We start from the raw sequence: 72,089 nt of genomic DNA, 5'->3' as shown, positions 1-72,089 counted from the left end.
AACCTGCTCCACTGCAGCCCCGTCGATGAGAATGGGGGCATACTCGGTCCTCTTTTTCCTGTGGTCCACAATCATCTCCTTTGTCTTGATCACAATGAGGGAGAGGTTGTTGTCCTGGTACCACATGGCCAGGTCTCTGACCTCCCTATAGGCTATCTCATCGCTGTCGGTGATCAGGCCTACCACTGTTGTGTCATCGGAAAACTTAATGAGGGTGCCATGCCTGGCCATGCAGTCATGAGTGAACAGGGAGTACAGGAGGGGACTGAGCACGCACCCATGAGGGGCCCCTGTGTTGAGGATCATCGTGGCGGATGTGTTGTTACCTACCCTTACCACTTGGGGGCGGCCCGTCAGGATGTCCAGGATCCAGTTGCAGAGGGAGGTGTTTAGTCCCAGGGTCCTTAGCTTATTGATGAGCTTTGAGGGCACTATGGTGTTGAACGCTAAGCTTTAGTCAATGAATAGCATTCTCACATAGGTGTTCCTTTTGTCCAGGTGGGAAAGGGCAGTGTGGAGTGCAATAGAGATTGCATCATCTGTGGATCTGTTGGGGCGGTATGCAAATTGGAGTGGGTCTAGGGTTTCTGGGATAATGGTGTTGATGTGAGCCATGACCAGCCTTTCAAAGCACTTCATGGCTACAGACGTGAGTGCTATGGATCGGTAGTTATTTAGGCAGGTTACCTTGGTGTTCTTGGGCACAGGGACTATGGTGGTCTGCTTGAAACATGTTGGTTTTACAGACTCGGACAGGGAGAGGTTGAAAATGTCTGTGAAGACACTTGCCAGTTGGTCAGCGCATGCTCGGAGTACACATCCTGGTAATTCGTCTGGCCCTGCGGCCTTGTGAATGTTGACCTGTTTAAAGGTCTTACTCACATCGGCTGCGAAGAGCGTGATCACACAGTCCTCCGGAACAGCTGGTGCTCTCATGCATGTGTTATTTGCCTCGAAGTAAGCATAGGACTAGTTTAGCTCGTCTGGTAGGCTCGTGTCCCTGGGCAGCTCTCAGCTGTGCTTCCCTTTGTAGTCTGTAATGGTTTGCAAGCCCTGCAACATCTGACGAGCGTCAGAGCTGGTGTAGTACGATTCGATCTTAGTCCTGTATTGATGCTTGCCTGTTTGATGGTTCATCAGAGGGCATAGCTGGATTTCTTATAGTCCCGCTCCTTGAAAGCGGCAGCTCTAGCCTTTAGCTTAGTGCGGATGTTGCCTGTAATCCATGACTTCTGGTTGGGGTATGTACGTACGGTCACCGTGGGGACGATGATATCAATGCACGTATTGATGAAACCAATGACTGATGTGGTATACTCCTCAATGTCATCGGAGGAATCCCGGAACACATTCCAGTCTGTGCTAGCAAAACAGTCCTGTAGCTTAGCATGTGCTTCATCTGACCACTTTTTTATTGATCGAGTCACTGGTGCTTCCTGCTTACATTTTTGCTTGTATGCAGGAATCTGGAGGATAGAATTATGGTCAGATTTGCCAAATGGAGGGCGAGGGAGAGCTTTGTATGTGTCTCTGTGTGTGGAGTAAAGGTGGTCCAGAGTTAACATGCTGACAGAAATTTGGTAAAACGGATTTAAGTTTCCCTGGATTAAAGTCCCCAGCCACTAGGAGTGCCACCTTTGGGTAAGCGTTTTCCTGTTTGCTTATGGCGGAATACAGCTCATTGAGTGTGGTCTTAGTGCCAGCCTCAGTCTGTGGTGGTATGTAGACAGCTACAAAAAATACAGATGACAACTCTCTAGGGAGATAGTGTGGTCTACTGTACAGCTTATCATGAGATACTCTACCTCAGGCGAGCAAAACCTCGAGACTTCCTTAGATATCGTGCACCAGCTGTTATTTACAAAAATACATAGTCCGCCGCCCCTTGTCTTACCAGACGTCGCTGTTCTATCCTGCCGATACAGCGTTTCACCAGCCAGCTGTATGTTGATACTGTCGTCGTTCAGCCACGACGCCTTGAAGCATAAGATATTACAGTTTTGAATGTCCCGTTGGTAGGTCATCGACCGCGTAGGTCATCGATTTTATTTTCCAAAGATTGCACGTTTGCAAGCAGAATGGAAGGCAGTGGGGGTTTATTCAATCACCTACAAATTCTCAGAAGGCAGGCCGCCCTCCGGGCCCTTTTTCTCTGCCTTCTCTTCACACAAATGATGGGGATCTAGGCCTGTTCCCGGGAAAGCAGTATGTAATTCACGTCGGGCTTCTCAGACTCGTTAAAGGGAAAAAAGGATTCTGCCAGTCCGTGGTGAGTAATCGCAGTTCTGATGTCCAGAAGTATTTTTCGGTCATAAGAGACGGTAGCAGCAACATTATGTACAAAATAAGTTACAAAATAAGATACAAATAATGCAAAGAAACAAACAAAAAACACAATTGGATAGGAACAAGTAAAACGTCAGCCTTCTTCACCGGCGCCATCTTAACAATGGCCATAACAATGATATTACATTGTTAAACAGGCTGCAACACATCACAACCCGGCCAGCAACGTTCCTTTTCCTCAGGCAGTGTTCGTAAAATTCACAGCATCCAATAATTTACTGTTTTAGTGCTTTGCTTTGCTTTGCTTTGACAATGCCCTGCTTGCTAACCTATATGATAGACCGTTGTAGGGATAAAGTCGAGGCTTAGGGGCACACTGCTTACACCACTGTATGTTGTCAGGACAGTACAGAAAGACAGTAGCTACCCATGACACTTGACTGACCTTCACACTTTTACCAACTGTCTGGTTGAACAAGCCAAGCATTATCCTACTGACAGTAGGGTATTTCCAGATAAGGGAAAGACGTACTTGAGCGTCCACAACATAACAGGACTTATGCTGAACATAAAGAGACTTGATGCCAAACATACTGAGACAGGGAGGACACCAAAACGGCATACTGTTGGGGCTGTGTCTGTCTGTCTGTCTGTCTATGCATGCATGCATGCCCGCGGTTATTGTGTGCCTGTATGTGTGTTCTGGGTTATAGCGGGGGCTGGCTGGCTTCATGATGATGATATGGGCGGGAACAACGGCATGTCCTGTGTCTGTTATTCCAACAGCAGCAGTGCTTTCTCCCGGCACTCCGGTTACTAAGGCGGATGTCAGGAAAGCCCTGGGTCACATCTAATTTTTCGCTGTGTGTTCTCTCTCTCGATCTATTTCTTTCTTTCTTTCTCTTTCTTTCTTTCTTTCTTTCTTTCTTTCTTTCTTTCTTTCTTTCTTTCTTTCTTTCTTTCTCTCTCTCTCTCTCTCTCTCTCTCTCTCTTTATCTCTCTCTTTATCTCTCTCTTTATCTCACTCTCACTCTCTCCCTTTCTCTCTCCCCTCTCTCTCTCTCTCTCTGAAACAATGGCTACGCCTTAAAGACATGGCTTAGCATGAGGCCCATACAAGGCTGGCGGATGGCCAAGCCCTCAGGACCTGCTCACTCCAGTGTGTGTAAGTGGGTGTGTGTACGTGTGTGTGTGTTTGTGTGTGTGTGTTTGTGTGAGCAGGGGGGGATAGGGTTACACTACGCTATGCACCCTGGAATTGAGGTCCCAGATGCTAACGTTCTGCTCTCTACCCAACCCTGGGTACACTGAGCAATCAGGTGTGTGTGTGTGTGTGTGTGTGTGTGTCTGTCTGTCTGTGTGTGTGTGTTAGGGATGTGCGCATTGACTCATAACCCGCAGTCCCCACAGTTATATCTGCGGGGTGGGCAGATTTAGGGTCATGAAATATTGTGTGGATGAAGGGCGGTTGAGCGCAGGATGGTTGAATAAAGAGAAAAACACTACCTTAAAAAAAATCCATAAATGTACACTACCTGTCAAAAGTTTTAGAACCTACTCATTCAAGGATTTTTCTTTATTTTTACTATTTTCTATACTATGAAATAACACATGGAATCATGTAGTAACCAAAAAAATTTAAAAAACTCAAAATATATTTTATATTTGAGATTCTTCAACTAGCCACCCTTCGCCTTGATGACAGCTTTGCGCACTCTTGGCATTCTCTCAACCAGCTTCATGAGGTAGTCACCTGGAATGCATTGTAATTAACAGGTATGCCTTGTTAAAAGTTAATATGTGGAATTTCTTTCCTTAATGCGTTTCAGCCAATCATTTGTTTTGTGACAAGGTAGGGATGTATACAAATAATAGCCCTACTTGGTAAAATACCTAGTCCATATTACGGCAAGAACAGCTCAAATAAGCAAAGTGAAATGACAGTCCATCATTACTTTAAGACATGGTCAGTCAATTTGGAAAATTTCAAGAATTTTGAAAGTTTCTTTAAGTGCAGACGCAAAAACCATCAAGCGCTATGATGAAACTGGCTCTCATGATGACCGCCACAGGAATGGAGGATCCAGAGTCACCTCTGCTGCAGAAGATAAGTTCATTAGTGTTACCAGCCTCAGAAATTGCAGCCCAAATAAATGCTTCACAGAGTTCAAGTAAGAGACATCTCAACATCAACTGTTCAGAGGAGACTGTGTGAATCAGGCCTTCGTGGTCGAATTGCTGCAAAGAAACCACTATTAAAGGACACCAATAAGAATAAGAGACTTGCTTGGGCCAAGAAACACGAGCAATGGACATTAGACCGGTGGAAATTTGTCCTTTGGTCTGGAGTTCAAATTGGAGATTTTTGGTTCCAACAACCGTGTCTTTGTGAGACAGGGTGTGGGTGAATGGATGGTCTCCGTATGTGTATTTTCCACTGTAAAGCATGGAGGAGGAGGTGTTATGGTGTGGGGGTGATTTGCTGGTGGCACTGTCTGTGATTTATTTAGAATTCAAGGTACAATTAACCAGCATGGCTACCACAGCATCCTGCAGCAATACACCTTCCCATCTGGTTTGGGCTCAGTGGGACTACCATTTGTTTTTCAACAGGACAATGACCCAACACACCTCCAAGCTGGGTAAGGGCTATTTTACCAAGAAGGAGAGGGATGGAGGGCTGCATCAGATGACCTGGCCTCCCCTATCCCCCGACCTCAACCAAATTGAGATGGTTTGGGTGAGTCGGACCTCAGAGTGAAGGAAAAGCAGCCAACAAGTGCTCAGCATATGTGGGAACACCTTCAAGACTGTTGAAAGCATTCCAGGTAAAGCTGGTTGAGAGAATACCAAGCGTGTGCAAAGCTGTCATCAAGGTGGCTATTTGAAGAATCTCAAATATAAGTTCTTGAAATTTTCCATATTGACTGACCATGTCTTAAAGTAATAATGAACTGTCGTTTCTCTTTGCTTATTTGAGCTGTTCTTGCCATAATATGGACTAGGTCTTTTACCAAATAGAGCTATCTTCTGTATACCCCCCCCCACCTTGTCACAACACAACTGACTGGCTGAAATGCATTAAGAAGGAAATAAATTCCACATATTAACTTTTAACAAGGGAAAGGGGGATACCTAGTCAGTTGTCCAACTGACTGTATTCAACTGAAATGTGTCTTCCGCATTTAACCCAACTCCTCTGAATCAGCACACCTGTTAATTGCAATGCATTCCAGGTGACTACCTCATGTTGCTTGTTGAGAGAATGCCAAGAGTGTGCAAAGCTGTCATCAAGGCAAAGGGTGGCTATTTGAAAAATCTCAATTATAAAATGTATATCTATAGTTTAATTCAATAATAGAAAAGATGCAACATGGATAGTTGAAAATAAAGAGAAGGGAGAGCCAGAAAAGTCATGTTTGGGAAAGATTGTGGTAAAAGAGGATGATAGCAGTGGCGGCTATATTATGTGTTATGATTGTGAGGTGCTATACAAATTTGACAGTCACAAGATGGGGACTACAATTAGGCCTGTGGCACGTCAAGGGAACTGTGGCCTACTATGCATCCAAGCCTAACTCTTTATTTTCAACTCTTATTGAATGAAACTCCAACATGGTCCTTTTTGCTTCCGTGGACATTAACTTAGCGATTGACATGTAGACTATTTGGCACGTGTAGGAGTTAGGCCCTAAAGCTTAGGTTTGTGTGCATGCATGTGTGTGTAGTGGATGTGAAACTCGCCCATATCATGTTGCCATGTGTGTTTGCAATGACCTCTCACAAACATAGCCAGATAGACTAATGGTCCCACCCTCAATACAGTCACACCCTGGCCTCCACTGCCAAGCCCTGACAGAATCTATCTTAACAAATGAGCAGGTTAAGAAAGTCTGTGTGGTCTTTCAGAATGATCAGAATTAAAAGAACTTAACCAATGTCAAATAACAGATTTAAACATTATTTTACGCCCAAGTACAGTTTCCAAGGACCTCTGTAGAGAAACAGATTCTCATTAATGGCTGCTAAAACAAATCCACCACCTTGACAGTGATTTACCTCCCATTTCAGTGTATGTGCTTCTCATGTGTCTGTCGTTTGTATGAACCAAAGTATCCATAGGATAACTAGCTAGCTACTCAAACACACAGCGGGGTATGCGGCGCAGTGGTCTTTGACATCCAAACCCATATCCTCTGGCAGCATCCTCAGCGCTCCCTAAGTCTAAACCATGTGGTTAGCATAAACAGTCATTACACCCTCATCTGAAGAGCCAGTGTGCCACAGTGAAAAGGAGAGTGTGTGATCAGGAGGACTGACTGTATTTATGCTCGTTGAGAATACAGTAGCACTGATCAAAGTTCTGTGCTATTACAAATGACTCCTGTGATGTTTGAGGATCTCAGATCTTTCTTTATAGATCCCTTTTGGCTGCTGACTTTTCCTCAGTCCACACAATAACCCTTACCAACCACTTGGGATTTTAGACTTTTTCTTTATTGTCCTCAATGACTGAATGAGTCACAGTCATTTAATGTACAGTGTGGGTGTTGAGTGAGACTCCTTCTTCTTCTCTGGCTCAGATTTGGTCAGTAGGGTACTGTTTGGTCCTGTGTCGTGGGCTGTGACTTTCCCCCTTTCACGTTGCCCTCGATGGCCCTCACAGGAGGAACAATGGTCCCTCTGTGTCAGAATCCTGTCAGCCTATCTTGTCCTGGACAGGTATTTCCTGACAGTGAGATACGAGATCTCAGACAAGGAGAGGGAGGGAAGGTCACATTTCCAAAAAACCTTGAGACTCCCTTCTCGCTTCCTCACTCTTTCTCTCTCTCATGTCTTTCTCTAAAGCCCCTCTCCCTTCCTCCCTCTCTCTCCCTCATGTCTTTCTCTTAAACCCCTCTCCCTCCCTCCCTCCCTCCCTCCCTCCCTCCCTCCCTCCCTCCCTCCCTCCCTCCCTCCCTCCCTCCCTCCCTCCCTCTTTCTCCCCAAGTCTTTCACTTACGCCTTTCTCCCTTCCTCCTTTCCTCCCCCCCATGTATTTTTCTCTTGAAATGGAGACCTTCCTGTGAATTAATACTCTAAGAACTAGGTCTAGCCTCCGGGGTATTCTGTCTGGTTGTTGTCCTTGTGTGTTGAAAAGGAAAGGCCTCTAGCCTCTAACAGGGCCTCACAGAGACAGAGAGTAGACATATGCAGTTACAGGGTAGGTCTTAGTGGTTTACTTGCTTTTGATGCATTGTCAGCCTGATATACAGTGGTACTATAGCTGACCTGGTGTACTTCATCAGCATGGCAGGTTATAGCCTGTCATAAGCATGTCATGTCCTCCCTGTCTCAGCTGAAACGCATTAAAATTGAAATGTAAATTCAGCTGACAGACAGAGGCTTACTTTCTTTCCACAAGCAGATGATTGTCATGTCATCCGAGTCTACCTCTGTGTTTTCATTCTTGCTATAGCCCTTTCCTACAGTCAATGACCAAAAGTGCACCCTCTTTGGCCACATGGGGGAATGCTATTCATATTTTTCATAATTTCATAATCAATAACTCTTTTTTTTGGCGACGAAAATCCGGTGTTTCTATGTCAAACGGTTTTGTATATTTCAGTCTTCTGTGATGTGTATATAAAGTGTAATACTGAGATGAGAACTCAAAATGTAATACATTTCAACACTATATCTGACATGGTACAGGTGTCTTCTTTTTGTAAGCCCAAATCCATGTGCGTGAGGTGTATACTTTTGTTTCAAAGTAGATTTGTTTAAGACTACCAAGAATCACTCTGTGTGACCCTGGTTTAGCCCACTGCAGCAAAAGGTTAAAACCACAATTCAACTGCACATACCATAAGTCTCCAACCTTCAACCTCCCCCATCTCTCCCCGTCTCCCATCCCCTCCCCCGTCTCCTCCTGTCGAGGCGCTAGGTAATGGCTAAAGCAGGGCCTGGCTGCCTGGCTCTCTCTATACTGTATGCCTGGCTCTGGAGCTCAACTTTCCTCTCTCTCCAACCTGTTCCACAGCCCCCCTGGTTTCCTGCTGGGCAGGGTCCTTCCAGAATGATAATGTGATGATTTTCCTAGTCATTGTTTTTCCAAAAGCCCTTCCATCTCCCTCTCAGTGTCTCCATCTCCAGGGGTGCATGCTGATCTCTTCTGGTTAATTCCTTTAGAGACAGTGAGGCCTTGGCCCGTGTACGCTTTGTTTACAGGAAACCAAGATGAGTGGGGTTGAAAATAAATGACTTGTTGGGCTGAGGTAGTTTGTAATCTGTTAATCTTCAGAACGCTCCGTGAGAATAGAATAGAATAAAATGAGCTACTTTGGTGTTTCCGAACCAGGGGGGATCCATACATGGTGTACTCAGAGGCAAAGCAGTTCACAAACACACTCAAGGTTGCTACCATAGTGAAAGTTCTCTGTAGAAGTTGTGGTGGTTCCACATGTTGATGCTCCTGGCTATAGAGCTGTTGTTGGCTCTGACCGGTGTGTGAACTTACATAGCAGCTAACTCTGTTCTGTTGTGAGGTTCAAAGCCTGACTCACTCTCTCTCTGTCCCAGACCGGTGCTTCCTCTCCTCACTCGCCTGAGGGATCCACTCAGTGTGCGAACATGTGGTGCCGGCCTGGCCCGGAACAATCTCCTGAGCCCAACGATAAGACCACGGAGTCCGGGAGGGAACGGGAGTGTGTGTTGTGTGTTGTGTGTGTGTGTGTGTGCACGTGTGTGTGTGTGTTGTGTTTTGTGTGTGTGTGTGTGTGTGTGTGTGTGTGTGTGTGTGTGTGTGTGTGTGTGTGTGTGTGTGTGTGTGTGTGTGTGTGTGTGTGTGTGTGTGTGTGTGTGTGTGTGTGTGTGTGTGTGTGTGTGTGTGTGCACATGTGTGTGTGTGTGTGTGTGTACGTGTGTGGAGAGAAGCCAAGGATACTGTCCAGGACCCTGGTCCCTCCTGGGCCTGTGGAGAGAGAGGAGATATGACATCATACCTGGCCTGCACCTTGAGACAGGAGAAGAGCTGTTACTCTCTCTGACTTAAAATGTCGGCTTACCGTCTCACACACAGTCCCTCTCTACCCTTTACCTGTTTACCCCTCTCTGTCTCTGTTTACCCCTCTCTGTCTCTGTTTCCCCCTCTCGGTCTCTGTTTCCCCCTCTCTGTCTCTCCCGCCCTATTTCTTGCTCTATCCTGTTTACCTCCCTATACCTCTCTCCTTCATTCTTTCTCCTTTTCCCTCTCTCCCTCCCCATCTATCTCTCTCTCTCTTTCTGTCTCCCTCTCTTCTTCTCTCTCCCCCTAAAGTACAATCAAAGCCACATGTCTGAACAAGAAATCATAAGTCATTGATTCATTTAAATGTTCTGATTTTACAAAGACACCCTTATACGAATGTCATCATTATTAATGTTAATGATTACGCTTTTTTTAAAGGAGGAAATTGAAATCAGCCAGATCGAGATCTTTTTTTATTGCAGTTTCTATTAGCAACGAAGGAGAGAGCTTAAATAAAAGCAGGGAAGAAAAACATTTGGCAACTTTTTAATATTGGCCTTCTTCCCCCTCTCCCTACCTTCCACTCGCTCTCTCCCTCTCTCTCCCCCCTTTCTCTCTCTCTCTCTCTCTCTCTCTCTCACCCTCCTCTCGCTCTCTCCCTCTCTCTCCAGGGTTGGAAGAACTTGAATGCAGAGCTCAGTGAGGGATTCTGGCACGGCCGCTTGTATGTAATGACTTCTGACAGCAGTGGAGACACAGTGAAGAGCATGTCTGTCTTTGCATGAGTATTTCTGCATCTATTCTTGAGAACCACATTCCAATTCTGGAATCGTTATTATACACGAGTCGCCACGAGCAACCGCATGTACAGGACGCTGAACTTACCGGAGAAAAACTCCTTCCAAACAAATGTGGAAGGATAGGATAGTCAGTCAGTGAACTTCTAACAGTTGAAGGAGATAATGTTCAGAAGGGATACATATATTATCACACATTATCCTCAACCTCAAAGGTTTTTCCAAAGAAACGAGCAGAAAACATTGCAAGGTATAAATATGGAGGGTAGCGAACTTTCAACAGTTGAAGGAAGAAACCTGGGGTACATTATCTTGAAAGGATTACCCTCATTACCCTCAATATCCTAGGTTTTCTCCCAATGAAACAGTCTGAAAAAAAGAGTAAGGTATAAAGAGTAAAGAATGTCAGACAGTAACGTACTGGAGATAGTAATTGAGGGGTCCATAGAGGGGGGAAAGCAGCTGCCTGCTCTATCACACACACACAGGCACACTGGCTTCAGTGAATCCGGGCCTTGTTCGTGCCTGGCCTCAGTCCAACGCTGATGGGATTTCTGCTATGTGTTATGCTCTCTTCCCGTAAAAGTGAAACACGGGCAGGAACACCGCGTGTGAAGACTTCTTACTTTAGTGTTTTTCGAAAATTCACATAATTCAAGGAAGATAGTGTATGAGTGCAATGTAATATTTCAGTAATGTGGAAAATGTAGCCATTTGTTGAAGTGAATCATTATAAATCGCAAAAGGCTGCGGCTGAAGTTGCACGCGTTGAAATGGCACCTATTCCCTTACATAGTGCATTACATTTAACCAGAGGCCACGTAGAAGAAACTCATTGATTCAGAGGTGGTGTGAAACATGTACAACACTCATATTGAAGTGTGTATAAACATGTGTATTCTTTTGGATCCATCCATCTGTTTTGCTTGAACAGACCAGCTCATATTAAACTGCAGCGTACAGTAGGGTCCCCCCAGCATGCTATAGCCTTGTGTCTTTGATCAGCAGGATGGGGGTAAGCCACACAAGAGCTCAAACAGCCAAAACAACACTTTCACACCAACTGGGTATATGTAGTGTATGACATGACTGCTGTGTTTTAAGGCACGCAGCTTTCGATTAGAGGAGAGAATGATTGGTTTGAGAAAAAGGTCATACGGTATGTCGTTGGAACTATTTTCTAAAATAGAAAACAAATGTCATCATCCCATTGGAGTGTACAAAACCTTACCTCTCAACCTCACTCCTACAAACAACAACAATACGCTAACACGCAGTAAAATCGTTTTCTGCCCCCCCTCCCCCGGCTAAACTGTATGCCCATTGGCCAAATGAATAAGCTTTAATTTATCTACAAGTAGACACTCAAGGCTAATATGGCATGACGTCACCCTCTTGGAGGGTGTAGTGGACACCCTTGAGTGATTCACCAGTTGGAGGATGTCACGTTTTTCAGATGACCTCGTCTTTGATGTGACTGTAAGATGACTCTCCTGCAGGCCTGTTGCCCTGGTATGCCAGCTGGTGTGGCTGGGGCTGCTAGGGTGATATGGGGGTAGTTTGTAGAAGATAAAGGGAAAGCGAGACAGGGAGAGAAGGAGAGAGGGAGAAAGAGACAGAGAGGGAGAGAGGGGAGAGGGACACATAGAGGGGAGAGGGAGAGAGAGACAGAGAGGGGAGAGGGAGAGAGAGGAGGAAGGAGAGAGTTGAGGGGTATGAGAGAGGGGGAGAGTCTCGAGGAGTTAAGGGTGGGATTTCTTATTCTGCTCTGCCTGTGCCCGGCTTGAATACTCTCTAATCTCAGTAATTGGGGTAGAGGGTCCTGGGGTCTCCAGACAGCTGCCAGATCTTTGTGGTCAGAGCAGATTGATTTGACAGGGGGTCAGGGGGGCAGGGGTATCACAGTGACTGAGTGGTTCCCTCTGGTTTCTGTCTGGTTCTGTCTGACTGCTGGCCTTCTGGCCTGGCCTCTGGTCTGGACGGAGGGACGGGGTCTTACAGGTCACAGGGGCACTGAGGCGGCTGGCGACGGCTGAAGGGGACAGAGGAAACACAGACGGCCATACACACACTTTCTTTTTCTTCTGGGCCTTGTTCAAATGGTGCCATTTCAGACACAGCCTCTGTGATTTATGATGATTCGCTAACACCTATGGATGCATTTAGCCTATCACTCAATTATCACATTTCACTCGTTCTCAGACACAGTGGCTCTGGGTTTGTCCACTCACTCAGTCACTCACTGGCAGCATGTTTGTTTATGTGCTTTGATACTGTGCCCCCGTTGATCATTTTCACTCTCCCTGGCCTGTACGGTCTTCTGATGCACCATCAACAACTAGGAAATAATGTTATCAAAAAGAAGAGCTGTCTTTAAGAGGTGAACAGCTGACTATGTATGAGCAAGATAATTGAGGGGTTTGCTTTATGAAGTGAAAGGTTATACTTCTCTTTTTCACTGCTCTGTTTACAGCTCTGGCTCTTGTCTTTTCGTCACCCTCCTGTCCTCCCTGGCTGTCATGTCTTTATTGGCATGTCCATGTGGTGCCTTGTGGAATTCACGCGTGTGCTGTAACATGGGAAGGCCCTTAAGGCTTGTGTAAATACTCACTTATGTTGCGTGGAGGGTGTAAGGGAAGGGGTGAAGAGGAGCAGCATCTGTTATAGCAGCTGTCCTCAGAGGCTGTGTCCCAATTGGCACCCTATTCTGTATGTAGTGCACTATTTCTGACCAGGGCCCGTAGTGCCCTGGTCCGAAATAGTGTACTTCATGGAAAATAGGGTGCCATTTGGGATACACTCAGCCTCTCTCTACGGAGAGTTAGTCAACACAACCACAGCGCTTCTAAAGACACCGTGCTTCTAAAGACACCGTGCTTCTAAAGACACTGTGCTTCTAAAGACACCATGCTTCTAAAGACACCGGTCATCGCTCATCCATATATTCATATGTATATATTCTTATTTCATCCCTTTACTTAGATTTGTGTGTATTAGGTAGTTGTTGTGGAATTGTTAGATTACTTGTTCGATGTTACTGCACTGTCGGAACTAGAAGCACGTCGCCACTCTCGCAATAACATCTGCTAACCATGTGTATGTGACCAATCAAATTGGATTTGATTTGATTCACCACCTTTAGAAGGACTGGTCATTATTCTGTGTGATTAAAGGTCAGTATTCACCGTTTTGTTTCGCCGGTAGTTGAACCATAGGTTAGGCTACTTGCCTAATGTGATGGATGGCATACTAGCTCTAATGTCTTCTTTCAATATCTATCGGCCTGTACAGTATCTTCATGTTTCCTATGTTTTTAATGTAAAATATAAAGTTTGAATAATGTTTGGTAAATAATTGACAATAGCTAGAATTGGGAGAGGAAATAAAGAAAACACTCATAGGAAGTTACAGCAGTTCAGTTCAGAAGTTATATATATAGTATTAAAATGTATTATCCATTTCCCCCTGCTCATTCATTGGTCACTTTTCAACTTTCACGTCACTGCCCCTGAACCAAGTAGAAAAATCACAAAAACGAATTTGACCAATAGGGCACTTGTCAAGGGATGCGGAGGAACCAGTGGGGGGAACGCGAAAGACACTCAACAGTCGTAACTATTCTATGGGGCGTTACGTTTACATCGCATTCCTCATTCCTTTGCATCATTTTAAAGCTGAAGAAGGCACCGAATGCATGCTACATGAGTGGATACACCATAACACTTTACCTGGAACGGAGTTTGTATTTCTGAAAGGTAAAACGACGAAAACGTCTCTTCTTGCTGCTTCATTTGTGAGTGCGGCAAAGCAATGGGACGCAGGAGTTGAAGAGTTCTCGTGAAGCCGCTACTGTTGTGAAGATAAGTGGAGAGTTAATTTGTGCCTTTTAACTTTTATTGTGAGTGTATCAAGTGACAATCTAACAAATTGCAAGCTATGTGCGGTTTTCACACCTTGGGCGTATCACGGCAAATCATTTGCTGAACCTCGTTCATTCTCCAGTGGAGCGGCCTGAATGCGAGGGAATGGATTTGCTTGACTACTTTTTGACATATATTTAATGTAGATACCGCTACACAAATCCATATGTTGAAGTCTTATTTGGATCAGTCTACATCGAAATGGCAAGTTTTGCCGGGTTTATAAAGTGGACTGGGAGATCAACTTTGTATTTATGCTGCGCGTTTGTCCTGTTCGGCTGTCTCTGCATCGCGTCCCCTACTCATGGTCGTCGGCTCATCTGTTGGCAAGCCATCATGAAGTGTCATGGAGAGTCTGAGTGCCACTACGCATATGACCAATACCTTTACGCCTGTGCGCCTGTTATCAACGGGGATAGGAAGAAGTGTCCCAGCCACTGCATCTCGTCCCTTATCCAGCTGAATCTAACCGAGACCGGCCCGTCTCTGGAGGACTGTGACTGCGCCTCGGACCCCGTCTGCCGGAGCACCAAACGCGCCATAGAGCCGTGCCTGCCTCGGACAAGCAATATGGGCTGCACCGAAGCCCGGCGGCAATGCGAGAGAGACTCCCAATGCAGTTCGGCAATGCGCGACTATTTGTTTCACTGCCGTAAACTTTTCGGAGGGGAGAGATGTTCGGACGACTGCAGGAGGGTGATTGCCAACATGCGAAATATACCCAAAGCACAACAACTTGATACTTGTGTTTGTGATGGCACAGAGAGGACCATATGCGAGTACGTCAAAGTTAGTATGAAAAACTTTTGCTTTGACTCTATGGACAGATACGCGGGCAGCGGGTTTTCTGATTCAGAGGACGACTCTGAAGATGATTATGACGAGATGGAGGATTATATATATGTGGAAAACAAAAGTTTTTCATCCAGATCCGCCTGTCAGGGTGTTGTATGGACTGCCTCTGTGGCCACCATTTTGGTTCTAATGAATCTGATCTGATAGGGCAGCCTACCCCAGTTGATTCAGCTGTTGGGAAAGTTGTTTGAGAAAGAGGGGCCTGTGAAATGTTGACACGGACATAATAGCTCATGAAAGTTGTAACACCAGCACACCTGCTTTAGCTTATACGTTTTGTGTATGAAGGATTTTATGGCCTTTGCTCAGCTATCTATCTTCATGGGGCTTCTTCTCAACATTCCGTCTGGTCTCTGTCTCACTCTGTCTCTGTGCTGATCAATGCTATGGGTCAGTCATTTAGGTAAAGACTTTTATATTTCAAATGTATCATTTTTTGGGGTGACTCTAAAAGGTTTATAGATTAATTTCCAGACAGCTGTGCACCTCTAGGCTATGTAATATTTGAACCAACCCTTGAAGAATGTTATACACCTATTTCATCAGCTATTGCCTATCATCACAAAATAGTCAAAAATGTATAGAAGTTTGACACCACTTCTTTTTTTTTATGTGGAGAGACAAGTGACTTTAGAGTACGCTGCTATTTTCGAGACAATGAAAACGGCAGTATTTAAAGCGTTCTCTTCGTAGTCACTTCGTTGTAATGTGGAGAGACTAATCAAGTGTTCTTCTTTTCTTATGAGCTAGACAATAGACATAGGCATACGTGTAATTAAGATGTAATTTCATTTCTAGTCAGTGGATAATGCATTTGATGCAAGCACCTGACAATAGTTTGATTGGTTGGTTAGCCTACATTACTAGCCTTAATCATGTCACACACATTTCCTTAAACTCAGTTTCAATGTCAAGTTTTGCAAAAGTTTTAAGGGAGATTATTTTTATATGTCAAAATCTGTAAAGTTAAATTGTACAGTTTATTGTATGATATTGATTTTGTTTCCGGAGATATTTGTTTATTACTGCTAAGAAGAGATTTGCACTGTATAGAAATGACGTGAAATGCTTCACGGTGACTAATGTATATTCTTTTGTGTCCAGAGGTGAAAATATAAGTCTTCTTGTTTAAAGTGACTCTTGATTGTTTCACTCTTCCTTATGTGGCCGTATGGGCACTGGGCAGCAGGTTATTTCACCGCTATAGGGAAATATAACAATCTAAGTCTTGCTTTAAAGCAGCAATCAGCAGTTGAGACAATAACAATGCATACTCCTCACCTGTTTCGGTAAAAAGCTGAGGGATGGGGCTGGAGAAATGTAAAGACTCTCAAATTCATAGACGGAGCTATGGACGCAAGGACTGGCCATCCAAGATATCAAAATAATAGTTTTAACCATCCATTTTTGGACATGTAAATTATGTACCCATTTTGATTCTTGAAGAATAAAACTTATAAATGCCTCATGAGCTTAGTTCCACTGTCAAGACCCAAAATACAAGCTTGTTTTACTCCAATGTTTGTGAACAAAGTAAATGTAAAGAAACACTGTACAGCCTCAAAACATGGTTAAAACTATACATTTGATATCATGGACGATCACTCCTTGCATTCATAGCTCTGTCTGTGAATATGAGAGTGGGCACATTTCTCCACCCCCCATTCCTTCAGCTTTTTACAGAAGCAGTGGCAGGGAGTACGCATTGTTATCGTTTCAACTGGGGATTGACCCTTTAAAGTGCTATATGAATCTTGATTGTTTCACTCTTCACTCTGCCTTAAGTGACCATATGGGCACTGGGCAGCAGGCTATTTCACTACCGTGTCTCTCAAGTCTTTTGACAGCTGTACCAATCCTTTCCACCATCACAAAATTCCCTCATTACGAACGATCAGTTGATCTGAGCTACTGAATGTCGCCTAAATCCCAGAGCAAATAAAGCGTCAAGTAAAAGAAAAGCTCTTAGTCGGATCGATATACACTTGACCTTGTAAACATCAATGTTTGCTGAAGGCATAAATTGTTAATGCTGGAAGACTGTTTAAACATAAGGAATAAAGACCCCTATCTCCTGGGGATTGCTGCTCAAATGGAGCCAAGAAGGGCCTTGCCAGTTTATTTATCCTCACCCCATGTGTTTGTTAGAAGTCTTCACACAGAGAGGAGAGGGGGAAAGGAAAGCTGTGTCCGGATGAATGGAGACTTAAGTAGCCATTACAAATGCACTCTGATTGGACTGCTGTGTGTGGTGTGTGTGTTAGATACCGGCCGTTGCTATGTATGTGTAACAAAGTAGAAGTGTTTTTCTTTTTTAAAACACTTTCGCTTCAACTTTACTATTATTACTTATCATCCTGAACAGAAGTTAAATGGCTGGTTATAGACCCAGGTCTACTTGTAGAAGTGTGTAGCCTAACCCACCACCTCTAAGGAAACCATTTAATTTGTGTGTCACATTTGTTTTCTCTTTTGGCACCACTGAGAGACAGAAAAAGAGAGGGGGGACATCATCCTCTCCTTCAACTCTTGTCACAAGAGGGACTTGAGAGCAATGATGGCAGCCATGTTGTTTCCCTCTGGAGGAGGACAAGGGCCCTCCGGCCCAGTGAATGGAGGAGAAGTCGAGTGGCACTACTGTCATGGAAATGTAAAACACACAATGGTGGGAGCGGCACAATGTGCAGGCACTTCATTCACTCGCTTTCTCTCTGACAGCATCTCCTCTGAGAGAGGGGAGGATGGGGGGGAGCTTGGGGAGAGACAGAGACCACTACTGCAGATAGGGGCTTCTCGGAAGGACTTGAGAAACTTCTGTCAACGTTGTATCTCTCTTTCTCTATGTGATGCCTCCATGCTTAACGTTAGGTGATGCTCACTTGGCTTTATTTTAAGGTGTGCTTATAAACTGTTTATACTGGTTAATAGCTATTATTTGTCAGCTATTAAACATAATACATTTATAAGGCCTGATGTTTATGATGTATATGAGTAAATGTCTTTATGATCAGACATGTATTAGGTACAGCATACATGAATAAATGATTAAATATGCTATATAATCAGGTTAACAAACTATTTGATAGTGATTTAAAGGAGTCACGATACATGTTTTATTATTAGTGCTTTATAAATGCAGTCTTAGGAATCGTACACTTGAGATAGTAGTTTACGATCAGAATTACAATTACGTGATAATTATTACGGCTAACACATTTTTAATCTGCATAGCAGATACCTAGGTTCAAAAACATTTGCCACTGATGCTAACGTAAAACAATTAGCTGATCTATATAACCACTCAACATTTTGATTCACTGAAGATTTTGATTGTTACTGGAGTGCACATTCAAATAGACTGCAGTCCTAAATAGAACCAATGATGTATTGTGCTTCAATTGCTATTGGTTTCCTTCCCACTGAATATAGAAAAGAAAAATATGCAAACTGTGGAAACCCTGCAGCTCTGTCACGGTGATGTGGCGAATGCATTTATGGGCCTTTGTTAGCCGTCACAAAAGAGGGTACTGCCGCTTTAAGAGAGCAGGCCTGGGTTCCAACCATTAATAATTGTAATGCCTCTTTATTATTGCTGGGGATAATGAAGGAATGAGAGTCATATGGGGCCCCCAAAACCATACTTTCCCCTGAAATGTTTTCAATTAACTTTTGGCACCGGAGGAAAATAAGCGAGTTGTTTTTTTCCCATCATGCTGAAACAGAGGAGAGGCAAGAGCCGGACGGGGGACGCCGCTGCGGGACACAGTACCTCATTAAAGTAGCCTCATCATAACTCAAAGTGCTGTTTTTGCAACCCCCTACTCCTAGTAACCCCGCTACACACACAGACAAACACACACAAGCGCTTGATACTCCTGCATACACACACACACACCCATGGGCATGTATGCATATACACACACACACACACACACACATACATACACTCAGATGTTCACACACACACACACAGAAGCAGACTAATAGTCTTACATTAGTGGACATTCCAATCTAGACGCAATTAAGGCGATGAGATGACTTATGGTTGAGATGCTTCATGGAACAATCATGACTAACATACCCCTGAGCATACTGGCCACATTTCCCCCTGTGAAGTCTTCTAGAACTTTCTCTCAGTTGACATAGCATTTGTAGGTGAGGCAAACAGACTGTACATATACAAACGGTACATTTAATCTATGTAAACTGGAGTCAGGAAATAAGTATTATATAAATAAGGTGCATTGTGTGTGTAGCAAAAAGGAGCATATTATATGAGATATGTGTTATAAAGTTGTGATATGAGAATAACATTTGCGTCCCCTGAACTATTTTCCATGTTGTTTTCGTAGCATGTGTAGGCTACTCAATGAACTGCCCACAATGGTCAGTAATTAAATTACTCTCTTTCTCTTTTAAGCCTCTGTGAAACTCTTCCAAAAAGTTTTCAAAATTCCAAGCTGCCACATTGATTCTGTCACGTCAAGTCCTTTCTGAGTTCACCGGCCTTTGAAAAAAGGGAAACTGTCTCTAATCCAGTTAGACTTCCTTGTGCCTCATGTGAAGCGAGATGGAGAGAGAAAAAAGAAAAAAGAGTGGGAAAGGTAAGATTTAAGTTGCTCTCAAAGAGAAGGTTGATTTCCTAGTCATGTGTAAACAGTCAGCCTATCTTAGAAACCATGCTGATTTGAAATTGAACTTTAAAGTAAGTGTGTAAGCAAGTGTGTAAGGTCTTCTAAATATACTGTACAAACATGCTACAGTATATTTGTTTAAATGCAAGATCTTAAGGTTAACTTTTCCTCAGTGGTGTAAAAATACTTTAAAGTACTACTTTTAAGTCATTTTTTTTGTATCTGTATTTCACTATTTATATTTTTGATTACTTTTATTTCACTACAGTCCTTAATAAAAAAATATATATTTTTACTCCATACATTTTCCCAAACACCCAAAAGGACAGGAAAATGGTCCAATTCACACACTTACCAAGAGAACATCCCTGGTCATCCCTATTGCCTCTGATCTGATGGATTCACTAAACATAAATTCTTCATTTGTAAATTATGTCTCGGTGTTGGAGCGTGCCCTTGGCTAACCGTGAAAAAAAAGAAAATGGTGCTGTCTGGTTTGCTTAATATAAGGAATTTTAAATGATTTATACTTTTACTTTTGATACTTAAGTATATTTTAGCAATTACATTTACTTTTGATACTTAAGTATATGTAAACCAAATACTTTTAGACTTTTAATCAAATCGTATTTTACTGGGTCTTTCACTTTTACTTGAGTCATTTTCTTTTAAGGTATCTTTACTTTCACTCAAGTATAACAATTGAGTACTTTTTCTACCACTGCTTTTCCTCTTTCATTGACACATATTTGCTTGTCATGACTGTATTAAACCACACCACGTCTTGTGGACGGGGTGTCTGCCAGTAGTCTTGACTACTTAAACCTCTCAGGACTGACCAGAGAATAAACAAACTCACCCACAGACAAACTGAGTACGTAAACCCCACCACAGCGGCCAACTGAGGTCTGTGGAGGCTATAGGGGGGTTAGGGAGGGCGCTGCCTGGTTCACGCTGAGCTTTAGGAGAGGTGAGAGGGGGGTTACAGTGGGGGATGGGCTGATTTATGGTTGTTAAGTGTATGGGGGAAGGGTTGGGAGTTTGAGGAGTGACGGACTGGGGTCTGTAGAGGGAGTGGGGGGGGGTGTTGAATGTTGTTGAGTTCAGACCTCTCTGAATGATGATGCTGACACACAGGCTATGTCCCAAATGGCACCCTATTGCCTATGTACTGCACTACTTTCACTACATAGGGAATAGGAGAGGGCTCTGGTCAAAAGTAGTGCACTAGATAGGGAATAGGGTGCCATTTTGGACACGGCTAAAGAAGGGGGATATTCACCCCGGCCAATCAGGTAACTTCTCCTAACCCAGGGATCTCTGGAACTCTGGAAGTTGGCGCTCAGCGGGGCGCCCTGATTGATTCCTCATTCCTGCCTCTCCCTCCTGCGTATTGGGCCAGAGAAGACGAATAGAGGTACGCAATAGTTTTGAAAGGACCAAGGGGGTGGGGAGTGAAGCGTAGGTTTTGAGTTTGGGCTGGGGGTAGAGTAAGAGGAGGAGGAGGAAGGAACACAAAACGTTGCTGACACAGGGCATAACTTCATTTCCACGGTGCTGGGACAGCTGTGCGCAGTAATCTGCCATGGCGGCGCTCTAAAACATCAATGGCTTCACTGACCCCAGGGGGGGAGACTCCAACTGTGTCCAGCCGTTTAGAGGAGAGGACCAGGGAGTGGAGCCCCTTTCACACCATTCAGGGGTTTGTCTTGAGGAAATATACCCCCCTTTACCTCTCTAAGAGGAGAAAGTTTGATAGTATGGGGGTCTGTATGTTTAGGTCCAAGGAGACAACAATGGGTCATTTTTAAAGCAAACTTAGAATTCATGCCTTAGTGCTATAGCTGTTTGATCAATGAGCTGGGAAACAATCATACACATCCCTATATAGGCGGCAGGTAGCCTAGTGGTTAGAGCGTTGGACTAGTAACCGAAAGGTTACAAGATTGAATCCTCGAGCTGACGAGGTAAAAATCTGTCGCTCTGCCCCTGAACAAGGCAGTTAACCCAATGTTCCTAGGCCGTCATTGAAAATAAGAATTTGTTCTTAGCTGACTTACCTAGTTAAATAAAGATAAAATATGCAAGAGTTTTGATCTTGGGAAAATATTTTTGGGAAAGTTAGATGACCTTTATTTATTTTACTTTTAGATATTGTCACCATTCTGTAAATTGCAAATTGGTGTTTGAAAAATGTACAAACATTAAAATAATCTATTCTGACGTGGAATATGACTTTATACAGCCTATAAGGAACCACATCATTTCCCTCAAGCAGATACATAGGCACCTAAATAGGATTTGAGTGCATGATCATTTTTGTGAAATAATTATTATTGTCTATTTCATTTTGAAGTAAATACCATGTCCCTACCAATCGTTGAGATACAGTTGTCTTGTCATTTGACCTGTTTTCACATTGTGCACTTGCTGTTTCTATACATGTTTTTTTTTGTATCGTTATTGAATCAAGAAAAGTTTTGCAGTGAAGGTTTTTAACTTCTTCTTTCCTTCAAACTCATGTCATCACTAAACCAACCTCAAACTTTCAGATTGCCAATTATAACATGACCAACATGTTTTAGCATAAAAACAGAATAGAAAAACAACTCCCAAAACTATACTGTTCCTTCAAATAATGTTTCAAAGTCGTTTTCCCCTTTTGCGTGCTCAACGATTAACCAATATATAAAAACATGCGTAAACAGAGAACTGGGAGAGTCTATCGATGGCGAGAGGTTCATTATTTTGTGCTAACCATTTTGTTGTAGAGAGCAGCGAGAACAAAACATTTTAACCTAAGATAATGGCTCGAGGCTGGGGTGCTGTCGGCAGTGAATAGGGTCTCTCTAAGCTGAATGGGGGCTCAAAGCTTTACTCTATTATCCTGACATCCTGAGGGCCAGGGGCCACCACCCCTAGCTGCTGTCGACTAGGTATTCATCCATCACACATTCCTCCTTCTCTCTCCCTCCTCTATGCTCTGTGTCTTTCTTTTTGCCATAAAGGGAGGGAGGATCGATGGTGTTATTTTTGAAAAACAAACTGTAGGTCAAACCCTTGAGCGGGGAAGCGATGGAGAGATAGAGAGAGGAAGGGAGAGCCACTGGATATGAGAGATAGATGGCATGGAATTATAAGAGGAAAGAACAATAGAGTTTGGGTGAAGAGAGAGAGAGAACAAGGTTGATGACTGAGGCCAAAAGTGTATGTGGCTTTTAAGGAGAGAGAGAGTCTATTGAAACAAGATAAGCAACTCAGAATATGAGGGTGATAAGACTGTCTCATGCATACCTAACCATTACAGCAATGGAGAAGTGATCACATTGCAAAGCTCGCCTACAAAATCTCATGGCAGTGTTTTAAATGTGTTATAAACACACACTTTTAAGGTATGCTGCTGGACTGCAGTTCATTTGAGGTATTACTGTGCAACTGTGGCAGCCAGCACTCTCATTGCTTTGGAAGCAGAATGACACTTCGGCACCCCCACATTTTCTCTCACTTGCCTCTCTCTCTCTCTCTCTCTCTCGCTCTCTCTCTCTCTCTCTCTCTCGCTCTCTCTTTCCCTCCCTCCCCATTCTTTCTCTATCCCCCCCTTCTCTCCGCTCTCCACCACTCCACCACTGTTTGTTTAACAAGCTTGGCTCAGGCGCAAGGATCTCCAGTCATGCCTGCAGTGTTGACGGTAAATGACTCAATTTAAATCCGAGAGCAAACAGGCAAATCAAAGCCAGCTGAGCTAGGCAAATATCACAGTTCATCTCAAGCCCCTTCTACCCATTGTGAGAGCAGGATCTAGGAACATTAGCCCAGTGCTAATAGCTTTGTTCACAGCTCTCCGATGGAAGCAGATACACAAAGTCACAAAATGGGGCAGGACATTTGTGGTTGTTAGCAGAGGCTTTAACAAAGGCAAAATGGCCTTGACAGTGAAGTGCTATGTATTAACAGGGTTATTACCCTGTGGTTGTTAAAGGAACGTGTCTGTGCGTGTGTGTGTGTACCATATGTGTGTGTGTAGGCCATACGCAGCATAAGTCTTTTGTATCAGTACTGTCATGACCAGAGGGTAAAAACAATGGTGAGATGCTATCGTTCTGCCTCCTCAACATCCACTGTCACTTTCAATCCTTTTGGTTGTGAAACACCAGATAAATCGCTATTCAGGTTATATCCAGCAGGACACAGAGACCAGCGGGAGAGGACCAGAGAGGATCAGGATCAGGAAAATATTTTTGACCTGGCCTGTCTGGTTCTAGTTTTCTCAATCTAGGAGCACTGCTGTTACCAGTTCAGACTTGTGCCAAATGATAAACATGCCTATGTGAGAGGTAATGCCCAAATATGTTCGTATCGAAAGAAAGCTCTCTTTGTATGCATACTTAATGTTAGCCAAAGATTACTACATACTGCAAACATCATTTATGAGGTCTTGATATCTCTCCATTAGATATCGTCTTTACCCCCTGTCCATGTTAAGATAAACCATCTTCGAATCTCAAGCACCTTCATTCATCAGTCTCCATGTCCTGTCCAGATCTCAATTCTCGTTCCCCCCCCCTTGCTTTCTGTCTCGCGCTCTCTCTCGCTATCTCTCTCTGAAGCTTCAGCTCCATCTGTTTCTCATTTCCACTGGCGTAGCTGCTTGGAATGTGGCCATGTTTTTAAAGATGAGTTATTACACCATTAATACATACTTTACCCAACACTATTTGAAGTTGGCCAAAGTGGAAAGACATACAGCAGTACAACACTGTGTTTTAGATAAGGAACGAGGCAGTTTTGGATGACTTCGTTTAGTATGGTTTAATGGGTTCATGCATATTTGGAAAGGAGGATACATGAAAGATTTTTGGGTTTTGGAAAATTAGTTTGAAATGTTATCTTTTTCTGTTTGTGATATCAAGGGGCTGATAAGATTTAATGGCATATTTTTTCTCTAAATGTACTGTGTACGGCCCTCCAGTGCCGTTAGTTAAATTTCCGTAGTAGAAAAAAGAGCATAACTTCTTTATGGAAACTCCAACAATATATTCAACTGCTTATATATATTTTAATATGAGACTATTATGGTTCTAGAAACTGTTTTGTTTCCTGAAGTTAGGATCATAATATTATGAGTGCCAAACCATAATGATAGGTTTTGGTTTATTAATTTGAATGGGATAAAACACATTAGCATTTCAAGATGTTATATGGCTGTCCCCGTCTCCGTTTTCCTAAATTCCCAAGATTATGAGGTTTTGAAAGATATTCATTATGAACAGTAACATACTGTACCTAAGGTCTCTAAGGACCGTATGAATTGTATTAACCACTGTTAGCCACAAGACGGCCTCATTTTTCTTGTTAGATGATCAGTCAAACTAGGCTACTCCAGTTCACAGTCCACCAGTGAACACATTGTTGAGATTAGGAAGAATGTATCATATGTAATGTCATTGGATCATGTTTTGATGCACTTAAGAGGTCCAACATTATTGGAAAATGTTTATTTGTAGAACACAACTAGGCCTACTTCATGGGAGTTGATACAATTTTTCCTATCACAAAATTAAATAGGCATTTGTGTGTGTGTGCGTGAGTGCTTGTGCATGCGTGCCAACAAGTGTGTAAAATATGTATTTGAACTCCTTTCTGACTTTGTCGACATAAATACGGGTGTCAGTTTGTTGTGCTGTGTCATCAAAACGTGTGTTCAGCAGTAGTCTTCACTGACTGTTTTTCCCCTGCAGGTGGCGCCAGTGAAGCCCTGTGTGTTGCATCTGCAGATCCTATTATGTTTTCCTTCACTGCTGCCCAACATGACCAGATCCCCTCCTGAGGAACACTCCACGGGGGGTTTTAGTATTCTTATCTGAAGAAGAAAACAATATTTAAAGTGTGTGTGTGTGTGCGTAGGTGTGTTAATGGGGCGGCAGGTAGCCTAGTGGTTAGAGTGGTGGGCCAGTAACCGAAAGGTTGCTGGATTGAATCCCCAAGCTGACAAGGTAAAAAAACTGTTGTTCTGCCCCTGAGCAAGGCAGTTAACCCACTGTTCCCTGGGTGCCGTGGATGTTGGTTATGGCAGCCCCCCACACCTCTTTATTTCAGAGGGGTTGGGTTAATTGCAGAAGACACATTTCAGTTGAATGCATTCAGTTGTACAACTGTGGTTGTGCCTGGCTTGCATTTGTGCACTTCCCATCCAGCAGGGCCAGAGTGCCCCTGTTGTGGCAGGGTTTAAGGGGTCTACGCAAACAGAGCCGAAGGAGGTCTGTACATTTGTGCGGCTGAATTTTTGGAACGCGACACAGCCTCGTACTCCTGAGTGGCTCTCTGCACGTTAAGCCTCCTGGTGTTGGCATTGGGAATGATCAGGGTCTAGATGGGCTCTGGCTGACAGTGGAGACAGACAGGAGGAGAGCAAACTGACTTACTGTAACATTCAGTTTGGTTCGGTTCAGTTCTATTCAATTCGACTTTCCGCCCCTGACTGCAGTCATCACCGTATCCACCAGCGCCTTGCCCTCCTCATCTGGGGAGACAGAGCCATTGGAGTTAGGAAGGAGGGTGGGTGTTAAGTGTGTGCATGTTTTACTATACTTGTGAGTAACAGAAGTCCTTACAAGAAGAGTAAACCAACAAAAATTCAGACAAGTGAGGACATTTTGTCAGCCTTAAAAAGGCTATTTTAGACTTAGGGGTAGGGTTAGCGTTAGAATTATCGTTGAAATTAGCGTTAGGGGTTAGGTTTAGGGTCAGGAGTTATCATTAGGATTAGGGTTAAGATTAGGGAAAATAGGATTTTTAACGGGAATCAATTGTTGGTCCCCAAAAAGTCCTCACAAGTATAGTAACACGTAGTTGTGTGTGTGTGTGTGTGCGGGTGTGGTCAGGATCAACATTGTAGTTGCCCATTAAATCTATTAGTGGCCTCTGGATGACCCCCTCTGAGGTTAAACGTCACCATAACTCAAGACTTAGCACCCTGAGAGACCTTCTCCTGAGGCTTAGACCGGTGGCTGTAACTCAGCTAAAGGCCCGTCCAAATGGTTCACTCTGACCCAGCTCTGACTGTTGTTATGGTATGGGCCTGGAACTGAGGGAACGAACAGATAAGGAATGAGCATATAACGAGACGTTTGTCCTTCACTCTGGAGTAGATTGCTGCAAGACTCTGAGGATCTTGTCTGTCTTCAGTTGCACCTGTCTGTCTGTCTGCCTGTCTGTTTGTCTGTTAAACCTTTTAAAGTATAGAATTTGTTTGCTTTATCCTTGTATCCAGCATTTCCACACCTTGGGCAAATTCACAATTCCTGACTGTGTGAGTGTATTTAAATGTTTTTGCAAGTGGGCACACCACAGTGTGTGGTGCAATGTGGTGCCAGGACAACAACCACCTCCTCAAAATTAGCAAGACAAAGGCGGTGATCGTGGACTACAGGAAACAAGACGGCCAAGCACGCCCCCAGGTCAAGAGCTTCAAGATCCTCGGTGTTCACATCACTAAGGAATTATCATGGTCCACACACACCAACACAGTCGTGAAGAAGGCACGACAATGCCTCTTCCCCCTCAGGAGGCTGAAAAGATTTGACATGGGCCCTCAGATCCTCCAAAATGTCTATAGTTGCACCATTGAGAGCATCTGGACTTGCTGCATCACCGCTTGGTATGGCAACTGCCCAGCATCTAACCATAAGGTGCTACAAACGGTAATGAGTACAGCCCAGTAAATTACTGGGGCCAAGCACCCTGTCATCCAGGACCTTTATACCAGGTGGTGTCAGAGGAAGTGTCATGCCCTGAGCATAAAGAGCCTTTTATTCTCTATGTTGGTTAGGTCAGGGTGTGACTAAGGTGGGTTATCTAGGTTGTTTTATGTCTATGTTGGCCTGGTATGGTTCCCAATCAGAGGCAGCTGTTTATCATTGTCTCTGATTGGGGATCATATTTAGGCAGCCATTTCCCCACTGTGTTTTGTGGGATCTTGTTTTGAGTTAGTGCATGTAGCACCGCTGATGTTACGGTTCGTTGTTTGTTTCCTTTTGTTTTTGGAAGTTTCACCTAAATAAAGGTGTGGAACTTAGAGCACTGCGCCTTGATCCGTCTCTCCACACAATCGTAACAGGAAGGCCCTAAAAATGATCAACGACTCCAGCCACCCAAGTCATAGACTGTTCTCTCTGCTACCGCACGGCAAGCGGTATCGATGCACCAAGTCTGGAACCAACAGGACCCTGAACAGCTTGTACCCCCAAGCCATAAGACTGCTAATAGTTAAATAGCTATCCAGACTATCTTCATTGACTCGTTTGACACATACGCTGCTGCTACTGTTTAATCTATCCTGTTGCCTAGTCACTTATCCCTGCCTATATGTGCATATATACCTCAATTACCTCTTACCCCTGCACATCGACTCGGTAGTGGTACCCCGTCTATATAGCCAAGTTATCATTACTCATTGTGTATTCATCTCTCATTATTCATTTTCTATTATCTCTCTGCATTGTTGGGAAGGGCCCGTAAGTAAGCATTTCACTGTTAGTCTACACCTGTTGTTTATGAAGCATGTGACAAATAACATTTGATGTGAAGTATTAACGTGAGACATGGAAGTGGGCGTGTAACGTGGGGGAAAATACACATAAAATGCTATTCCTTTAGCCATACTACACCTTTTTTATATACGTGAGGTGAGGTCCTCTGGACTAAGCTGCACATAACAGGTTCTTTACATCAAGGAGTGGAGCATGGGAATCAGACAACAATATCAGGATGCAAAAACTATTTATTTTCATTTTCTGTGTCACAAGACAGGCACAATCGCCATAGGCCTACATTATTTCCATACATTATCTTCAGCTCCAGGAACGCTTCAACAGATGGCAATGGCAAGACTGGCAAGACTTCAACAGATGGCAATATCAGATCTCACGAACAAATATCACTAGGTTTATACGTTTCATTCACATACTCAAACAGACAATAAGAATGTGTAGTAACACTCACAGAGAGCATGCCAAGGGAGGCATGCCCTTGGCATATATAATTGTGTATATATAGACAGTATGGACAGTGTATGAATAGAAAAGGTGTGTACAGCAGTAGTTATATAGGATGAGCCATGACTAGAATACAGTATATAGATGTAAAGTGGGTAAAACAGTATGTAAACATTATTAAAGTGACCGATGTTCAGTGACTACCCGGTGGTAGCCGGCAAGTAACAGTGACTAACGTTCAGGGCAGGGTACTGGGGAGAGGTTGGCTAGTAGTGACTGTTTAAAAGTCTCATGGCCTGGAGATAGAAGCTGTTTATCAGTTTCTTGGTCCCAACTTTGATGCATCTGTACTGTCTCCGCCTTCTAGATGGTAGCAGGGTGAAGTGGCTGTGGCTCGGGTGGCTGAGGTCTTTGATGATGTTCTTGGCCTTTCTGTGACACCGGGTGCTGTAGATGTCCTGGAGGGCAGATAGTGTGATCCCGGTGATGCATTGGGCTGACCGCACCACCTTCTGGAGAGCCCTGTGGTTGTGGGCAGTCCAGTTGCCGTACCAGGTGGAGATTTTGGCTCCCGAGTGACACAGTGGCATCTCAGTGCTAGAGGCGTCACTACAGACCCTGGATCGATCCCTGGTTTGATCCCAGGCTGTATCACAACCGGGCGTGATCGGGAGTCCCATAGGGTGGCGCACAATTGGCCCAACGTCATCAGGGTTAGGGGAGGGTTTGGCCGGGATAGGCCGTCATTGTAAATAAGAATTTGTTCTTAAATAACTTGCCTATTTAGATAAAGGTTAAATAAAACAATTATAATAATAAAACAGCCCTACAGAATACTCTCAATGGTGCGTCTGTAGAAGTTTGTGAGGGTCTTAAGTGCCACGCCGAATTTCTTCAGCCTGCTGAGGTTGAAGAGGCGCTCTTGCTATCGGTGTGGAGGGACCATTCCAGGTCCTCAGTCATTTTCACGCTGAGGAACTTTAAGATTTTGACCCTATCCACTGCAGCCCTGTCGATGTGGATGGGGGCGGGCTCTCTCTGCTGTCTCCTGTAGTCTACAATCAAGTCCTTCATTTTGTTCATGTTGAGGGAGAGGTTATTTTCCTGGTACCACTCCGCCAGGGTTCTCACCTCCTCCCAGTAGGCTGTCTCGTCGTTGTTGGTAATCAGGCCAACCCCTGTTGTGCATCAGCAAACTTGATGATTGAGTTTGACATGAGTGTGGCCAAGCAGTCATGGTTGAACAGGGAGTACAAGAGGAGGCTGAGCACGCACCCCTGTGGGGCTTTTTGTTGAGGATTAGCGTGGCGGAGCTGTTGTTACCTATCTTTGCCACCTTGGGTCGGCCAGTCAGGAAATCGAGGACCCAGTTATACAGGGTTGGGTTCAGACCCAGGGCCCTGAGCTTAATGATGAGTTTGGGTAAGGTGGAGGTGATATGATCCTTAACTAGCACCTCAAAGCATTTAGTTCAGTTACCTTAGCTTTCTTGGGTATAGAAACAATGGTGGACATCTTGAAGCAAGTAGGGACAACAGTGGGATATAGAGAGATTGTCCATGAACACTCCAGCCAGCTGGACTGCACATGTTCTGAGGATGCGCCTTGGGAGCTTACATTATTTACTCACGACAGCCATGGAGAACGAGACCACACGTAATGTTGTTTTCCTTGAAGCAGGTGAAGAAGGTGTTCAGCTTGTCCGGGAGCCAGGCGAGGGAGTCCGCTACATGGCTGGCTTTCACTTTATAATCTGTGATTGTATGGAGTCCCTGCCACATACGTCTCCTGTCTGGGCAGTTGAAATGCGCCTCCACTTTGTCCCCTGTACTGTTGTTTTGCCTATTTGATTGCCTTACGAAGGTCATAGCTGGTCTGTTTGTACACGTCCATGTTCCCAGTCACCTTGGCATGGTTAAATGCGGTGGTTCGCCCTTTCAGTGTTGCGTTTGTATTTTGATTGATTGAAAAACCCAACCCAGAGTGTAATCAGTGGACTCATGGTAAAGAGAGTTACTGGACTATCCCCTATTTCACATTTTATTGCCATTTATTGCGGATTAAGAATATATTCTTGAAATACAATGTATGTACTGTATCTTCCATTAACACATTATTACAATTAGCTACATCTAACATATGCAAAGTAAAGTTATTGTTGCAAGAGTGTTAGGGGAAATGGTATGCTGAAGATATTCGCATGAAGATCTGATCCAATTGGATGGAAACATAACTATTGACATTATAACAGTCCACCAAACGTTTTGGGCCAGTTTCCCAGACAGCATTCTGGGAAAGCATTCTAAAGGAAGATTCTCAATTAAACTCTTTTTATTTCAGTACTAGGCTTAATCTGTGCCTGGGAAACCAGCCCCAAATCTGTCTCCCACAAACAGGGCCATGTGTGGGTCTGTAGTGCTTGTTGTTTCAATCAACGTCCACAAGATAGCAACACTAGACACATCTGAAAACTGTGGAGAGCATTTTGCCTCAATCCGTCTGGAACTGTGAATGTGAATCCATGATGCATTAAAGTGGCCTTTGAAACGTTAAAACAACCTGCAACAACATTACTCATTTCCCACTCCGGTTCTTTTCCTTCATCTTTTCGTGTCTTAGTTAAAAACATTGAAATCACTCTGAAAATAAAAACTGCACTCTTGTAATCCTAGAACATTTATGGGGAAACCACAGTAGGGCCTATTGTGCAACATGACAAAAGTACTATATGTACAGTATGTTAAAACATAGCCTTGAACAAAAAAAGTTAGCTTCTAAGAACATTTCAGAATATTCACAATGTTCCACGGAATGATCTAGCAGTCATGTGATTCCAACAGGAAGCAGGAGTTTGCTGTGTTTAGATAAATGAGGAGAGATCAAGAGATGTGGGGCAAGAGAGGGAAATGCTCAGACAGTCAGCATGCTAGGCTATTTGGATGAAGCTCTTTTAAACTGAAGGGGTTTGTTTAAGCCTAGTTTGATCACTCATCATTTGCTGCTGCTAATCTGTTCTTTATTTTACTCTTACTCTCAAATACCTCGTACCTCTGCACATTGATCTGGTACTCCCTGTATATAGCTTCATTCTTGTGTATTTTATTCCTTGTGTTACTATTTTTCTTTTTATTCTTCTTTTTTAAACTCTGCACCGTTGGGAAGGGCTCATAAGCAAGCATTTCACGGTAAAGCCTACACCAGTTGTATTCATGCCAGGTGACAAAAGTTGTGATTTGATTTGATCAATATTGATTTGAAGGTGGATTATTTAAAGAGTAACATGTTGAAGAAATGTTGGTCACATATTTATTGTTAGTATTGCTATGTGTATAATCAATGTGTTGTATGTGCTGTACTCATGTTCTATGTCTGTGGTACTGTGTGAGTGTGTACCTAGTGTTTCCAACCTAATTTCTCCAGATCTGAGAAAGAGACAAAAAAACTGAAATAAAAATAGAAAACTCCCAGCCCAAGCTGCCAGCAATTTATGCTGAGTTAGCAGCGAGTTGCTCGCAACTCTTTAAACAAAACATAAGTCAACCTTCTCCCCCCTCCCCCCAATCCAGTCAATCTGGGGCCTGCCCTCTCCCCTCTTCCTCTCTATCCTGGGCCGTGATAAACGACTGGCAGAGAGAGGTAGTCCAGAGGGCATCTGGCCAGGTCGCGCGCTCATGTGTGTGTGTACGCCGTACGGTACGTGCATGGGCACTGTGTGTGTGCGTGCGTGCTGTGAATGCATATGTGTGTGTGTGGTGTCTCAGGTCCTGCCTGAGAGGCATAAATATGTGCTGAAGTCACAGTTTTTCTCCCACTCTGCCCCTGCGGCCAGTTTCCTCCCAGCATTCTCAGGAAGCCAGAGGGGAGGCAAGGTGCTGCTTGGTCAATGTTTCTCTTCACTAGAAAGACATCCTGTTTTCGAGGGGGAGAACAGAGTTTGGGGAACAGAGTTTGAGCACTGACGTATGTATGCAGAAAAATCACTACTCAAAAGAAGTAAGAAACTGAGAAAATAATAACCAGTTCAGAAAGAATAACAATAGATATAGTAAAATGTTTTACTATGCTGTTTTACATTCTGTTTGTCTTCCATTAGGATCAAGGGACCCATTCAGATAATAGACCAGTCCAGGAATCAAAGTAAACATTCAGGAGAAACTCCCCTGGCACAGAACACTGAACGAAAAAAGGCCAAAGGAAGAAGACTCCCTTAATTATGGACTCGGAGAGGAGCTAATTGTCTCCTTTGGGTCCAGGCTGCGGTCGGATTGGTCTGATTGGTTCCCTTGGGTCCAGGCTGTGGTCTGATTGGTTCCTTTGGGTCCAGGCTGTTGTCTGATTGGTTCTTTTGAGTCCAAAATGTGGTCTGATTGGTTACTTTGGGTCCAGGCTGACGCTGTGGTCAGGTGGCCAGACGTGATGCCAGGATTCACTCCTCACATTGTTCCTCTCAGGGACTCAAGCCTTCCTGTGGTATATGAGTCAGCTGCTCTGCTGTGGACAGGGCAATTGGCTATTTCCCAGGTACACTACATGACCAAAAGTATGTGGACACCTGCTAGTCGAACATCTCATTCCAAAATGGGCATTAACATGGAGTTGGTCCCCCCTTTGCTGCTATAACAGCCTCTACTTTGCTGGGAAGGCTTTCCAGTAGATGTTGGAACATTGCTGCGGGGACTTGCTTCCATTCAGCCACAAGAGCATTAGTGAGGTCAAGCACTGATGTTGGGCAATTAGGCCCGACTCGCAGTTGGCATTCCAATTCATCCCAAAGATGCTCTATATTTTTTTTGTAATTTCATTGAACCTTTATTTAACTAGGCAAGTCAGTTCTTATTTACAATGACGGCCTAGGAACAGTGGGTTAACTGCCTTGTTCAGGGGCAGAATGACAGATTTTTACCTTGTCAGCTCAGGGATTCGATCAAGTAACCTTTCAGTTACTGGCCCAACACTCTAACCACTAGGCTACCTACCGAGGTGACTTTGAGCACCGGGGCATTGTCATGCTGAAACAGGCAGGGCCTTCCCCAAACTGTTGCCACAAAGTTGGAAACACAGAAGCTTCTAGAATGTCATTGTATGACGTAGCGTTAAGATTTCCCTTCACTGGAACTAAGGGGCCTAGCCCAACTGCCAGATAGTGAAGCGTGATTCATCACTCCAGAGAATGCGTTTCCACATCTCCAGAGACCAATGAAGGCAGGCTTTACACCACTCCAGTTGATGCTTGGCATTGCGTATGGTGATCTTAGGCTTGCGTGCGGCTGCTTGGCCATGGAAACCCATTTCATAAAGCTCCCAACAAAGCTGACGTTGCTTCCAGAGGCAGTTTGGATCTCGGTAGTGAATGTTGCAACCGAGGACAGACGATTTTTAGGTGCTACGCGCTTCAGCACTCGGCAGTCCCGTTCTGTGAGCTTGTGCGGCCTATCACTTCGCGGCTGAGCCGTTATTGCTTCTAGACGTTTCCATTTCACAATATCAGCACTTACGGGGCAGCTGGGCAGAAATTTGACGAACTGACTTATTGGAAAGGTGGCATCCTATGACAGTGCCATGTTGAAAGTTACTTCAGTAAGGACTTTCTACTGCCAATGTTTGTCTATGGACATTGCATGGCTGTGTGCTCGATTTTATACACTTGTCAGCAACGAGTGTTGCTGAAATAGCCGAATCCACTAATTTGAAGTGCTGTCCACATACTTTTGTATATATAGTGACCTTTGGTATGAAAAGATGAAATGGAAGGGTTACTCATCACATGATGTGGATTCCACTCTGTATCTCAGCAACTCTGTATATAGCTGTAAATCTCTGTCACGACCATGATGACCCTGGGGACTAGACAGAGAAGTTGGAGCACTTCTTTGCGGTCAGAAGTGTCCCAATAGGCAAGTGTTCTTGTTATTGGGAGTTGCACTCAACTAAATGGAAAGGAAGTGATTCATATTCAACTGTGTCATTGTGTCATTGAAACAGGGCCATAGTGGAAGCAGAAGAATGACTTTGAAAAAAAAAGCTGTAATGAAGACCTTGAGGCCGATACATGTAACTTAATAAAGAGCATTGATGCTACTGTAGCAATAGCAGTGTGTGGGTTTCTTCTTTTTCCTCATCTTATTCAACTGTTACCATGCATCTGCACAAAGTTAGCTCAGAGGTGTGAGTGCCTTTTTGAATTTTGAGTCACCAATGATTGACAAATGTCATGGGGCATTGTTTTGTGTCTACAATGAGAATGTGTCCGTGTACACAAGCGTACACATGCATCCACGTCTGTTTTATGAAGATTCTTTATCTATTGCTGAGGAGAAAATACTCCTACACGCCCAGTCAGCCCTACCAAAACTGTATCGGTCCCGCTTTACATTATTTATAAAGCCTTCATAATGCCTTCATAAGTACTAGTATAAATGTGTTACAAAGCATCTATGACCATATGTCATGCTTTATAAAGGGTTCATAAATGTGACATAACTGTGTGACATAATCACCAATGTCAAATGTAACATAAGCCACTTATGTCGAATATGATATAAACATGTACTTTATAAAAGGTGGCACACGATCTAAAGTAAAGTCATGTTAGTCACATTACACCTAATCGCGTTTCCAGACACTTCCGCCCAAATGCGCTGTTGGACCAACGCATCAAACTTGTCCTTCATTAGTTAGGTTTAGGTTTAAAAATCACATGTTAAGAAGAGACATTGTGGAAATGAGCAGAATTTTGCCATGATTACGTCTTCGTGGCTGTCTTTCATAAATCATCAGAACATGAATAACCTATTTATTGACACCTTATGTAGTGTCCTGTAATACTTCATTTGAAGTGAGACACCTTCGGTCATTCATGACACATCGATAAAGACTGTATATCGCATGACACTGTACTTACTTTAAAGTCAGACCCCTTTGGTCATTTATAACACATACAGTTCCAGTCAAAAGTTTGGACACACCTACTCATTGCCAGGGTTTTTCTTTATTTTTGCTGTTTTCTACATTGTAGAATAATAGTGAAGACATCAGAACTATGAAGTAACACATATGGATTCATGTAGTAACCAAAAAAGTCAATATTTTTTTTTTTAAATATATTTCAGATTCTTCAAATACCCACCCTTTGCCTTAATGACAGCTTTGCACACCCTTGGCATTCTCTCAACCAGCTTCGACAACAGCCACTCTCGAAGCAGCGTTACCCATGCAGAGGAAGGGAAACAACTACTCCAAGTCTCAGAGCGAGTGACGTTTGAAACGCTATTAGCGTGCACCCGGCTAACTAGCTAGCCATTTCACATCGATTACACCAGCCTAATCTTGGGAGTTGATAGGCTTGAAAGGGTGGGTATAATTTGTGGAACGTTCCAACAGGAATCTGTTCCAAAAAACGTAAAGTAAAAGGTTGCCAACCAACAACGCATACAAAGTAGCAACGCATACAAACCTAGCTAACTAGCTGCCGAATAGGCATCAACTCACCACGTAGCTTATTCTTAATGTTTGTCCATAGGCAACCAGAGTGAGGACAGATATTTTTCTGAATAAACGTGATGAGTGAAAAACGCAATGAAATAGACCACTCCCTACCCGGTATCTTATTCTGCCGCTATACAACTTTGTATGCGTTGTTTTTTGGAAACCTTGTTATTTACGAAGTTTTTGGAATAGATTCCTGTTGTAACGTTCCACAAATTATACCCACCCAGGTTGAAGTCATAAACAGCGCAATGCTTGAAGCACAGCGAAGTGCTGTTTGAATGAATGCTTACGAGCCTGCTGCTGCCTACCACCGCTCAGTCAAACTGCTCTATCAAATCATAGACTTAATTATAATATAATAAACACAGAAATACGAGCCTTAGGTCATTAATATGGTCGAATCCGGAATCTATCATCTCGAAAACAAAAGTTTTTTTCTTTCAGTGACATACGGAACCGTTCCGTATTTTATCTAACGGGTGGCTAAGTCTAAATATTCCTGTTAGGCATTGATGTTTATGGTTAGGTACATTGGTGCAACGACAGTACTTTTTTCGCAAATGCGCTTGTTAAATCAACACCCGTTTGTCGAAATAGGCTGTGATTCAATGAAAATTAACAGGCACCGCATCGATTATATGCAACACAGGACACGTTAGATAAACTAGTAATATCATCAACCATGTGTAGTTAACTAGTGATTATGTTAAGATTGATAGTTTTTTATAAGTCTAATGCTAGCTAGCAACTTACCTTTGCTTCTTGCTGCCCTCGCGTAACAGGTAGTCAGCCTGATAATCCTTGTGGAGTGCAATGTAAGGCAGGTGGTTAGAGCGTTGGACTGGTAACCGAAGGTTGCAAAAACGAATCCCCCCTGAACAAGGCAGTTAACCCCCGTTTCTAGGCCGTCATTGTAAGTAAGAATGTGTTCTTAATCTGACTTGCCTAATAAAGGTGTACATTTAAAAAAAAATAAAAAAAAAATAAAAGAATCGGTGGCCAAAAATACAGATTGCCAATTGTTATGAAAACTTGAAATCGGCCCTAATTAATCGGCCATTCCGATTAATCGGTCGACCTCTAGTTAACATAGCAGAAACGGGCTGATCCACTTCACTGAGCCTGATTGCCTGCGTCCAAAATGGCACCCTATTCCCTTTATAGTGCACAAATCTTGACCAGAACACTTTTGACCCGTGCCATTAGGATTCTGGTCAAAGTAGTGCACTATAGGGAATAGGGTGCCATTTGGGATGCAACGCCTGGCTATGCATTCCAGAGGTGACAGGAAAAAAGGAAAAGAGTTTCTTCCTTGGCTTGTCAATGATCTGGTTCAGAGAGGCTCTTCTCCCTTTCTCCTCCTAAATAACACCCTCTGTCAGCAGAACTACACAGGAAACCTAGCTAGGAAGGAAGGCTTTACTCTGTCTTATTGTCTCCCCTGCTCTGCACAGCTCTGTCCCCTGAGGCTAATCTGGACATGCGCATCACAAGTTGACTCATAACCCGCAGTCACGGAGGTTATATATCCGCAGAGACCGCGGGTTATTAGTCAACCCGCGGATCACTAGTGGCGGGTTGAATAAAGAAATAATACCTTAAAAATCCATAAATGTAGCCTATCATAATTATATAATTATTATGCAATTTATACCTATAGGCTACATTGAGTTTTTTCTTATATTATTTGAGGCTATCTGGAATTAGCGGGTAAGCCTAAAATGTAGGGCCTAACTGTATGAGTGCCAAAAAGCCTACACGCCAATCGCCAAATGCTTTTGGGAACGTGTAAAAAAAGTTAACATAGATCCAAGGAGGCAAAAAGGACGATGACAGAGTTTAATTCAATGAGATAAAAACTGCAAAATGGAGAGTTGAAAATAAAGAGAAGGGAGGTCCAGAAAAGTAATGTTTGGAAAATATTTGGTTGCGAGTTCAAATCTCATCATGGACAACTTTAGCAATTTAGCTAATTAGCAACTTTCAACTACTTAGGAACAGGAGTGGAGAAACATGGTTTATTTTCTTCAGCGTCTTGAAATAATGCTTGTAACGAGTGAGCTGAGAGTCAGGAAGCAAGTTCAGGGAGTGAGTGTTATAATAAGTAAACACAACTAAATACAAAACAAGAAACACAAACAACGCACAGACAATACACTGGAACAGAAACAATAATGTCTGGGGAAGGAACCAGAGGTGCTATCTTTATTAGTATCATAAATGCTGAAAGTAGGCTATTTCAAACACATAAAATATGCATCCAAGCCCAACGGAAATCTTATCAGAATCATGTTGGGTGGTTTTCACAGCTTTCTATTTACTTACAAATGATCAAACTGATGACATTTTTCACAGAAAATCATTCCCGTTTCTTCTGAGTTATTGCATTTTATCCCTGGTACCCATCTGTCTCTGCTCCAAGAAAGAAGCAGAGATGAAAGAGAACCACACAGAACAAAATTATAAAAGCACCATGTAAAGTGTTGGTTTCATGAGTTGAAAAATAAAATCCCAGAAATGTTCCATAAGCACAAAAAGCGTATTACTCTCCCTGTTAGTGAGCAATTCTCCTTTGCCAAGATAATCCATCCACCAGACCGGTGTGGCATATCAAGAAGCTGATTAAACAGCACGATCATTACACAGATGCACCTTGCGCTGGGGACAATAAAAGGCCACTCTAAAATGTGCAATTTTAGAGTCAATGCCACAGATGTCTCAAGTTTTTAGGGAGCGTGCAATTGGCATGCTGACTGCAGGGATGTCCACCAAAGCTGGTGCCAGAAAATGTAATGTCAATTGCCGCCTCCAACGTTGTTTTAGAGAATTTGGCAGTATGGCCTCACTGGCCTCACAAACGCAGATCCAGGACCTCCACATCCGGCTTCTTCACCTGCGGGATCATTTGAGACCAACCATCCGGACAGCTGGTGAAACTGTGGGTTTGCACAACCAAAGAATTTCTGCACAAACTATCAAAACCAGTCTCAGGGAAGCTCAGCTTTCTTGACCTGACTGCAGTTCAGCATTGTAACCGACTTCAGTGGGGAAATGCTCACCTTCAATGGCCACTGGGACACTGGAGAAGTATGCTCTTCATGGATGAATCCCGGTTTCAAAGATACCAGGCAGATGGCAGACAGCATGTATCGCGTCGTGTGGGCGAGCAGTTTGCTGATGTCAACATTGTGAACAGAGTGCCCCATGGTGGCAGTGGGGTTATGGTATAGGCAGCATAAGCTACGGACTACGAACACAAATGCATTTTATCGATGGAAATTTCAATGCACAGAGATATTGTGACAAAATCCAGAGGCCCAAAGTCGTGCCATTCAGCCGCCACCATCAACTCATGTTTCTGCAAGATAATGCAAGGCCCCATGTCGCAAGGATCTGTACACAATTCCTGGAAGCTGAAAATGTCTCAGTTCTTCAATGGCCTGCATACTCACCAGACGTATCACCCATTGAGCATGTTTGGGAGGCTTTGGATCGACGTGTAGTACAGCCTGTTCCAGTTCCCGCCAATATCCAGCAACTTCGCACAGCCATTGAATAGGACTGGGACAACATTCCACAGGCCACAATCAAGAGCCTGATCACCTCTATGTGAAGGAGATGTGTCACGCGCTGCAAGAGGTAAATGGTGGTCACACCAGATACTGACTGTCACGTCCTGGCCAGTATAAGGGTTAATTGTTATTGTAGTTTGGTCAGGACGTGGCAGAGGGTATTTGTTTTATGTGGTCCGGGGTGGTGTTTTGGTAAAAGGGTGTTTGATTTAGTATTTCCGGGTTTTTGGTTTATGGTCTATGTTTATGTATGTCTATGTGTAGTCTAGTAAGTGTGTTTCTATGTGGAGTTAATTGGGGTGGACTTCCAATTGAAGGCAGCTGTGTGGTGTTGCCTTTGATTGGAAGTCCTATATTAGTTGGGTGTGTTTGTCTGTGTGTTTGTGAGAAATTGTTCTGTGTTAGCCTTGTGCCTTGCCAGACTGTCAGTGGATCGTTCGTTCTCTTGTTTGTTGTTTTTGTGTTCGTTTTGATTTAAATAAATGTTCAAAATGAACAAACACAGTCCTGCTGCATTTTGGTCCTCCTTCACCGACGATACCCGTGACACTGACTGGTTTCCTGATCCATGCCATTACTTTTTTTTTTATGTACAGTTGAAGTCGGAAGTTTACATACACTTAGGTTGGAGTCATTAAAACTCATTTAAACTCTGTGCATTGAAATATTAAAACTCGTTTTTCAACCAATACACACATTTCTTCTTAACAAACTATAGTTTTGGGAAGCTGGTTAGGACATCTACTTTGTTCAATGACACAAGTAATTTTTCCAACAATTGTTTACAGACAGATTATTTCACTTATAATTCACTGTATCACAATTCCAGTGGGTCAGAAGTTTACATACACTAAGTTGACTGTACCTTTAATCAGCTTTAGAAGCTTCTGATAGGCTAATTGACATCATTTGAGTCAATTGGAGGTGTACCTGTGGATGTATTTCAAGGCCTACCTTCAAACTCAGTGCCTCTTTGCTTGACATCATGGGAAAATCAAAAGAAATCAGCCAAGACCTCAGAAAAAGAATTGTAAACCTCCACAAGTCTGGTTCATCCTTGGGATCAATTTCCAAACGCCTGAAGGTACCACGTTCATCTGTACAAACAATAGTACACAAGTATAAACACCATGGGACCACACAGCCGTCATACCGCTCAGGAAGGAGACGCGTTCTGTCTCCTAGAGATGAACGCACTTTGGTGCGAAAAGTGCAAATCAATCCCAGAACAACAGCAAAGGACCTTGTGAAGATGCTGGAGGAAACAGGTACAAAAGTATCTATATCCACAGTAAAATGAGTCCTATGTCGACATAACCTGAAAGGCCGCTCAGCAAGGAAGAAGCCACTGCTCCAAAACCGCCATAAAAAAGCCACACTATGGTTTGCAACTGCACATGGGGATGAAGATCATACTTTTTGGAGAAATGTCCTCTGGTCTGATGAAACAAAAATAGAACTGTTTGACCATAATGACCATCATTATGTTTTGAGGAAAAAGGGGGAGGCTTGCAAGCTGAAGAACACCATCCCAACCGTGAAGCACGGGGGTTGCAGCATCTTGTGGGGGTGATTTGCTGCAGGAGGGACTGGTTCACTTTACAAAATAGATGGCTGCATGAGAAAAGAAAATAACGTGGATATATTGAAGCAACATCTCAAGACATCAGTCAGGAAGTTAAAACTTGGTCGCAAATGGGTCTTCCAAATGGACAATGACCCCAAGCATACTTCCAAAGTTGTGGCAAATTGGCTTAAGGACAACAAAGTCAAAGTATTGGAGTGGCCATCAAAAAGCCCTGACCTCAATCCCATAGAAAATTTGTGGGTAGAACTGAAAAGGTGTGTACGAGCAAGGAGACCTACAAAGCTGACTCAGTTACATCAGCTCTGTCAGGAGGAATGGGCCAAAATTCACCCATCTTATTGTGGGAACTTGTGGAAGGATACCCGAAACTTTTGACCCAAGTTCAACATTTTAAAGGCAATGCTACCGAATACTAATTGAGTGTATGTAAACTTCTGGCCCACTGGGAATGTGATGAAAGAAATAAAAGCTGAAATAAATCATTCTCTCTACTATTATTCTGACATTTCACAATCTTAAAATAAAGTGGTGATCCTAACTGACCTAAGACAGGGAATTTTTACTAGGATTAAATGTCAGGAATTGTGAAAAACTGAGTTTAAATGTACTTGGCTAAGGTGTATGTAAGCTCCCAACTTCAACTGTATCTATGACCAGCAGATGCATATCTGTATTCCCAGTCATGTGAAATCCATAGTTTAGGGCCTAATTAATTAATTTAAATGGACTGATTTCCTTATATGATCTGTAAATCAGTAAACTCCAGGCTGTATCACAACCGGCCGTGATTGGGAGTCCCATAGTGTCACATCCTGACCAGTAAAAGGAGTCATTTGTCATTGTAGTATGGTCAGGGCGTGGCAGGGGGTGTTGTTTTTGTGTGTTTTGGGGTTAGTTTGTTTCATGGGGATTTGTTCTAGTTTTCATTTTCTATGTTCATTTTCTATGTGTGGCCGAGGATGGTTTCCAATCAGAGGCAGGTGTCTTTCGTTCTCTGATTGGAAGCCATACTTAGGCAGCCTGTTTTTTCCTGTGGGTTGTGGGTGGTTGTTTTTCGTATAGTCCGTGTACCTTACGGAACTGTCGATTGTTGTTTCGTTATTTTTGTTTAAGTGTTCACTTTATACGTTACTCTAATAATGTCGTCTGGGTTTGGCCGGGCTAGGCCATCATTGTAAATATGAATTTGATCTTAACTGACATGCCTAGTTAAATAAAGGTTAAATAAAAATTTATTAAAAAATCTTTGAAATTGTTGCATGTTGTGTTAATCTTTTTGTTTAGTGTAGATTGAAGCATTCATTCTATGGATTTATGACATTCTGGTGAGCAAGGGTTTATTTAGTCTTCAAGGGCAACATATAATGACAGAAGAGAATCTGCATGTATCTAAATATAGACAAGTTAACTAACAAATAGCCTACAAAGCGTCGTAAATTATAAGTAGGAACATATCTAAATCAGGCAACAACAAAACATCCTGCACAGGCACCCCCTGTCAAAAAATTGTCTCGCCTTCACTGACTAGCCAAAATGGAGCCGGAGGAGATGGCTGCCATTTTACGGGCTCCTAACTTATTTTGTGTGTTTTTTCACGTTGTTTGTAACTTATTTTGTACATAATGTTTCTGCCACCGTCTCTTATGACCGAAAAGAGCTTCTGGATATCAGAACACCGATTACTGACCTCAAACTGGATGAACATTTTTTCTTTAACGGGTCGGACGCAAAGGATTTACTGCAGATACCTGACCAGGCCCAAATCCCCATCATTCGCAGGAAGAAAAGACGCTGATGCAGGAGACGCAGGTCCGGGTGCCTTGTGAGAATTTGTCGTCGAGTGGGTAACTCGCCTCTATCATCTGTCTTATTGGCCAACGTACAATCATTGGAGAATAGACTGGATGACCTCTGTTCAAGACTATCCTACCAACGGGACATTAAAAACTGTAATATCTTATGTTTCACTGAGTCGTGGCTGAACGACGACATGGATAATATACAGTTGGCTCGGTTTTCTGTGCATTGTCAAGACAGAACAGCTGCCTCCGGTAAGACAAGAGGTGTGGTTGTCACTGGTGCGCGAAATCTAATATAAAGGAAGTCTCAAGGTTTTTCTCGCATGAGGTAGAGTATCTCATGATAAGCTGTAGACCACACTATTTACCAAGAGTTTTCATTTATATGATTAATAGCTTTCTATTAAGCACCACAAACCGATGCTGGCACTAAGACTGCACTCAACGAGCTGTATAAGGCCATAAGCAAACAAGAAAAGTATCATCCAGAGGCGGCACTCCTAGCGGCCGGGGACTTTAATGCAGGGAAACTTAAATCCATTTTACCTAATTACTACCAGCATATTACATGTGCAACCAGAGGGAAAAAAACTCAAGACCACCTTTACTCCACACACAGACGCATACAAAGCTCTCCCTCGCCTTCCATTTGGCAAATCTGACCATATTCTATCCTCCTGATTCCTGCTTACACGCAAAAACTAAAGCAGGAAATACCAGTGACTCGCTCAATATGGAAGTGGTCAGATGACGCAGATGGTAAGCTACAAGACTGTTATGCTAGTACAGACTGGAATATGTTCCGGGATTCATCCGATGGCAATGAGGAGTACACCACATCAGTTACCGGCTTCTTCAATAAGTGAATTGATGATAGTGACCGTACGTACGCACATACCCACACCAGAAGCCGTAAATTACAGGCAACATGCGCACTGACCTAAAGAATACAACTTCCGCTTTCAAGGACCGGAACTCAAATCTGGACGCTTATAAGAAATCCAGCTATGCCCTCCGACGAACCATCAAACTTGCAAAGCATCAATATAGGACTAAGATTGAATCCTGCTACACTGGCTCTGACGCTCGTCAGATGTGGCAGGGCTTGCAAACTATTACGGACTACAAAGGAAAGCCAGCCGCGAGCTGCCAAGTGACACAAGCCTACCAGACAAGCTAAATGACTTCTATGCGTACTTCGAGGCAAGCAACACTGAAGCATGCATGAGAGCACCAGCTGTTCCTGATGACTGTGGGAACCCACTCGCCGTAGCCAATGTGAGCAAGACCTTTAAACTGGTCAACATTCACAAAGCCGCAGGGCCAGAATGATTACCAGGACGTGTACTCCAAGAAAGCTCCTCAACATGGGGGCCCCTAGGGGAGCGTGCTTAGTCCCCTCCTGTACTCTCTGTTAACCCATGACTGTGTGGCCAATCACAACTCCAACACCATCATTAAGCTTGCAGACGACACAACAGTGGTAGGCCTGATCACCGACAACAATGAAACAGCCTATAGGGAGGACCTCTCCCTCAATGTGATCAAGACAAAGAAGATGATTGTGGACTACAGGAAAAGGAGAGCACGCCCCCATTCTCATAGACGGGGCTGCAGTGGAGCAGGTTGAGAGCTTCAAGTTCCTTAGTGTCCACATCACCAACAAACTAACATGGTCCAAGCACACCAACACGGTAGTGAAGAGGGCACGACAATGCCTATTCCCCCTCAGGAGACTAAAAAGATTTGGCATGGGCCCTTAGATCCTCAAAAGGTTCTACAGCTGCACCATCGAAAGCATCGTGACTGGTTGCATCACCACCTGGTACGGTAACTGGTACGGCAACACCCCGGCAGTCCTACAATTTAAGCTAGATGCCCTCAATCTCACACAAATCATCAAGGAACCCACCAGGTACAACCCTAAATCCGTAAACATGGGCACCTTCATAGACATTATCCTGACCAACTTTCCCTCCTAATACACCTCAGCGATCACTGCCTCATTGCCTGTATCCGCTATGGGTCCGCGGTCAAACGACCACCCCTCATCACTGTCAAACTCTCCCTAAAACAATTCTGCGAGCAGGCCTTTCTAATCGACCTGGTCCGGGTATCCTGGAAGGATATTGACCTCATCCCGTCAGTTGAGGATGCCTGGTCATTCTTTAAAAGTAATTTCCTCACCATCTTAGTTAAGCATGCCCCGTTCAACAAATGCAGAACTAAGAACAGATATAGCCCTTGGTTCACTCCAGACCTGACAGCCCTTGACCAGCATAGGAACATCCTGTGGTGGACTGCAATAGCATCGAACAGTCCCCGCAATATGCAACTGTTCAGGGAAGTAAGGAACCAATACACGCAGTCAGTCAGGAAAGCAAATGCTAGCTTTTTCAAGCAGAAATTTGCATCCTGTAGCTCTAACTCCAAAAAGTTTTGGGACACTGTAAAGTCCATGGACAACAAGAGCACCTCCTCCCAGCTGCCCACTGCAATGAGGCTAGGTAACACGGTCACCACCGATAAATCCATGATAATTGAACATTTCAATAAGCATTTCTCAACGGCTCGCCATGCCTTCCTCCTGGCTACTCCAACCCCGGCCAACAGCTCCGCCTCCCCGCAGCTACTCGCCCAAGGCTCCCCAGCTTCTCCTTCATCCAAATCCAGATAGCAGATGTTCTGAAAGAGCTGCAAAACCTGGACCCGTACAAATCAGCTGGGCTAGACAATCTGGACCCTCTCTTTCTAAAACTATCCGCTGCCATTGTTGCAACCCCTATTACCACTCTGTTCAACCTCTCTTTTATATTGTCCGAGATCCCTAAAGATTGGAAAGCTGCCGCGATCATCCCCCTCTTCAAAGGGGGTGACACCCTAGACCCAAACTGTTACAGACCTATTTCCATCCTGCCCTGCCTATACAAAGTCTTCGAAAGCCAAGTTAATAAACAGATCACTGACCATTTTGAATCCCACCATACCTTCTCCGCTGTGCAATCCGGTTTCCGAGCCGGTCACGGGTGCACCTCAGCCACGCTCAAGGTACTAAATGATATCATAACCGCCATCCATAAAAGACAGTACTGTGCAGCCGTCTTCATCAACCTGGCCAAGGCTTTCGACTCTGTTAATCACCGTATTCTTATCGGCAGACTCAATAGCCTTGGTTTTTCTAACGACTGCCTCGCCTGGTTCACCAACTACTTTGCAGACAGAGTTCAGTGTGTCAAATCGGAGGGCATGTTGTCCGGACCTCTGGCAGTCTCTATGGGGGTACCACAGGGTTCAATTCTCGGGCCGACTCTTTTCTCTGTATATATCAATGATGTCGCTCTTGCTGTGGGCGATTCCCTGATCCACCTCTACGCAGACGACACCATTCTGTATACTTCTGGCCCTTCCTTGGACACTGTGCTAACTAACCTCCAAACGAGCTTCAATGCCATACAACACTCCTTCCATGGCCTCCAACTGCTCTTAAACGCTAGTAAAACCAAATGCATGCTTTTCAACCGTTCGCTGCCCGCACCCGCCCGCCCGACTAGCATCACCACCCTGGACGGTTCCGACCTAGAATATGTGGACAACTACAAATACCTAGGTGTCTGGTTAGACTGTAAACTCTCCTTCCAAACTCATATTAAACATCTCCAATCCAAAATCAAATCTAGAATCGGCTTTCTATTTCGCAACAAAGCCTTCTTCACTCACGCCGCCAAACTTACTCTAGTAAAACTGACTAACTCAGAAAACTGGATGCAGTCTATCACAGTGCCATCTGTTTTGTTACCAAATCACCTTATACCACCCACCACTGCGACCTGTATGCTCTAGTCGGCTGGCCCTCACTACATATTTGTCGCCAGACCCACTGGCTCCAGGTCATCTATAAGTCTATGCTTGGTAAAGCTCCACCTTATCTCAGTTCACTGGTCACGATAACAACACTCACCCGTAGCACACGTTCCAGCAGGTATATCTCACTGATCATCCCCAAAGCCAACACCTCATTTGGCCGCCTTTCCTTCCAGTTCTCTGCTGCCAGTGAATGGAACGAATTGCAAAAATTGCTGAAGTTGGAGACTTTTATTTCCCTCACCAACTTTAAACATCAGCTATCTGAGCAGCTAACCGATCGCTGCAGCTGTACATAGTCCATCTGTAAATTGCCCACCTGTCACGTCCTGACCCTTGTAAGATGTCATTTTCCATAGAAGAGTGGCCAGGGCGTGACAGGGGGGTGTTTTGGGTGTGTTTTTGGGTTTCTGTTTCATTGTGGGGTTTCTAGATTTCTATTTCTATGTTTCCTTTTCTATGCGTTGGCCAGGTATGGTTTCCAATCAGAGGCAGCTGTCTATCGTTGTCTCTGATTGGAAGCCATACTTAGGTAGCCTGTTTTCCATGTGTGGGTGTGGGTTGTTTATTTTGACTAGTGTTTGCCTCTGCTCTGCGTTATGGCTTTTGTTGTTCTGGTTATTTAAAGTGGTTGGTGTATTGCATTTAGTTTCACGATGAATAAAATGATGTGGAACTACGAACACGCTGCGTTTTGGTCCGATCCTTCAGAAAGCCGTGACAGAACAACCCACCAAAAAAGGACCAAGCAGTGTGGGAGGAAGTATCTGGAAATCCTGGATGGGAAAGGACCCTGGAGTCAGGCTGGGGAGTATCGTCGCCCGAGGGAGGAAATAGAAGAAGCAAAGAGGGAGCGACGATACTATGAGGCGCTATATCCTCCAAGAGGCAAGGTGGAGAGGCAGCCCCAAAAACATTTTTTGGGGGGCATACGGGGAGTTTGTCGATGTCAGGGGGGAGCCCTGATCTTACTTCCCGGGCTTATCGGAGAGAGCCGTGGAGTAAACCGGAGCCAGTCAGGGAGTCAAGCGCGGAGCTCGACGCAAGATTCCGGAGAGAGGTACTGGCGGAAAGGGCACTGCGAAGCGGGAGTGCTGAGGGGAGAGCAATGGGTTATGGTGTGATGCGCACTATATCGCCCATACGCACTCACAGCCCGGTGCGGTCGGTGCAAGCTCCTCACCGGTGTAGGGCGAAGATGGTCATTGAGCCAGGAAGGAGTAGGCCTGCTCAGCATGCCCGGTCTCCAGTTCGCCTCCATTGTCCGGTACATCCTGTGCCTCCTTCCCGCACTCGCCCTGAGGTGCGTGCTACCAGTCTGGCGCCACCTAGGCCAGTTCCACGCATCAGACCTCCAGTGCGCATGCCCAGTCCGAAGTGTCCTGTTCCTGCTCCCTGCACTGGTCCTGAGGTGCGCGTCACCAGTCTGGCGCCACCTAGGCCAGTTCCACGCACCAGACCTCCAGCGACGCTCCCCAGTCCGGAGCTTCCAGCGACGCTCCCCAGTCTGGAGCCTCCAGCGGCGGCCCGCAGCCCGGAGCCTTCAGCGGCGGCCCGCAGCCCGGATCCTCCAGCGGCTGCCTGCATCCCAGATCCTCCAGCAGCGGCCTGCAGCCCAGATCCTCCAGCGGCGGTTTACAGCACAGAGCTTCCGGTAATGATCTACAGTCTGATTTCTCCGATAATGATCCACAGGTTGGTGTTACGGAAGTGGAGGGATCTGCGGGCGGAACGGAGGTTAGACTTTTGTCACCCTCCCTACCCTTGGTTGTTTTGTTGGGTTTTGTTTGGGTGCAGTCGGGGTCTGCACCTTTGGGGGGGGGGTACTGTCACGTCCTGACCCTTGTAAGAGGTCATTTTCCATAGTAGAGTGGTCAGGGCGTGACAGGGGGGTGTTTTGGGTGTGTTTTTGAGTTTCTGTTTCATTGTGGGTTTCTGTTTCATTGTACGGCTTTTGTTGTTTGGGTTATTTAAAGTGGTTGGTGTATTGCATTTAGTTTCACGATTAATAAAAAGATGTGGAACTACGAACATGCTGCGTTTTGGTCCAATCCTTCAGAAAGCCGTGAAACCACCCAATCTACCTACCTCATCCCCATACTGTTTTTATCTTATTTACTTTTCTGCTCTTTTGCACACCAGTATCCCTACATGCACATCATCATATGTTCATTTATCACTCCAGTGTTAATCTGCTAAATTGTAACTATTCGCTCCTACGGCCTATTTATTGCCTACCTCCTCATGCCTTTTGCACACACTGTATATAGACCTTCTTTTTTCTACTGTATCATTGACTTATTTATTGTGTTATTGGCTTGTTTATTGTTTACTCCATGTGTAACTCTGTGTTGTTGTCTGTGTCACACTGCTTTGCTTTATCTTGGCCAGGTCGCAGTTGTAAATGAGAACTTGTTCTCAACCTGCATACCTGGTTAAATAAAGGTGAAATATATATATTTATATATATATATTTAAACTGCTCAGCCTCCAACCGCAAGAGCTACAGAGGTTAATGTGTACTGCCCAGTACATCACGGGGGCCAAGCTTCCTGCCACTATACCAGGCCTCTATACCAGTCGGTGTCAGAGTAAGGCCCTAATAATTGCCAAAGATTTCAGCCACCCTAGTCATAGACTGTTCTCTCTGCTACCACACGGCAAGTGGCACCTGAGCGCCAAGTCTAGGTCCAAAAGGCTTCTTACCAGCTTTTACACCCAAGCCATGACTGCTGAACAGCTAATGAAATGGCTACCCAGACTATTTGCATTAAACCCCCCCCCCCCCCCTTTTTTTACACTGCTGCTACTCGCTGTTTATTGTCTATGATTAGTCACTTTACCTCTACCTACATGTACATATTACCTAAATTATCTGATTAACCTGTACCGCATTGTTATTTTATTGTTGCTCTTTTCTTTCTTTTTTTGTAAATGTTTCCTTAACTCTTTTCTTAACTGCATTGTTAGGCTTGTAAGTAAGCATTTCAAGATACGGTTGTATTCGGGGTATGTAACAAATAACTTTTGATTTAGCCTATAGCACATTTTCTATATTATTGAGTTAGGATTGGGTGGCCTCAGATTTTAACTTAATCAATCATCACATATAGTCGGACGTTTCAGATGGGTTATTAGCAGTTGCTGCCGGTTGCGGGTTAACAAACAGCTGACCACTAGCGCACACACCAACCACACACACACACATGCATGCAAACACACATGTGGAAGCACAAATGCATGAAAGTATGCAAGCATGGACACATCCACTAACACATCCTACTGTCATCATACCCATTGTGAACAATAGGTGTAAGGTTTAAAAGGAAATACTTTTCTTGTCCTCTTCTTTTTCCTCTGATGGAGGTTTTGACAAATGTTACTCTAAGCAGCATGTCTTACTGAAATATGTTCACTTACTGTAAATTGCATTTAAAATGTTTGTCTTTAGCCTACTATAAGCCTACTAAATCTGGGTCAAACAAACCTGGGGTAGTGCAGTGGGCAAAATATTTATTTTTTAATCTGCAAAGAACATCAGGAAATATCGGATCATGTTCTTATAGGATTAGGCTACATAGATCCCATAGCTAAGTAATATGGCCCACAGATTGTTATAAAGCAGAAGGCAATACCAGGTTGAAAGTATTTTTTATGTGAGTTGTAAGAGCATAGTGATGCATGCAACTGCCCGACAAATATTGAAAATGCGCTGTAGGCTTCAGTCAGACAGCAGAACGATTTTTTGACAGGGGGTGAAGGATAATTTTTTACCTGATTTTGATATGTTTCTGCTTAAAATTTCCAACATTTTGGTAGGCTATTTGTTAATCAACTCGCCTATAATTAGATACATGCAGCTTCTCTTCTGTCATTATATATTTCCCTAGAATACTAAACAAACCCTTGCTTCAGTGGAGTTCAAATAGGTAAAGTTTGTTCTGTCATCTCTGCTTCTTTCGCCGAGCAAAGACATTTGGGGACCGGGGAGAAAATCTGATGTTTAACAACAAAAAAAAAACGGGAAAGATTTTCTGTGCAAAATGTCCAAATGACATCAGTTTGACCGGTTGTAAGGACATAGAAAGCTGTGAGAACGACCCAACATGTTTCTGATAAGATTTCAGTTGGGCTTGGATACATATTTTATGTGGTTGTATTAATTTACTATCAACTAATGATGCTGATAAAGATAACACCTCTACAGATGGCATCTTAACTTTGCATTAGCATTCTCTCAAGATGCTGAAATAAATAAGTCCAATTTCTCTCCTGTTCCCGAGTCAACATTTTGCCTACATTTGGTGTATCAATTTACTGCAAGAAATCCTTAATTGTGATGGACTTAATATTAAGACTATGTTCGAGGTTATAGACTTACAGTCAGTGTCCAGATTTCAGTTTCCATTTAACTAATCTGCATAGTAGACTACGGTTGAAGTGCCATAGGTGCATTTGAACCAAATCTTTCTCAAACATTATTTTTCTGGCCCTCCCTTCTCTTTATTTGTAACTCTCTATTTTGCAGCTTTTCTCTTATCGAATTAAACTCCGACATTGTCGTTATTGCTTCCAACATTAACTTTTTCTCCCCATTCCCAAAAGCATTTGGTGATCGGCATATTTGGCGCGCATACAGTAAGGCCCTAAAGTTTAGGCTTATGCACTAATGCCAGAAAGGCTAAATTTAGTTTTATTTCATTATTTTAGACTATCAATATAAATTACACAAGAATGATACATGTATGATACATTTATGGTTTTCTAAAGTGTTGTTTTATCTTTATTCAACCCGCCCGCCACCCAACTGCCCTTCATCCACACAATATTTCATGACCCTAAACCCGTCGGACTGTAGCTTATGATGGATGAAATAATGGTTACATTTCAACGGTCCTATTGGTCTCATCATTGATTGGTGTAGTTGTGCGGCCTATACAGGCGCAACGTGCCTCCTGACGTTCTGGCGTGCTAGGGGTTAAATTGGGAGGTAGAAGGAGCCCTGTGCACTGTAGGGGAGTCGCCAATTCACCACATAGCGGCGCGTTCTGGGGCACATCTTAGCGGAAAACATCTGATTCCAACACGTCTCTGAAAAAGCGGTGTTTGATTCAACCTTCATAGAGGATAGGAGACGTGTCTACCGGTTTAGATAGCGTTCGAATAACATTCAGAACACCGGAAGACAAACCTCGAATATGAAGAATTCTGTCTGGAGCGCTTGTTAACGGTACGTGACATCCAGATTCTTTCGCATCCACACATTCACAGGCAGGGAAGGCTATTTGTGTTTCGCTGTCACGGAATGCTTCACTTTAAAATAGAAAGTCATACATTTGGAATTATATTTTACATGCTGGATCAAACAAATCCAAGGAGCCCCCATGATTTTTCCATTAGATCCAGCTGTGCGCGCTATGCACACGTCGCTAAGGTAATGGTTTAGTGCTAGGTAATTGTGGGAGGTCGCTATTTTAGCTTTCTGAAAATATACTTCGGCTGAGTAACAGATCGCTTTTTTTTCAGGACTACTTGTTGAATATTATATTTAAACTACGTTAAAATCATGTTTTTGGGGACCTAAGATGTTTATCTGTTAAACAAGGCCGTCTTCATGGGCCTACCAAACGGGTTATCATAGTCTATTTTGCATTGCGCAACCATATTTATCCTTATACTTCTTTTCAAAGCTGGATATTTGCGTGTATATGAAATGCCATAGATAATTAGTCATATACTTCCAGCATTTGTTAGTATCGCTAGTAGACAGTTGTCTGGCGATGTCGGAATGTAGTCTTTGTAGCCTTGGCCACTGTCTGTATCCACAGTGGGTCTAGGCTGCAGTTGTGGTATTTCACCATCCTATTGAGTGTCTGATTCATGCCCTGATCTCCTCCAGATGTGCCGAATAGAACTTCACTTTTCTTTCTAATGAAGCAACGCAACGCCCAGGATTGGGACATCACTCTCCGTTTTTGCAGCCATTCTGTTGACTTAGTGTAAATATTTTCTTTAAAAAAAAGTATTAGTGTGTATGGCTTCAGCCTAGCTAGTTGAAGATGCCCGAAGAATGCAAAAGATGGTAGATGTTCTTGATGTAGCTTAACCATCCAATGTTTGGAAAGTTGGACCCCTGGCAGGTTTAAAATGCCTAATTACAAATAACCATGCTGCTGGCTAGTCCTTCTCTCACCTTTCTAAAGCTGTGGCATTGAGTATTTGCTCAGGAGGTGCCAATGGTTTTTGTCTGTTCTTAGATGGGGGGCAGTCTCTTCCTGCAGTTACTGTCAGGTTAGTTAGTCATGCTGACATTGAAGTTGTTTTAATTAGCTTTTTTCTGAAGTTGCTGACACAGCCTCTTTATTAGGGCAAAGTCACTGGGGCTGTCAGTCCATGGTAGTTACTGAACAGCTAGCATCATGTGCCTAACGTAACCACCACCCGAAAGGTAGTTCAGCCTTTCAACCCTGGCTGACAGTATCCCAATAACCCTCTTCTTGCCCATTACTTGGCCTTTTGACTTGACACACACACACACACAAACACTGTGGTGTGTTGTGATCCACAGATGACCCAATCAGTCATGTGGTGCTAACTGGGATCTGATTGGTTATCTAGTCAGTAATTTGGTTTGGGAAAGGAAACCCTTTCTGCTTGTTATCTGATAACTTATCGGCTATTAGGAACATAATTGTTTCCTCTGTGATAGCGGCCCGGTAAACACACATGTAAAGTGTGAGAAGATTTACACTCAGTGACCGATAGGCCCAAAGGTTACGTTTGTCTTAAAGTGGGGGATGTAATCAAACCCTGTCTCCAGCTATCATATGATGACTGGAAAACTATTCTGGTAATTTTCGTAGACCTTGAATGCACTTTGGTGTGTTCAAGGTCTACGGAAAAAAATCTGCTCTCATAGCAGAAATGAAGACATGACCGTTTTATTGTCTTAGTGCTGTCGCTCTTGTGATGCAAGCCATATAATACAAATGATTGCTGGCAATGTGAGATTTGGCTGTGGTTTCAAGTGTGCGTGCGATTTATAAACTTGATTTGCAAGAAGATATTAGATGCTTCAACATTTGCCACCGTAGCTCTGCAAAGCATGTCATCTGACTTTCACATGCTGAAATTAGTTTGGTTTAGAAGAGCTGCATACTTCTCTAATGGAAGTTTGTAAGTGTTTATTATATCACTGATTTAGATGGTTAAAGGTGATATTGACACACAGGCCTAATGCACTAAATGTTCCCAAGAGCTTATTTCCTATCTTAATACAATATGGACTCATCCAATCGCTTGAGGACAACTGTGACTGAGGACAGTCATTATACAATAATTTCATCTAAGGCTTTTCACCCTACTGAGTCTAGACAAAGAAATGTGGACTGGGCTGGTTATGCATCCCCTGTAGTGGCTGGAACAGTGCTGAACAGGACAAAGTGACAAATATTCAAGCCAGTGCGGTTCAGGTTGGCACAGTAGTGTGAAAAAGGGTACTAAAGGAGCTGCCTTGACTATCGTTTAAACATCTTCCAGTCTCCCACTGTAGTTTTAATGTTGACGTGTTTACCAGTCATCAGAGGGGAATTAGGCAGAGCTGGACTCTACCTGTCAAGTTAATGTTAACTACTCTGTGCACTGGTTTTACAAGAGCTTGTGGACTGTCAGCTTTGTACTTGTTTTCAGGAAATGGACTGTTTGTTTTTATGAGTAACCCCCCCCCAGACTGACCCTGAGAGAGGACTACAAGAGGCCTCTATGTGGAGTGGCGGGAATTTAACTGGAGCTGTGTCATACATGAGGTTCTTGGAAATGTTTTCTCGAAGCTCCGCGAGTAAGCGGGCGAGCAGTAGCCCAAGACTGCCGCGCAGAGGAAACATCAGCCCACGGAGAGAAGCACAAGACTGAACTTCACTTAACTTTCTAGAGTTTTCACTGTTAACGCTATCAACGTTTCCCTTCACTGTGGCAATTGTGATCAAATCAACAGCCACTTTCAATGTAACTATGCAAGAGAATTTGTTGTAGGCAGAACACATCGGCGTAGGATACTATTGCACTGACATGCACAACTCAGCCCGTACTCTACACAGACCTGCGCGGCATAACATTTACATTTTAGTCATTTAGCAAACGCTCTTATCCAGAGCAACTTACAGGAGCAATTAGGTTTAAGTGCCTTGCTCAACCAATAAGAGCTGTAAAAAGCCTAAATGCAAATAGATCATTGCCATGATGCTTGTTTTGAGATCCAAGCGAGGCTGGCATGTAGCCATGTGTGCTCATTTTGTTCATATCCTTTGTTAGTTGGTGAGTTATTCGCCCAGTTATAGCTCATTTGTAGTCAGCAATAGGGGAGCGATTGCTTCCTACAAGAGCACAAAACGTGTACATTTCTTGACATCTTTGAAAAGCAAGTCTGGTCAAGGGCTTTTTATTTATTTTTGTATTTTGAGACGGGCTTGAACACCACACGTTGGCTTCTACTGTAGGCTGAATGATAGAACAGCTATTTCCATGTTAAAATGTTATGGGATGCATTTTCTCCATTGTTTTGATGGTAGGCCACTCTGGTAGGCCTACATTGTGACGAAATAGCCACAGTAGCCTAATTGGCAAAAGTTATATCTGGAAGTTACCTCAGCAGACCTGAAATTTGCTCAGTGCTGAAAAATTGAGGCAACATTGGTTCTTGACCTTGTATGTCTCATTATTCCTGAGTTACTCTATTTTGCAGAAATGGAGTTTAGCAGGCCTATATCCTCGATCCTGCCTCAGTCACATTCTTGGACATTACTATACATTGTCAATCCTTTGCACTGTAGTCTGTTTCTCACCTTTTTTACAGTTTTAGACTACAGTTGCTGAGGGTGGGTTACACGCTCGACTGTCATGTTGTCCTTAGCTGTGTGTTATGAGAGTACTGGAGCGTATGGCCTGGTTTTAAACACCAACCAGGTAGCGTAAGATTAACTTAATTTAATAGCTCAACCTTTGTTCACTCCCAACCTTTGCTCTCCTCTGCCATCGTCAGTCAAGGCTAATTTCCAGTAGCGAGGTGATCTACGCAGCATCTGCAAGTGCCCCTGAAGGTATGTGTTATATGAAAATAAATGCTTAGCGTTTAGCTGCTGAAATCAACCAGTGGTAGTTTAATGTGCTGTTGTAGTGTTTCTCTTGCTCTCTCTCAGAAAGAAGCCATTTTGTTCCCTAATCCAGCTGAGTGTTGATGGTTCCAGAGCTCTGTCTGTTGGCAGTCAAGTCTCCTCTTGCAGTTTACTGGTCGGCCACTGACTTTCTTTTTTGCTGTAGGCTACTCTGTCTGTGCTCGGTTTCTGTCTTTGTTTGTCATGAAGGGCCTAGTTACAGCTGTGATAGTCATAATGAACTGTGGCTATAGCTGTTAATAGCAAATGTTGTCTCCTACCATAACCAGAGGAGCAAGTTGCACACGGATGGACAGTGTGGTGGTACCCAGCTGTCCTTTAGCCTCAGGTAGGGTGACCCAAGCTGAGTGTGACTTTCTAAGAAGCTGTCACTACGTTCTCTAAAACCAGAATGGCTGAGTGTTCCTTTAATATGTCTTGATGTTCCATGGCTCGCTCTGCCTCTTACTGTCTTCACTTTACTGAAAGAGGAGCAATGTCAATCACAATGGATTATACTCAAGCATATTTTCCTGAAGCACAGTGCATTGCAAAAGTATTCATCCCCCTTGGTGTTTTTCCTATTTGTTGCATTACAACCTGTAATTTAAATGGCTTTTTATTAGGATTGTATGTAATGGATATACACAAAATAGTCCAAGTTGTTTGAAGTGAAATAAAAAAAATATATGTAAAAGTGGTGCGTGCATATGTATTCACCCCCTTTGAAGAGCAAGGAGCTCGCCAAACAGGTCAGGGACAAAGTTGTGAAGTACAGCGCAGGGTTGGGTTATTAAAAAATATCCGAAACTTTGAACATCCCACGGAGCACTATTAAAAAAAAATATGGCACCACAACAAACCTGCCAAGACAGGGCCACCCACCAAAACTCATGGACCAGAAAAGGAGGGTATTAATCAGAGGCAGAGGCCAATGAGAACCCTGAAGGAGCTGCAAAGCTCCACAGTGGAGATTGGCGTATCTGTCCATAGGACCACTTTAAGCCGTACACTCCACAGAGCTGGGCTTTACAGAAGAGGCCAGAAAAAAAGCCATTGCTAAAATAAAAAAAATAAGCAAACATGTTTGGTGTTTGCCAAAAGGCATGTGGGAGACTCCACAAACATATGGAAGAAGGTACTCTGGTCAGATGAGACTACAATTTAGCTTTTTGGCCATCAAGGAAAATGCTATGTCTGGTGCAAACCCAACACCTCTCATCACCCCGAGAATACCATCCCCACAGTGAAGTGTGGTGGCAGCATCATGCTGTGGGGATGTTTTTCATCGGCAGGGACTAGGAAACTGGTTAGAATTGAAGGAATGATGGACGTCGCTTAATACAGGGAAATTCTTGAGGGAAGCCTGTTTCAGTCTTCCAGAGATTTGAGACTGGGATGGAGGTTCACCTTCCAGCAGGACAGACTCTCAGTATACTGCTAAAGCAACATTCGAGTGGTTTAAGGGGAAACGTTTAAATGTCTTGGAATGGCCTTGTCAAATCCCAGACCTCAATCCAATTGAGAATCTGGTATGACTTAAAGATAGCTGTACACCAGCGGAACCCATCCAACTTGAAGGAGCTGGAGCAGTTATGCCTTGAAGAATGGGCAAAAACCCCAGTGGCTAGATGTGCCAAGCTTATAGACATACCCCAAGAGACTTGCAGCTGTAATTGCTGAATAGTTTTCTGTATTGTCTTGTTTTTCATAAAATACATTTTGCTTCTTCAAAGTGGTAGGCATGTTGTGTAAATCAAATGATACAAACCCCCCCCAAATATCTGTTTTAATTCCACGTTGTAAGGCAACAAAATAGGAAAAATGCCAAGGTGGTTGAATACTTTCTCAAGCCACTGTAGGTTACATGGAACAGCTTTAATTTGAACACCCAGCCTCTCATCCTAAGATCTTTGACAGCCTAGAGTTGGACTGGACAGGGCCTCTGCCCTATGTGAATCACATGACCGACAGGATACTGTTCAAAAGAGGAAGTGTGTGTGTGTCCCTGACTAGTTGTGCAGCTGTTTCTGATGTTCTCCAGGTGTTCCTTTCTCGCACATTGTCTTAATTAAAGACCCCACAGAGTTTAATCACCTCCCATCCCTACATGCATGGCTATCAATGGGTTACAGCAAGGCTACAATATGGGTCAAAATGATGTGTGGTTAGTAAGAACGAGGTACTGGGTCATGGCTCCTCATTGTGGATCATTATAGGGATATTACTTTTTACGATGCTCACACAACCTTTAAGGGGACAATTTCAGGTAGCAGAAGCTGTTAATCTTTAAAATGTTTGGAGCTGTAATGTCTTTGTTCTGTTATCATTCTTTTATCACAATGTTTTTGTAAACAAGTTAATGTTGTGATGTGAAATTTAATTTTCCAAAAGCTTAAATTGTCCAGTGTTTCCTGATTTCTATGAAATATGATCTATAATTAGTAATGAGTGAAATACTTTTCTTTCTGAAAAAATTGTAATTAAAGATGTACTATGCAGAAATCGCCCTGCCATTTCCCGGTTGTTTAAATTCTAGTTAGCTTTTTTAGGTTTGGGACAAAACAAGCAAGTATTGTGTAGAGGATCATTGTACCATCTAAACCACTGAAATATTTTCCGTAACTGAAAATGTAGTATTTAAAGCTGGTTTAAGACTCAAATTAAACTTTAGAACGGGAAGCATAGAAATAGCGCACATGGAACAGATCTACCACTTCTTAGACACACTTTCAATGAGTGGCAGATCTGACACTTCAATGTGAATATTGCCGCTTTAATATGTTAAAGCAGTTTTTCTGTGTCGGAATGGTGTGGCCATATGCCGGTCATTAAAAATATGAATGCGATTAGACTGCTGATATTACATTTGTCATTTTATGCTTTGACCCATATGAGTCAACAACATTGTTTGGGTACGAGTTAACAGAATATTAACTTTAAAAAAGTGACTTTCACTGGACAGTTGCTTTAACATCGGCGTGTAGTTGCATTATATTTCTCACTCCATCTCCCCCTCCCTCCTACAGGCACATAACGGAGCATGTGCTACTGCTGAGCCTCTTTGCTGAGTTGACCCCCTGGCCTGAACAAGGAGCTGCCGTCTGATTTGGTTTACCTGTCCTGACTCCAGTAAGGCTAGCCCCTATCCCCACCATGTCTACTGAAGTGGAGAGCGTTGCACCCGTGGTCCCGGCTGCCCCCTCCAGCACCCCCGCCTCCACAACCAGCCCTCCCACCACACCCTCCACAGCACCAGCCAAGACCCCCTTTAAGAAAGAGAAGAAGAAAGGTACTATATGCAAGGGGCCTCTCCCTCTTTCCCCACATGGGATTTGGTGTTAAGGGACGGGACATACTCTGTCTGAGTTGTCAGACTTGACCTTTGGTCTAGTTTTACATCTTGCTTTCCATGCGTCTTGTGGTGTGATGGTTGAGGCTACGTCATGAATTATAGATGGAATTCTCAACCAGACAAAGTGACAATCGATTCAATGAATCACTTTTCTCTCCTTCCCTTCGCCCAGCTTCAGAGAAGACTGATGAGTACCTGCTGTCAAGGTTCCAGGGTGATGGTGTGCGGTACAAGGCCAAGCTGATCGGCATCGACTATGTCCCAGAGGCCCGAGGGGACAAGATGAGCCAGGACTCCATGATGAAACTCAAGGTACCAGATATTAGGATGCAGACGCTACAGTACACGTTAGTAAAGAGCAAACTGAATGTGAATTTTGTTAGTCTGTTTTCTATGGTAATTTCTCTCTGGGTGTGCATATGGGGGTGGGCTGTGTGTTAGTATGTCATTGTGTTGTGTGGTTTTTGCAGGGCATGGCAATAGCTTCTCGGTCCCAGGGCAAACACAAGCAAAGGATCTGGGTCAACATATCCATGTCGGGCATCAAGATCATTGATGAGAAAACAGGGGTGAGGACAACTGTTTGACTTTCTAATCCACAGTTCATCCCTCTGTTCCTCTTTCTAAATCATGTCTCAGTGGCTGGGGAGTATCAACTTTTCCTACCAACCTTTACAACTACAATTCCTATAATAGAGAAATTTTCACAAGGTAAACACAGGACATGATCTCAGTCGAGTAGATTCCATGTTGGCCTAAATGCAAGTGTTTATATTATTAGGTTATTGAAAACTGATTTTAAAAACAGTTTTCTCTCCTCTCCCTCTCAGGTGATAGAACACGAGCACATGGTGAATAAGATCTCATTCATTGCCAGAGACGTAACGGATAACAGGGCCTTCGGCTACGTGTGTGGGGCCGAGGGACAGCACCAGTTCTTCGCCATAAAGACTGGCCAGCAGGTAAGATGCACGGGGACACGCGCAGATTGTTGCAAGTAGTTGATTGTCTGACTGTTTTTCCATTCAACTCCTCTCCATATAGGCAGAGCCCCTGGTCATTGACCTAAAGGATTTATTCCAGGTCATCTTCAACATGAAGAAGAAGTCCGAGGCCTCACAGAAGGTAAATAACTAGGGTGGGGTTTGTGTTCAGAGTTTTTCAGTAGGGCATACCATAGAAAAACATATTTTCAACAGAAAAGTACAATTTGTATTGTATGTACTGGTAGTACAGCCCTGTTTCCATTTTTTTTGTCTCCCTACTGAACATGACCCAGGTATTTATAAAAATTTAAAAAAAGAAATTGGTGGGGGGGTGCTGCTGATGACTGGACAGAGGTCATGTGACTGAAGTTTGTAGTCAACACTGCTTTCATTGCAATACCAATGAGATGACTCATCGCATTCAATAAGTAAATGGAGAACATATTACATTCCTCCAATGGGAATATTCACCATGTTTCTCCTCTATCTTTTCAGGGTGGGAGTAATAATGCAGTAGCTGAGGTAAGAGCCAACATACACAGGCAAACTATAAGCTTCATCTGCAACGTACTGCATACTTGACCTCCTACTGCTGTGTTTTCATTTACAGAATGGCGGCGATGCCTTGCTCAGTATCGATGGCCAGGCTGGCACTGCCAAAGTAAGTGTTTTAAAGACATTGGAATCGTACATGTAATCGAGTGCAAAGTGGATGCAGAAGAGGATTCTCCAGGCACAAGTGTCTACTAGTAGATGTTCTGTGGTGTTGAGTCTCACTTCATGATACATCCAGTATATATTTGAAGATGCTTAAAAATGGATATGTTTTTGTTTAGGAGGTGCAACAGCTGGATTTGTTTGGCGACATGTCCACCCCTCCAGACATCCATTCTCCTACAGTAAGTCAGCCTGCTGTTGGGTTCACTGGATGTGCACCCATTATGGGAATATTTATTTCTGGGAATGTACTCATAATGTGAAAAGGCCTAAGTGTTAGAGCTGGGGGAAATTCTCATAAGACTTTACACATGGATGGGGCCAATGGTTGGCAATTATGTTATATGCCATGCTTATCTTTGAAGTGAACTTTTTGGACAGAACGGACAACAACAAATGACCTTGCTGGTATTTTAAATATTAGAGGCGTTTTGCACCCTTTCCTATTCCTAACAAGGATCTTTTCCCCCAATTGTATAATCAGGTGGCTTTGACTACTCAAGTTCTGGTAAAGTTCCTCAGGTGCTAGCTAGCTCAGTCTTGCCCTTGGCCATAGATGTTTTGTTCTGCGTTGTGGATGTATCCCAGTCTTTTGCCCCAAACCATAGCTTAACTGTAACTTCACCCCTTAAACCAATCACACCATCTCATGTCGCACAGGGCTCTCAAACTCAACTCTGTAAAGGTCTGTCTGTAATAAGTGTGTTTATTAACTTGAGGTAGTTTTGATGGATTACGACGGTCAAATCCTGGCTCCATCTTAAATGACGACGCAGTCCAAATAATGCTTGTAATCCCTTAGACACAAAGGCGGGTGCCTTGACAAAGCACATTCCTACAGTTGAGTTTCTGAATCCTGTTTAATTGTTTGTTTAGCTGTCACCACTGTTGCTTTATCAATCAAACCGTCTTCTCATGTCATTTGTTATTCATTAAGCTGTGTTAACAGTTACTTCTCTCTTTCAGCGCAACAGATTTTTATTTTTTTCTCTCTCCCTCTCGTTCCCTCCCTTGATAACCAGGAGACTAATGATATCCTATTGCTGGATCTGTCTGCTGAGGTTGACAGCAATCAGAACTGTATAAAGGGAAATCCCTTCACTTCCTGTACACCAAACCCTTGGGGCACCCCCCAGACAGAGAACCCCTTCTCATCCACGTTTGGCTTCTTTCCAACCCCAGACACTGACCCTTTCGGCAATGACCCCCTTGCCCAATCAGCACCCCCCCGTTCTCTGATCTCAGCCCCCTCCACCAATCACAACCAAGAAAGCTCTGTTCACTTCTTGGGTAGGCCAATCAGGAACGGTGTTGGTCTTAACGAAGACTCTGACAACTTCGGTCAGCAGTTGAGCGGGTTGTCCAATAAGAACATGATCCTGGCTCTCAATAATGGCCAGTGGCCACTAGGGGGAGTGATGACAGAAGAGAGCAGGGTCCCTGTTCCTGTCCAGAATGGTTTGGGACTTGTGCACTCACCACAGAACCCCTTTCTTGACATTTCTGGGAAAAGCCCACTCCTTTGTAATGGCGTGATGTTTGATCCACAACCCCCTGCCCCTGTGGGTCCTAGCAAGGATGGTTCGGTTGTGATAAGCCCCCCTCCACAGAGCACTAAGGCTGGACGAGGTCGGAGGAGTGCCAAGGTGAAGCTCCATCGAGGTCCTATGATGTTGCTGCATGTCTGAGAATGAGTCTGTCTGCACACCACCTCCCCAAACCACAATTGGTTTTCTAACAACAACCCCCTTTCACAGCACTGAGATACCATGCTGGCATATTCTATTCCTACAGGCCAACGGGTAGCATTGCACTGTGTTTTGTCTTTCCCAACATGGTTTTGGTACAAGGATATTAGGGTTGGTGTTTTTGTCTCTGGGGATACAACTGGAACTGGTATGGGTTTCTAACGTAACTGCATGTGGTGTTGCTCACATGGCTTCTCTAACCTGCTTGTCCCTGGAGATTAACAACCTCTCTGCTTGACTGTAACCGCTATGTTTATCTCCTGTTGCTATCTATTTATATGTTCCTTGTCTTAACATTCATGCTTCAGTGAGGTGTGGAGGTAAGTGTTGGTGTTTGTCTTAAGTATTATTAGAAATGTTTTTTTAAAAGATTATCATAATGTGAGTACAGTAGAAGTATAGTTTTTCAAATGCATTATCATCCATATAAACCTTGTCATTAATTCAGTGCTCACTACAGTTTTCCCTTGTTAACTGGCCCTCAATGCATAATCAATTGTTCAATATCCCTGTAGTAAATTTGGTTTCCTTATTTGCGGTTTGACCACCAGTCTCCTCCTGCCGATGACCTGTTTGGGACCGACCCATATGCTGCTCTCAGTCAGCCTGACTGCTCATCTGCCTCTGACCTCTTCAACAGTCCGACCACCACCTCTCCCATAGCAGCTCTGGGTAAGACTAGTGGCGTCATTGGCTCCAAATCGTGAGAACCCATGTTGTGTTAAAGCAAAACAATTTGCTAGTTTAAATCGGCATTGGCGCAAATCATGCTTTAGCTATGCTGCTTTTGAGGCAATCTAGATGGCGTTTGAAGTTCTGCTCAGTCTACCTACTGTACCCAAACCTAAATGAAAGTCAACTCATCACCCTCTTCTCTCCCCTGTTCTTCCTCTGTTCTCCAGGAGCATTGCAGTTGGGTCCCCCTTCAGTCACCATTCATGGGACAGCCACATCACAGTGGGGAGTCCCAGCACCAGGACCTTCCATGTTCACCATGCCAGGAGGGGTAACACTCCACAACCCCCAGACCCCCTTCCCCCAGCCATCTGCCTTCGGTGCCCTTCCCATACCACCGGCCCCCTGGGGCCAGCAGGCTCCATCCCCATATGGGGCCCAGCCGGTCACCCAGGCTTGGGGACAGCCTGCTCCTGCAGGGCCCATGGTTGCACCTGGCTGGGGCCAGCCTCCCATGGCTAACCCCTTCCAACCCGGCCCTTATGCCATGATGGGAGGCCCTCCACAGGGTATGCCACAAGGTCCACCCCGGCCCCCACCCCGGCCCCCAGTCAAGGAGGCCCCAGCTATGGTAGAACCCAGTGCCTTCACGGCTCTGGACCCCCTGGGAGGGGAGAAGGAGAAGAAGACTGGGAAGGACATGTTCAAGGACTTCCAGATTGCTAAACCTCCAGCCATCCCGGCCAGGAAGGGGGAGCAGGCTCCTGGATCCGCCCCCAGCACTAATGGGGATGGTGCATTTGCCCAGTACTTCTCCAGCAAAGTGGGCATGCTCCAGGAGTTTGCGGATCACGACGACTTTGAAATTCAGAGTCAGATTTCAGCGGTTGCCAATGGTAATGGCGGTTATTTGGAATTTCAAAATCCTATCAAATCTATAGATTTATCATCTAGCCCCAGCAAATATCAAGTCTAAGTTAAATGAAAATGTACTTGTCAAATGCGCCAAATACAACGGGTGTAGACCTTAGTGTGTAATGCTTGCTTAGAGCCATTTCCAACGATGCATTTTGTTTTAAATGGTCTGGTACCGTTTGCCGGACGGTAGCAGTGAAGTCTATGGCTTGGGCTACAGGACGTTTTGATGTACAGTACCAGTCAGAAGTTTGGACACCTACTCATTCAAGGTTTTTTCTTTATTTTTACTATTTTCTACATTGTAGAATAATAGTGAAGACAAACTAGGAAACAACACATGGAATCATGTAGTAAGCAAAAAGTATTAAAGAAATATATTTAAGATTCTTCAAAGTAGCCACCCTTTGCCTTGACAGCTTTGCATTCTCTCGACCAGATTCACCTGGAATGCTTTTCCAACAGTCTTGAAGGAGTTCCCACATGCTGAGCACTTGCTGGCTGCTTTTCCTTCACCCTGTGGTCCAACTCATCACAATCACCCAACCTCAACCCAATTTGGGAGGCTAGGTCATCTGATGCAGCACCAATCACTCTTCTTATTCAAATAGCCCTTACACAGCCTGGAGGTGTTTTGGGTCATTGTCCTGTTTAAAACAAATGATAGTCCCACTAAGCGCAAACCAGATGGGATGGTGTATTGCTGCTGACAGATTTCCACGTCTAATGTCCATTGCTCGTGTTGCTTGGCCCAAGCAAGTCTTCTTATTGGTGTCCTTTAGTAGTTTCTTTGCAGCAATTTGACCATGAAGGCCTGAATAACGCAGTCTCCTCTGAACAGTTGATATTGAAATGTGGCTGTTACTTGAATTCTGAAGCAATTATTTGGGCTGAAATTTCTGAGGCTGGTAACTATAATGAACTTATCCTCTGCAGCAGAGGTGACTGAGTCTTCCTTTCCTGCGTTTGATGGTTTTTGCGACTGCACTTGAAGAAATTTTAAAAGTTCTTGACATTTTCCGGATTGACTGACCTTCATGTCTTCAAGTGATGATTGACTGTCGTTTCTCTTTTCTTATTTGATCTGTTCTTGCCATAATATGGACTTGGTCTTTTACCAAATAGGGCTATCTTCTGTTTACCACCCCTACCAATTGATTGGCTCAAAAGCGTTAAGAAGGAAGGATAGAAATTCCACAGATTACCTCTTAACAAGGCACACCTGTCAATTGAAATGCATTCCAGATGACTACCTCATGAAGCTGGTTGAGAGAGTGCAAAGCTGTCATCAAGGAAAAGGGTGGCTACTTAGAAGAATCTCAAATATAAAATATATTTTGAAAAAACACTTCACTTTTATTTACTACATGATTCCAAATGTGTTATTTCATAGTTTTGATATCTTCACAATTATTCTATAATTTGTAAAAATAGAAACCCATGAATTGTCTAAACTTTTGACTGGTATTGTATCTGTGAAATGTATTTATTTTTAATCCACCTGATTTCTTTTCCTGTCTTTAGACTCACCCAAACCGGCCCCACGGCAAGCTGCTCCCATGTCTTCTGCAGCGGCCCCCGTTCCAGGGCTCCTGGATGCCTTTGCCCCAAATCCATCCCCAGGCCTGGCTCCAGCAACAGGTCTCAACCAGAGCCTATTTGATGATGCATTTGGCACGGCAACTCCTAATGCCTTTGGAGCACCACTCCTAGCAATGGTATGGAAACGGACTCGTATCACAATGAATCCTATCAAACTCCACTCAATTGATGATAACGTACTGCTTTGTATCAATTTTTACGACAGAACACTCCTGTTGCCCAGACCACTGGCAGCTCGGATCCCTTCGGAGACCCCTTTGGAAACCCCTTTGCCTAAGTGACATCCTGCCCATCAGTTCCAGATAATAAGCAGCAAAGCTCTACGACCAAATAAGATCTTCAGAACCAGCTACTACAACAAGCGCTAGACAATCTACATGATTGTGTCTTTTAGCCCCTTCCCTGATGCACACAAAGTAACTCCTCACCTGCCTTTTTTGATGTCAGTTACTTAGCTTCACCCAAACCACCTTCACTTTAAAGATGCACTCTAGAAATGTGTAACTTTTCATGATGAAAAACAATATCCCACATATAAATACAGAAATGTGTACACTTAAAGGGGGGAAAAAAAGGTTTTCAGCAACAACAAAAAAGTGACTTTAAGTAAATCAGGTGATGAATGAGCTGGAGGACTTTAATGTATGCCTTGCCCAATCAGTAGTAGTAGTTTTTGTTTCTGTTCCCAAATCACTTAGCTTTTCAGTGCCACTGAATGAAATGTATTGTAATGAAATTATTCTCGTAAGGGAGGAACATGGATGGAAGGCCCTGCAAATACTCTAATGTTTATTAAACGCAAATTTCTTTCATTGTGGTCTTTGTCTGTCGTGTCTTGGATATTATTCTTCTCAGGGAAATATTGTTAAGGGGGTTATTACTGTATCCCTACACCTTAGCATGCTAAAACAGGGTAACATTCATGTGTGTTTTATTATAGGCCACTCAAACAAGTTTTCATAGACATGTACTTGTGTGGGGTGCAATGTTTCATTCCACCTATGAAATAACATTTACCAACAGTTACTGAGTTGTATAAGTGGACCTGGATCTTCAGAATCTAAAACTGAGAAAAGGCTGAATTTATTGATGTGCAATTTTGGTTGCTAATACATACTTGCCTTATCCAAATAAGCCTATAGATACTTTAATGATTCACCCAATGAGTGTAGACTGTAAAGCACCTGGTTAAATGTAAGACAATCCTAGGTTACTATTACCCAAGCTAATTGCACTTTAGTCATACAATACATTTTAAGTAATTTAGCAGATGCTCTAATCCAGAGCGATTTACAGTAGTGAATGCATTCATTTCGTGCATTTTTATTTTTATTTATTTGTACTGCCCCCCCCCGTGGGAATCGAACCCACAACCCTGGCGTTGCGCACACCATGCTGGGCCACAGGGAAGCCTATTACAATGGGTTGTGTGACTCTTGTATTTTTTTTGTTTGCCAGAATCACTGAAATTGAAATGATTTGACTTTTTAATACATATTCATGTGTTAAGTCACATTGTACTTTCTGTGTTTTAGTTTAGTGCCCCTGATTAAGAAAAATGAAAGGGGGTAAATTTGACTCAAGGTTCCTGCCCTATGATGTGATGACTTATGTTTTTGATATACCTACCTTACAATCATGTTCTAAATAAAGTACTGCTAGCTAGTATGTATTCAAATAATATTGTGTACCTGTCCCTTTCAATTTTGCAATGTTGAAATAACATGAACACATGAGCTGCTGTTCTAACGAAACTTTTGGCCTTTCTATCACTCAAACTACTATTCCCACAATCCCTTTCACGAATGAAATTTTGACGTAATCAAAATGACAACGTCATGGTGGACTAGTGTGTGTGTGTGTGCATGGTGCTAGACGGATTAAAACGTCGACCATATGGAATATATGTCGAAAAACTGATCATTAAATACGAGGTTGGTATTTTTATGGATTACGATACGTATTTGGGGAAGTGGAAGTTAGTATTACATTGCTACATTACTTTCCTAGGCGTCTAAAGAAAGCGTGACTGCTAGCTGTTAGCAAGTTTACAACTTTTAGCACGCTACTATGTAAGACACTCGTTACTATGTAAGACATGCTAGCTAACAAAATACAGTGAGCTGAAATTGTAATTTATCTCACTTTACGTTTTCTGGTGAATTTCCCTAGCTAACTTACCCGTGGTAGTCAGCTATGGTATGTGACTGACACGTAGCTGACGTTAGCTAGCTGAGTCAGAAGATAAGTGAGCCAGTGAGTGACATTTGGCAGCTGATCAGACTTCTTGCAGCTAACAGATGCATTTAGTAGCTAACTAGTTTAGACACAAGCCATTGATGGTTATTTGGCATATATGTAATAAAAGTTCGCTTGCTAGCAACCCTGATTTCTGATGTGTTTCTTATAGTTAATGTCATCATCTGTGTCACAGCCTCTCTGCAATAGGACAGAATGCTTCGCAGATCCAGGATCAGTGTTCGTCCGAACGTCAGGCCAGCAGGCAGAGGGCCAGCCCCAGCCTCCTCCCAGGACACTCCACCTTCCCAGGAGGCTCCAGCTGCAGGCTCCCAGGCCTCCGAGGACCTTCCCCAGGCAGGGGGCCAGTGCATGAAGGACACCACAACTGCAGTGCTAGAAGCCTCCACAGAGTCCACCACACCCAGAGAGTGAGTGCCAATCGATCAATGGGGAAAGGGGGATACCTAATCAGTTGTACAACTGAATGCCTTCAACTGAAATGTGTCTTCTGCATTTAATTCAACCCCTCTGAATCAGAGAGGTGCAGGGGGCTGCCTTAATCAACATCCATAATTGAGTCAAATGTATTATAGTCACTTTTACAGTTGAATGTGTAAATGCAGAGGTGTGGCTGTCAGTGACTGTTCTGGAGGTTTATAATCTCTCATAGGATTTCAAATTTTGTTGTAGAATTGAGAACTACTCAAGGTAACATGGGTCGTACACATGGTTTAAACTAGTCTGATGAATTAGGCTGTAATACACAATTCATTTGTATATGCAGCCTGAAACTAATGCCTGCAAAATCGTGTAAATGTTCAATAGAAATACATTTTAACTTAGTATACTGGCTGTCTGTGCGGTTTGTCCTTCATTTGCTAAAAATTTGAGACAAAATATCCACATGAAAGTATTGTTTACCAGATTTTTTTTTTAGAGAGGCAGTAGGTATATGATTTTTCACCAAGGTAAAGTTTGTTTTGTATTGGATCTTTTTTCATTTCGTCAATAGCTTTGAACTAAGCATGCCATGACAATGAAAATGTTGTATTCTGAATCAGGGGATGATGGAGAACAATCCACACTTTAAATGATTTAAAAAATTGGGAAATCTGAAGAAAAAAATTGAAAAAATTGAAATATATGAAAAAGTCACACAAAAAGGTCTGGATTGTTTTCCATCCTCCCCTGATTCAGAATACATAATTTATTGTCACAGTAAACAATACTTTCCTCTGGAGATTTGCCTCAAATTTCAAGCAGCTTAAAGACAAACCGCACAGACCACCTGGAGAGTAAGTTTAAATGTAAATGTATTATACATTCTGGCTCATAAGAAACATTTACACAATTTTGCAGCCATTGGCTTCAGGCTGTATATACATATTAATCAGACTAGGTTTAAACTTGGTTTTGCCCCAACAACCATCCTCTGACTGTGGTTCAGTGTTGCCCACGTATTAGCTGACTGTCTGCATTGTCTCTGACCCTTTTGTCTTTGGTATAGGGATGGAAAAGACCCAAATGGTGAGGCTTCCAGCAGCACCCCCTCTGCTGGTCTTCAAAGGAGGAAGCGGTTCGCTGTCATGCCAAACCTTGCCAAACCCCGGGTGGCCACCACCCCAGCCCTCACCCGCTCCTCCCCCAGGACCCCCAAGTCCCCTGTGAGAGCGGGCACTGAGACTCCAGCTCCAACCCCTGAGGCTCCAGAGGCCCCCAGACAGACAGATTCTGGACCCCCACAGGGCATGAGATCCCCAAGGCGGAGGCCCTCTGGTGGTAGTAAGCAGTCCAAAGGACAACCCAAACCCAGGCCACTGTCCCCAGCTTCCCCAGGCCCTACAACAACCTCTCTGGGGAATGTGGCAGTGGAGGACTCATCCTCGTCACAACAGACCCCGCAGGCAGCAGGCAAAGGCAGTATCCAATTAGATCTCCTGAAAAAAACACCAACCATTAAAGGTCCATCCACTCCGTTAGAGATAGTCCCATCATCCTCCCTTCCAGACAAAGAGGGTATCTCAGTATCAGAGAGAGCTAAGACTCTGGTCGCCAGGTCTGTGTCTGGTGGGCTCACCGGGCTGGCACCAGGGAAGTCCAGGCTTAGCAGGTTCCTGAATGACCCAACAGACCTACAGAGGCTGGCTAAGGCCCGGAAACTCAGAGAGCTGCTGAGACAGGAGATGAACAAGGAGAAGGTGAGATTGGTTTTAGTCTCACTGGTGATCTTTAGTTCAAATAATAAAGTGATGCTAGAAAGGTTTTGTACAATTTCAGCCAGTAATTTTGAAAGTAGCGCTCACGAGCCAAAACGTGTCCCCAGTAATTGTGCACAACTGTATTCAACATAATCCATTTAGTTTGATATGTTACGTCCTGATTTTATTTATAAAAAATAAAAAAAAGAATTTGTATGTTACAAATTCCAATTCGTACAATGTTATTAATTTGTATGTGCTTAAGATCCCGTTCAATCTATTTAAGGATGGATAATGTCATCTTGTTAGCTAACAACATTATGCATGTTTGATAACACACAATCTGCACAGAATGTAAGATTATTATTGCAAATTAATATGTTAAACGCTTCTCTAGGCACAGTCAATGTTTTGAAGATACCAAGAAATGCAAATTCATTGCAGATCTCAAACACTCAGTGACAGTGTTTACTGTCATTGTTTAGATGCTTGTCATACCGCTGAATTTTAACATCGTGATGTTTTGAATGTGCAGAAACGGAGCAAAGCCAAGGTGTGTGTGAGCGAATACACACTAGATCCCTCTAAAATGACCATGAGAGATCTCATCTACTACCTGCCTGATACCAACCCCATGACGTAAGCTTACACCTTTAGTGGGTGTGAGTCTGGGTGGGGGGTGTATTTGTTGGGGACAGTCAGTGTAAATCTATGTTCTATTTCAAAGGTTTTTCTGAAGCGTAAGTTCCCTGTGTTGTGTTTTCCTTTCAGGTCTTATCTGGTAGAGGAACAGAGGGAGAACGAGACTGTCCTCCCACTCACCCCACCAAGAGAAGAGTAAGACTGTATCATGTTCAAGTTTATTTTCCATTTCTAGAAAATATATTTTAGGCAGGCAATAAAGTGTGTGAAATATCATCTCACAATGTAACAACCAAGTGACCTGTGCTATTTAACCCAATTGAAATTATCATCTTTGTCTTATACAGGTCACCTGAAAGACCCCCAACGCCGGAGGCCCCAGCTGAGACAGCCAGCCAGGGAGATGAAGATGAGGATGACGATGGGGTGATGGTCCCGCGGGTGAAGGTGGCAGAAGACGGCTCTCTGATCATCGATGAGGAGAGGTCAGCGACGTCTCTCAGTTTCCTAATTGAAAAGCAATTTTTTATTTACTTCCTGAATTGACTTCCTGATTTGACTGAATTGAACTTCACCCCAATCCTGTTATGTTTGGATGTTACCTAACTTTCTCCCCCTGTGTGTTTGTGTGTGTGTCCCAGTTTGACAGTGGAGGTCTTGAGGCAGAAAGGGCCCAACCCAGCTGATGATAGAGACCCCATCTTTGAGCGTGGCTCCACAACCACCTACTCGAGCTTCAGGAAGGGGACACACGTCAAGCCCTGGTCCAACAAAGGTCTGTCTGACAACCACTACTTGGGTACAATAGAACTCTACTCTATCCCAATATTTACTTAATCATCAGTTACACCTTAGTTTACCTGCGTTTGTGCATGTTGAAACCAAAAGTCCTACTAAAACAAAGTCTTTGTGCTGTTTCGTCAGAGACGGACATGTTCTTCCTGGCCATCAGTATGGTGGGAACAGACTTCTCCATGATTGGACAGCTGTTCCCTCACCGCGGTCGCACCGAGATCAAGGTATCACTGACAGTCTAGAAATTACCTGTGTAATTTATTATAGTGTTATTCCTGATTTAGC

The 72,089-nt window shown here is 43.6% G+C and overlaps 3 protein-coding genes across 16 annotated transcripts in view; all 3 read left to right on the top strand.

Annotated features, from left to right (window-relative positions):
- Positions 1-13,626: 13,626 nt before the first annotated feature.
- LOC106561946 (growth arrest-specific protein 1) lies at positions 13,627-17,908 on the top strand. The gene has a single exon (XM_014126409.2). The coding sequence runs from the start codon at positions 14,193-14,195 to the stop codon at positions 14,988-14,990; it is 798 nt and encodes a 265-aa protein (XP_013981884.1). The 5' UTR covers positions 13,627-14,192; the 3' UTR covers positions 14,991-17,908.
- Positions 17,909-51,740: 33,832 nt separating this feature from the next.
- LOC100194848 (disabled homolog 2 (Drosophila)) lies at positions 51,741-66,740 on the top strand. 5 transcript variants are annotated; one of them, XM_014124416.2, is made up of 15 exons: positions 51,784-52,011; positions 55,819-55,876; positions 58,960-59,222; positions 59,458-59,597; positions 59,756-59,854; positions 60,116-60,247; positions 60,330-60,410; positions 60,767-60,793; positions 60,882-60,932; positions 61,108-61,170; positions 62,011-62,634; positions 63,288-63,408; positions 63,639-64,307; positions 65,851-66,044; positions 66,134-66,740. In XM_014124416.2, the coding sequence occupies exons 3-15, from the start codon at positions 59,087-59,089 to the stop codon at positions 66,203-66,205; spliced, it is 2,409 nt and encodes an 802-aa protein (XP_013979891.2). In that variant the 5' UTR covers positions 51,784-52,011; positions 55,819-55,876; positions 58,960-59,086; the 3' UTR covers positions 66,206-66,740.
- Positions 66,741-67,730: 990 nt separating this feature from the next.
- LOC106561920 (transcription factor TFIIIB component B'' homolog) overlaps positions 67,731-72,089 on the top strand; it is a 26,566-nt gene continuing 22,207 nt past the window's right edge. For 9 of the 10 annotated variants that reach the window (XM_014126339.2, XM_014126379.2, XM_045688650.1 and 6 more), the window contains exons 1-8: positions 67,731-67,862; positions 68,363-68,597; positions 69,677-70,367; positions 70,903-71,006; positions 71,139-71,204; positions 71,357-71,494; positions 71,651-71,784; positions 71,934-72,028. In XM_014126339.2, coding sequence (XP_013981814.2) covers positions 68,383-68,597; positions 69,677-70,367; positions 70,903-71,006; positions 71,139-71,204; positions 71,357-71,494; positions 71,651-71,784; positions 71,934-72,028 — 1,443 coding nt within the window. In that variant the 5' untranslated portion in view covers positions 67,731-67,862; positions 68,363-68,382. Of the gene's footprint in view, positions 67,863-68,100; positions 68,185-68,362; positions 68,598-69,676; positions 70,368-70,902; positions 71,007-71,138; positions 71,205-71,356; positions 71,495-71,650; positions 71,785-71,933; positions 72,029-72,089 lie in introns of all 10 variants that reach the window. The other variant, XM_045688617.1, reaches the window with a different exon arrangement.

Source organism: Salmo salar, chromosome ssa01 (genome assembly GCF_905237065.1).
Source record: "Salmo salar chromosome ssa01, Ssal_v3.1, whole genome shotgun sequence".
Classification (NCBI taxonomy): domain Eukaryota; kingdom Metazoa; phylum Chordata; class Actinopteri; order Salmoniformes; family Salmonidae; genus Salmo; species Salmo salar.
Note: the sequence above shows the minus strand (reverse complement) of the source record. Positions and strands in the feature narration are given on the sequence as shown.

Coding starts and splice junctions, on each gene's coding strand:
- LOC100194848 (XM_014124407.2), top strand. CDS start 59,087: ATGTCTACTGAAGTGGAGAGCGTTGCACCCGTGGTCCCGGCTGCCCCC. Junction 59,223..59,457: donor TAAGAAAGAGAAGAAGAAAG/GTACTATATGCA, acceptor CCCTTCGCCCAG/CTTCAGAGAAGACTGATGAG. Junction 61,171..62,010: donor CAGACATCCATTCTCCTACA/GTAAGTCAGCCT, acceptor CTTGATAACCAG/GAGACTAATGATATCCTATT.
- LOC106561946 (XM_014126409.2), top strand. CDS start 14,193: ATGGCAAGTTTTGCCGGGTTTATAAAGTGGACTGGGAGATCAACTTTG.